Raw genomic sequence first — 72,089 nt, 5'->3', positions numbered from 1 at the left:
ATCGGCTGTACCGTGCAGAAAATATATAGGTGAATCATTAGTAAAAAAATTAATAAATTAAAAATATAGATTCTAGGGAAAATAATTGATTTTAAAAATCGTCGCATAATAATAAATCACGATACATACTAACAATAGTTTTTTTTCCCAGACTCTGATATGGTATCAGCCTATGAGTAGATGAACAGATGTTTTTTTAGTGACTGTGTATGTTTGTTTGTGTGTTTCCTGTGCAGAGGTGTGAGAAGCTGACTCTGCTGTTGTACTATCACACGCTCAGCGCTCCGTTCCATGAACCTGTCAGCGTCCTGGTCAGTCCAACAGATTTACATTATAGAAATCGCATCAAATAATTCACCCTGACACCACTGAATAACACATATCAGTGTACAAATGTATGTCATACTACATGAATGCCCTCACTCAAGAAAGTTATAGTGAAAAATATATAAATTACTGCGCTCAACCTACACAGGATTAAATAAAACCATTGGTTAAATATCAAAAATACATTATAAAACACAGAAAGATGTTGTTCAGCATCACATCAACATTACATGTCTATATATAAAGTTTCAAATGCTATACAACAAATATTACAATATCTTTTTTTGAACAATCAATACATACATGTAAACCTTTCTGTTGCAAACCTCATTTTTATCCTGATAAATGGCTTTTCCCAAGTACTGTAAATCCAATTTCTTTTTTTATTTTATTTTATTTTACCTTTATTTAAACAGGAAAAGACTCATTGAGATTAAAAATCTCTTTTTCAAGAGTGTCCTGGCCAAGACAGGCAGCAGTACAACCACCCATACTGTACGTACAAACACAAAATACACAAAAACACACACAACTGAATCAGCAAATCCCTCAAAGTCAACCACAATCCTAAACACATCAGGCAAAACATAACAGAAGGAAAAGATCCTGGGGGAAAAAATGGAACAAATCAACCTATTAAATCATTTAGCAATAATAAAAAGAAGACATACGATGCTGGCCTCATCTAAAACTCTGAGGCACAACGGGATGGCAGTATGTAATGGTTAAAACAACCTAATTGGAGAAAACGCTGGCTTACTGTACTCTACATGTCCAACGTTCCACTTACCTTTCATAACAAACCTTGATGTTCAAATGAAAACAATCTCCCCCACAAAGCTCTAACCTCTGTGAATGTGCTCCAGGCCCGAAACTACTACCAGATCATCAAGAGGCCCATCGACCTGTCAATGATCCGCAGGAAACTGGACAAGAGCAACACTCTCCACTACTTCACTGCTGAGCAGTTTGTCGATGACGTCCTGCTGATGTTTAAAAACTGTGCTACGTTCAACTACGTGAGTGTATTTCCCGCTTTAATCTAATTTCTAGTGTAATTGATTTATTGCTGCACTGTAACCTGTGGGAATAAGTTCCACATGTAGCAGAAAACTGGGCCACTTTTCCACTTTGATTTCATTATAGCGACTGCCAATCAGGTTGTGTCCACCTGCCAGTTACAAGAGCCATGCTGGCAGTGGTACTGTACTTTGAGCTACATGCTAATGTCAGCATGCTCACAATAACATTGCTACATGCTGATGCTTAGCTATAAATGTTTAACATGTTCATCATCTTAGGCTACGTCCAAGTTTTGGTTTGAAACAAATATCTTTTGCTACGTTTACGCCTCACGTTCACACTACTCTGGCGTTTCCTAGCCCCTTAAAATGGAGACATTTGGAAACACTGCTGACCTCGTTATGATTTATTTATAGTCTGGACAGGCAGAAACAGAGACTTTTGGAAACAACGATGCGCCTCAGTCAGTCTTATCGGTTAGGATAGTCTTACGTTTCAGTCTTTGTCTGTCAAAGCAAATAAATCCCTGGTCTTACTTTTTCCCTATTGTTGTTCTTTCTCCAAAGTATTTTTCGTATTTTCAACTTATAGATCCATGATTTTCAACCGCAATGTTAGACAATCTGCTTCCTGTTTACACCTGCAAGTGTATGCGAATGGTCATGTGGTTGTCAGACGTGTTAATATGGACGAGATTGGTTCTGCTACAGAGCTAAAACGCTTGTGTGGACAGTGATACATTTTTTTTTACGCCGCCTAAAAATGAAAACATAGTAGTGTGGATGTAGTCTTAGTTTAGCACTTAACACAAAGTACCGACAGTTCATGTCATTAGTTTTGCAGATATTTGGTCATAAACCAAAGTATTTGGCAAATTCAAATTATAATGTGTTACTAGCATTAGATTAAAAGTCAGAGGATTACCAAAATCACAAGGAGTTATCACCTGCAGACCACAAATGTGTGTACCAAACTTCATGGCAATCTATCCAATAGTTGTTAAGATATTTCAGTCTATAACTCCATTACTGTCTCGCTCCTCGTTGGCCCAAGTGTGGAGGCCTGTGAAATAAATCAACTTAAGTAGGGCTAAGTAGCCTGTAAATAAACTTTCCCTGGATAAATAACGTTTTAAACTATAAAAATAGCCTCTAATATTTGAATTTTTTTTAACATTAATCTCTTTTTGCTGTGCAGCCAGACTCAGAGGTTGGCCAGGCTGGTCGAAGCCTGGAGGTGTTTTTCTTGAGCAAACTGAAGGAGATTTTTCCCGACCGGACGTTTCCATCGGCCAGCCAGGACCGGACGGACAGAGCTCGCCGCCGCTGGCTCTGCAGGAAGAGGAAGGAGAACTACAGGAAGAGAAGATATTTGTTCAGTGGGAAAAAATATTGCCTGTAACTAGTTTAAACAATACATGCAGAGTTGTATGTTGTTGCCTTTAAGCCTTTTTAATTGATGGAGAACATTTTGAGGTTGAATTTATTTATTGATTTTTTTTAAAGCGTGGCAATCATTTTGTACTTTTTTTTTTGGGGAACTAATCAAGTTGGGTCTTTTTCACATTGCAGGTATTTTAACAGAAGTTCAGGTAGAAACATTTCTTACAAAGGGATTGCTACTTTTTAGGGATTTAGAATGAAAAACGTCAAATGCAAATGAAACATTATTTTTGATAGATCTCACAAACATCTCATCGAATGTGAATTAAAGATTTTCCTAGTTATTTTTTACGCATGTTTGAAAACCATGAACTTTTAGAAAGGTCAATCAACTTCTTCAATGTAATGTTTCTTTTTATTTGTGTGATGTGACTTACATTGTACTTCAGTTAACTCTACTAAGGTAGGTGATACATAAGCATAAGCAATAAGTGATGTAGGTATAACATGTGGTATCTTGTAAACAAGGTTTATGGTCATTCACTTACTAAAGTTCTTTTTGTTTGTATTTGAATTACAATAATTATTTCCCAAAAGAAGAAATAAAACGTGTTTATCATGAATCCCTGCCTCTCTTAAAACAAAAATCATGTAACATTGTGCATATTATAAATAAATATGTCACTAAAAGAGAAACAAAACCAATGCATTAAGTAACTAAAGCTCTTTGTTACTTATAAGTTACTGGAGGTAAAAAGTCAGAAATCCACTGACCCTGAAATGACGATGAGACATCATCAGTGCTTGATAGTGAAAATAAGAAGGAGGATAACAACTTATTTTTCTTTTTTAAGTGTTTCTGGCAACATTTTCAATATGTTTTTCAAGGTTTTGAGGTAGGCTACATTGTTTTTGGTTGGTTCATCTCCAGGCTCTTGCTTGAAACCACCACTCCACCACCAGGGGGCGTGTTTGTATCTAAGACTTTATATTGGATCAACATACACTCAAAGGTTTGAAATTACAGTGACACTTTATTATTTTTTTAAAGATAATTTTTTTGGGGGCTTTTCCCTTTATTTGATAGTGACAGTGGTAAGACAGGAAAGGTGGGAGAGAGATGGGGGATGACACAGCAGGCCGGACTCAAACCCGGGCCGCTGCAAAGGACTCAGCCTACATGGAGCGCACGCTCTTACTGGGTGAGCTAGAGGTCACCCCGCAGTGACACTTTTTAAGTACTTTTTTCCCATTTAGATGATCCTTATCTAGGTTGCTAATTCCCTTTCCACTCTCCCGGCTGGTTTCTGCCGACAGGAGAAGCAGAGTTGGGGTTTCTGGCACAACAATACTCTGACACTTTTAATCAATCACCTTACAACAATGTCAACTAAATGCACATCATTTTCACAAAAAAAACCCCTCTCAAAAAGCCTTTTATCCTCACATTTCAATCGTCGTGTGGACAGCAGTACCACTAAGCTCTGGATTTGAAAAATGTATTGAAATCAGCAAATGTTAAAGTTTTAATAGACTGAATTGCAAAAATAGAAAAAAAAAACACTTTACAATAAGGTACACAAAAAAATTGAATTGAAAGGGTAACGAATGATTAGTTACTGTTTTTGAAAGAGTAACAAATTATTAGTTACTGTTTTTCAGAAGGGTAGTTACTGTTTTTTGAAAGGGTAATGAATGATTAGTTACTGTTTTTGAAAGAGTAAGATTAGTTACTGTTTTTCAGAAGGGTAGTTACTGTTACTTCTGAAAAACAGTAACTAATAATTCGTTGCCCTTTCAAAAACAGTAACTACCCTTCTGAAAAACAGTAACTAATCATTCGTTACTCTTTCAAAAACAGTAACTAATCATTAAGTACCTATTTTTTTTGTGTACCTTATTGTAAAGTGTTACCCAAAAATAATTAGGGGAAATGTAAATTACTCAGACAGCAAAAGAGCCATGACTCCATATATATTCTCCATCAAAATATAACCTCCTTAGTGGTGTCACCTCAGAGGCTGCTGATGATAAACTCCATCATCCTGTCAGGGCCGTAATGTCTCAGTGGTCTCAGTGACATCATGCAGAGCGATGTCGTAAAAATTTTAAATAAAAGGCTTCACCTCATTAACTAAATGTCTTGTTATAATTGGGATTAATTCGGAGGAGCTTCACAGGAAGACAGAAACATACCCACAGTTTGTTTGATCTGCTCCGCTGTTGTTATCAATCTGCTATAGTTTGTTTAACTTCAGTTGTTTTACCCTGAACTTAGTCTCCCATTGCCTAGTCTATATCCTTGACGTTCCGCTTACGGGATTGTTTTCCAATGCTGCAGGAAATTCCGCCAGATGCATGTATTTTCGCCGATTTACGTTTCTTTCTGCTTTCTTTTTTGTTGGAATTTTAAACTCTGGTGGATTTCTGAGGACTATGGTTGACTGCTCCTCAGGTCTCTGCAGGGTAAATCCAGACAGCTAGCTAGACTATCTGTCCAATCTGAGTTTTCTCTCGCACGACTATTTTATAGCGGCTCTGTGCGGAGTTTAGCGCTGCCCATGACGATTGTGATTGGTTTAAAGAAATGCCAATAAACCAGAGCACGTTTTTCTCCCATCCCAGAAAGCTGTGTGGACTAGCCAGACCCTCCTCCGCTCCGCAGCGTGCGGATGGTCTGGCAAAGCGAGACTACCCATTCTCGGACCTATCTCCACAGCTCTGTGGAGTAAGGTCTGGCTACACCACGGATATATTCTGGGATAGGAGACAAAAAAAACCCGCTCTGGGTTGTTTGCATTTCTTTAAACCAATCACAATTGTCTATGGCGGCGCTAAGCTCCGGACACAGCGACAGTGGCTCTGCAAAATAGTTTTTGAAAACGCTACCCTGGTTGACACCAGACCCTTCTCAGTTGTAACTGAGAGTGGGTCTGGGAAAAGTTCATTGACAGTTCATTTCCAAAGGGGCGTCACCAACGGATGGCGTTCAAATGCCTCTTGGCGCAATCGGATAGTCCTTCAACCAATCAGACCAACGATCCGGGTGACGCTGCGCTTCGGTAGCCGTCATGTTGAATGTAAACAAAAAGCTGCTCGCCGTCGCTGCGCTATCGTCTTTGTGTAAAGCCCGCCTCAGCGGTTGTGATTGGTGTAAAGCCCGCCTCAGCAGTTGTGATTGGTGCCTCGATTTTGGGGACATTGGAAATGGGTTTGAATGGGCTCTTGGCCAGACTGACTTGCAGAGCAAATCTCAAATTTGCCGGAAGTTTGTTAGGGTTTACCCAGGCTAAGAAAACGCCACATAAAATATAAAATTAAGTTAACTGTTCACACAATACCGTAAACTACGTGTGTTACGTGAGCTATTTAAATTAGCTGGATACATGGTGAAACATCATTTGCTCTTACCAGTGTATCACCATGTGTACTTGGTCAGCGACCCCTGCCAATCGGTCCCAAAACGTCCCAGTTGGAGAGGAAATGCCATCAACATATTCTTTGTAATTTTGTTTTACAATCATTCGTCGAAAGAACCAAGCAGGCCTGCCTTTTTGCACTATTAGAAACGGAATACTTTGGTATGTAGTTATAAAGACAAAATGTCACGAAAGATATCTTGTTATAATGTTAAGAGATTCTCTTTAAAACAAGAAACTTTTCACGATATTCCGAGAAACTGAGCAAATGTCAAATTTGCCGTGGTCGCATCTGTAGAAATCCACAGGATCCTGACATCGTATAACTCATTTAAAGGAGTACATGTTGCTTTTCTTTCACGTTTTCTTTGGAACTATACCTCTATATGCTAAATCTCCTCTCAAACATCTGCTGTCTGTATTAATCCTGATGTGCATGTGTCATCTACCGGCCTTTGTTTCTCCTGGACTCTGCTACACTCCTTGGTGGTCTGCTCACGGTGTTTTGTTGCTGTCAGTTTCTAAATGTGGTTTTCAATTTTCAGCTCTTAAACATGATGTTCTTTTTTCTTTTTCTTTTTTTTAAGTGTTTCAGGACATTTTGTTCTTCCAAGTTTCATCTTAGTGCAATTTGTCAAACAAGAAAGAACACGAAGAGACTGCTTTTGGCCATTTGAGCCAGAGAGCTCATACTTTCATACACTTTTGTCAAAATGCTCTTTTATGTACAGTAATGCAATCCAGCACCATGAGTGCTTTTACTCCCTAAACCCAATTAAAGACTTTCAAATGGACAAAAAACGTTTTAACACCTGATAAAACCGACTCTTTGCCGGCCTTAAACAGTTTGATCTGTGTGTACATCCACTGGGATCTTAAAATTGTCAGCCATTGAATAAAGACATATGGAGAAAAGTGAGAGGGAGCTTTGAGGCGGCCAGCAGCCCTGTGGCTAACATTAAGATAAAATAGGGGAAATTAACCGTGAGATGTTTTCAAAGGGAGGTTTATTCCTCTCTTGTGTCTTTTAAACCCACTTTATTCAGTCCTGTAAACCTTACTCACATGTCTGCGCTTTGTCTCTGTTTTTTCCCCTCTGAGTTGTAATGTGCAGATGTTTCATTTCCGAACATCAAAAGAACATCTCCTGCAGCTCCCCTCTCACTGTCTCAATCACTAACACACTCGCAAAAGAAGTATAAACCTGACGCATCTCCGGCTGCAGTGGTCCTCTTTGAGATTAGACCTACATCTAATGTTTAGATCCAACTTGAGAGCATGCATTAGCCACGATTACACACCTGATATTTTTCATTCAACACACGTTCATCACTTTGGAACGGGTGTTTAAGATGTGTACTTCCTCCAAAAGCTGCAAGATTTGTTGGTATACCACCAACACACTTTGTTATTTGGAGTCATTCAGACTCACTTCCTCACTTACAGTGTTGATAAGTTATTGCATTAACGCACTATTTTCTTGACTTCTCATGTCTTGGAGTGGGATAAGTGTATGATTTTTTCTTTGAACAGTGTTGAGAGCAGAGCTGATACTGAAACATAGCTATTTATTGAGAACATGGAATGAATGTGTATGTGCAAGATGAATGTGCGAGATGTGCTTGGGTGAGAATGTGCTGGTGTATTTGTATATACTGTATATATATATTATCTTTTTGTGTATATATATATATATATATATATTATTATTTTTTTTAAATCTTTTTACTCTATGCTGTTATTTAGAGAGGACAGCTCCAACAGAATTTCGTTGTATCGCATACAATGACAATAAAGATCTATCTATATATACCGCCTTTTAGTTTTCTGACCAAAGTTGATCTTAGTATAGGGGTAAGAAAGTTGGCTCAGCAAAGACATATTTTTACCTTATTTTATATCTTAGTGTGAAAGCTCTGGGATAACACACATAAAGAAAATAATGTTGCACATCATTTTTCACATGTAACTTGAGAATGTTCATGACAGAGATTTGGATGCGTCAAAAGCCAGAAACCTCAAAATGGATTAAGCTCAAAGACCACCGACACACGATCAGTCACCAGTCATTTCACTTCTTAATTCCTCAGCTGTCCAAACACGTTAAAAACATCTCCTCTGATGCCCAAATTTGGGAAGCAAACTTGAGGGAAGACGAGAAGAAGAAGTAGAAGAAGAAGGGCAATAAGGAATATTTTTAAACCCTTGTTTTTTGCCTTTAGATCCTTTATATTTCCTGTACATATGGCAAAATTCCAACAAGTCCTCCAAACCATATGACGGTATAGGTTGTTTATTCCTACCCTCTGATATGAGCTACAGGACCGTTTTCCATTCTCATATCTAAACCACAGAACGTTGTGAAACGGTTACAGTTTTGTTAGGTTTATGTACAAAAACTACTTGAATATGTGAAGGCACCAAAACCTGTGTTTGTTTGACCCATCCCTCTTTACGCGGAAATTGGCGCTCATTGCTTAATCAAAACGACCTATGGTAGCGTTTTTTGGGGGAGAACAGTCTCCAAAATTGACAATGAAGTTGACTTTGACTTTGAAGGGGATCATACAATGTCTCCTTAATCCAGCCTGTCACACTGACGATGTTGGTTAAGTACAGTTACATGTTCAAGATGTTTAGTGACTTTGTGAAGGGAACGAATGACAGCATGACCCATCAGGCCTGGGACAATAAAGGACGATCATGAGCTTGGGATTTAAAGGGGCAATTTTAAACATGAAAGTCACAAAAACTCAGATTTCTTGGAACAATTACCAAGTGAGACTGCTGTCGAAATGATCGATAGCTGCCATCTCGAGTCAGTGGTGTTGTTTCTGTGAAAGTGGCTGAAGATTAAGACCACGTTTTCCATAAATCCTGTCATTTCCTGTAACAAAATCAAAGGTCTGGCTGTCTTGCAAAAGACAAATATGCCTAATTGTGATTTAGTTTCCATGTATTCACTCCTTCCATCCTCTGCAACTGCTGGAAACCCTGACAGCTTTTACACATTTTGCACAAGAACAGCACTCTCTGCTGACAATTGACAATCCTATCTGTAATCATCCATCTCAAAATAAAGGTGATAATTGTGAGTTGATTATTTGTAGCTATTGCTTCTTTATAATTATATGGTTGAGTTAGATTGTGTGTATCTTGTCCTATCAATTTCTACCATGTTTCGCCTACATGTTTGCTGAAATGGCGTCTCCTGTTCGGCTCACAGCCATGAGTAAATCTCCAGTTCGACATAACTTTTTACATGTCATACATATCTAATCTTGTTTTCACAGAATAAACAGAAACCTTCCAGACAGATTCCTGGTGCACAGATGTGATGTAATGATGTTGTACTGTGGTACCCTTTGATGTTGATTTGTTGAGGTTTTGTGTGTATGTGTGTGTGTGTGTGTGTGTGTGTATGCAGCTGCAGAGAATACGTTTCTTGGTATGTGTGTGTGTGTGTGTGTAGCTTTGTGGGCACATGACGTCGTCCCATGTGAAAGCCTCTCTACAGCCACGTGTTGATCAGCTCACGAGAAATGGCCTTTCCCTCTCTGCCTGATTAAAAGCTGCCATGGATGGCTGGGTCTTCCACTCCACTGTCGGAAAGTTGAACACAGGAACTTTGTTCTTCCTGATTACAACAGGAATGCCCATTGAGAAGTTTGACCATGAGAAGCATGAGAGGAAAAGCGGTTTAATTGAAATTGTTCTATTGTTGGAGCATACCAATTTTGTTCTGCAGCTGATTGAGGTAATGAAGCTCAAAGGTTTCAGCGTTCAAGACTGATTAAAATTCTTACTTTACTGGTTTGGCATTAGGCATGATTGAGGCAAACATATGTTTCTCCAATATGCAGTATTAATCTCTCTGTTTGTAAATATTCCTCTTCCTTCTGATGAGCAAGTCAAATAATTGAAGTGACGTGTGGTCCGTGTACAGTGATTTCAGTCTTCATTTGAACCCCCCAAACGTTATTTTGTCTCATGCAAGCTGATTTGGTGAGTATATGAAATCTAAACATTGCCTAATGGAAAGAGCATTATTTGGTAAACAACAAAAGCCCAACAACTCTGCGTGCTGTGTGTTATGAATGGCTTTGGACGCGCATCATAATGTGGTCAAGCTGTTTTCATTTCATTATTACACCTTTTGTTTTACAGTATTTTAAGATCCAGCATGCTCCTGAAGTCAACACAAAGAGCCCTTTAAACTCCAAAAAAGGAGCCTTTGAAACATTTCTTCCCCCTTACATTGACTGACAGCTTTCTTGATGCAAACACTAACAAATGGAATAATGCACTGTATTTTTAAAGCCTTGTTTACTTTTGTAATGTTTGAATGGAAACCCTGCATTTCGGGTTTTTTCTCTCCAACCATTAAAATCATAAAGAAACTATGTAAACAGACTACAACAACCCGAAATGAAGGCTTAAAACAGTGTTGTAATTGTTTTTGTGAAATGCTGATAATACCAACACCAAGTGCAGCCAACTCATGACAGCCCTCTCTAAAGGCGAGGGTAAAACTTTTTTTCTTTTGGAAGAGGGTCACGGACTTTGCATGTAAACAGATACAAGATCAAATGAAGGAAAATGTTTGGAAATGGCCCAAGATGGCCAGTATGCAAGAGGGCCTTGGGGGACAAAAATATGGTTTTAGTCTAAAGAATATAATTTTCTTTGGCTGACGTTAGCGCCTGTGAAATCAAAGCTACTGGAGGATGATTTATTGGCTGCATGTGCCACATATTGTGTGGCGGCTAAAGCTGAGGGAAATGGATTGCTCATCTGAATCGATTTAGTTTGTTGTCAGGACTATGAATGATGCCCTAATCAGTGTTTTTATTGCTGGCCTTCTCAACTTTTACTATATTGCTTCAGTCTGGTGAGCTGCAACTGTACAGTTGATGAAGTACATAACCCCCCGCCCCCCATCATATCACTACCTTTCCCTTCACTGAAATAAATTGATTCAATTTCAATAAAATGGCTTTCCTTAAAGCCAGAACATTATCAACGCTGGACTTAGTGGGAAGTTTCTAGATCTTATCACAGCAACGTCAACAATAACTCCACCACTTAAAGAACTAAATATGTGGGTTTCTTGCTTTTAACTGAATATGAAGCCACATATATGGAAGCCCAATTCTACCATAAAAGAACACACGGAAAGTTGCTAATGATAAAAATAAAAATACTCATGTTAAGCCGTAATTATGGGAAATATAATTATAATTTTGACTTACTAAGTAAGTGCAAAGTGCTGGACTTGGAGGACTTGTGTGGTTACGTTTATAGGGAACAGGTTTTGGTTTAATGTTAGACTAAACTCAACTAGTCTTGTGCTTCAACTCACTCTTTACTTCAATATTAATCCAAGACAGAAGGCACAGGAAACGGTTCATGTTCCATAACATTACAGTATGAAGAATAACACAAATGTCCATAGATGGCAGCTCAACTACAGTTGATTGGTTGGAGCAGCACAATAGGGGTTTAGTCAGCCATGACCTTTGAGGAACAGGACAGTGAAGAGGCAGAGAGTAGAGATATGGGCACAAGAGGGGAAAGAAAGAAGAAAAACAGATAGACTGAGAGTGGAAAAGGAGGGGAGAGAGCTTTCTTGGACATAGGAGAGAGAGAGAGAGAGAAAACAGAAAAGAGAGGTGTGAGAGAGTAAAACAGCACTTGGCACACACACAGACGCAGAGAGAAGAGGGTGGGTGCTTGTTTTCCCTCCTCTCCTCTCCCTCCGGCTTTAAAAAAGTGAAGCAGCCCATTGAAGAGGAAAAGAGGGACAGTCCTGTACTTCCATTCAGCCTGGATTGTAAGGAGCATTTAGTGCGCCGACACTAACCCAGATACCAGACACAACACACAGAGCCAGCTGAGGACCTGACAGAGCACAGGCATGAACAACATCAAGCTGGCCCTGCTGGGAAGCCAGGGGGCTGGGAAATCAGGTGAGTGACTAGAGGGGATTTTTATTCAAAGCCTACCTGTTTTATTATCTCTGTACTGTGAATGAGGAATTCAAAAGTTATATTTGTTGCTTTCTTTTTGTCAAATTGTAATGTAATGTAATTTTTAGGTGCACATTGTTCTTTACTTGAGAATTTCCATTTCATGCAACTTTCTACTCTTCTTTATTTTGGAAGCCAATATTGTACTTTATACTGATATTATTATTATTATTATTATTATTATTATTATTATTATATATTACTTTGCAGAGTCAGAATATTTATACAAACTATAAATCAACTAATAAATGATGATGTATATGATATATAGGTTAAGCTACCCGGCAATATGTTTAGCCCTGGCTACAACATTAGTGCAGTATTAGCTGCAGTATTAGTATTAATTATAATCCAGCGATATCATAGATGTTATTCTGACTCAAAGTAGAGTGCTGTAAGAAGTACTCAGATCTTTCTACCAAACGGTAGAAATACGTAGAAATGTTACAAGAAGTCCTACATTCAAGATAAATAAATTCAAAATAAATTTAAAGTATGAACTCATTATGCAGAATGACCCATCTCAAAATAATGTAGCCTAGGCCTATATGGATTATTATGGACTGGATTATATTTAGTGGTGCATTAATATCACTTTAATTTTACAGCTGGTAAAAGTGGATATATATATATATATATATATATATATATATATATATATATATATATATATATATATATTTCACCAAGGGATCAATACATTTCATATTTATCCATTGATAATAATGTATTTGTTGATTATATTTTGTATTATTTATTTAAATCTGCGATGTACTTAAATTATGAAATAAATTCAGCGGAGTCAAAAGTACAATATGTACCTCAATATTGTAGGCTACTTGACTTAGTGCGTTTTCTACTACATGGTAACAGCTTGACTCTCCTCGACTATACTCGCCTTTTTTAGTTACATCCCACCACTGAAGTAGTGATTTGTGGATTGATGTTTGGACTTAAAATGAGGTAGTGGTGTTTGGAGCTAACGCTAACTAGCTATGTGTTAATGTCTGGTAGCTAACTGCCAACTGTATTCATTCTTACATTTGAAAACAATAGTTTGACAAAAATGCGAAAAAAAGTCCAGTTACTATTTGTTTTTACACAGCGTTCAACCACATCTTTGTCGTTTCTCTAAAATAAAGAATTCTATTTTAACTAGACTTTTCTGTGACCTAATTTAGCTAGGCTAGTTGGCTGTTGAGCTAGGCTAACTAACTTTTTTCTACTGGGTTTTGGTTTCATGTTACATACTTAAAAAAAACCAAGCCAAACCAAAACCTCCATTCATTGAGATTTAACTGAAATAATGAGGTTATGTATGCCTTCAGAGAATCCCTGCCTTTTGAAAGACCTCTGGTAGATTTAAAACGCATCTGTCGCAGAGCTAATTTCAAGACTGGAAAAGGAAAAAAATGTTAAAAAAAGTAAGAAAAAGTACATCTTGTTTTATCAATCAGAGTAAGTACGCTCTACCTTTAGGGGGGCTAAAGTTCTCCGCTACTGGTTTTGTTTATGTTTCAATTAACTAGATCAAGCCTTTTACGCTGACTTTGCTGTACTGCTTTGCTGTACTTTTGTTTACGAAAGTAATATGTGAAAAAGATCTGCCTCCATCTGCTTATTTTCCAAGACTTTCAACAGTTATGTGACCATACCTGAAATCTGCAAAGTTAAACACATTCCAGATTTTATTTTTTTAAACTACAAGTTATATGACCCTTGTTGCTGCTTGGGGTCTAGTTGCATATATCAGTAGACTGAGTGGCTCTGCGCTGTGTTCAAGCTTCATAAAACAATGGGACGTCTCCATTCTCGCTGCCAGGCAGTAAAGCAGAGCTGTTACTGTGGAGATGCTACAGCTCTGGAGGCTGTATGTGCATGTGTGTCCATTAAATATGTTTGTTTTTCTGCTTTTTGCTGCTTTCAATGCACGTTTCTCATTGTCTTGTTGTTTTTCTCTCTGAATATATCAGTGTTAATGTAAAAAAATGCCCCAAATGAATTGCTATTGTGCCTCAAAGTCCTATGAGTTTAATTTTATTTATTTATTTTCAAGAATAACCCCTTGAGATGCACCATCTCATTTTTGAGGGGGTCCTTTAAGATACAAAAGAAAACATCAAGATGGAGAATCACCATTAAAGTAAATACAACACTAGACAATAACAAACATTTAAATACAACAACATTCACATTCATATACACGCACTCACTAACAATGCTCCCACAAACCTAATCCCTTCCTTTAGCCCTTACCAAAATGCTATTGTGCCTCAAAGTCCTATGAGTTTAATTTGCTTTGCATTTTCCAGAATGCATGCATGAGTAAATTTTTAGGGTCATATCCATATTTGTGTGTCCCCGTAGCCTTAGCATGACCCCTGTATAACCCCTTCAGAAGCCCATACAAACAGCACTTGAAACTTCAGCCCTTAATTGAAACTGATTGTCTGTGGGACCATAACTAGTCAGTTTCATGTAGAGCTCTCACTCTGTAGGCGAAACAGAGGGGGAAATATGACCATTCAGCTTGCCAAATATGCACACAGGCTTTCCAGCAAAGCCATACAGCCTCTTTCATGTGAGGCTTCAGTTTCACAGCTCCAATCCCGGAGAATGTTGGCACTGTGTTGCGCCTGCGGGAGCGAATGAGGGTCATTTAACCCTCACTGCTGCCACCTGTGAGGGTTGAGAGTGTAATGATGCCATGATTCATTTGGTTGTTTTCATTTGGTCTGTTTCCTCCAGCTGTCCTTGTGCGGTTCCTGACCAGGCGCTTCATCGGTGAATATGCCTCTAACGCCAGTAAGTGTTTTCATATTTGAAGAGATTGAGGTTTGATGTGAGTTTTGGTCCTAGAGAACAGAGTTTATCTCCAGACATCATTGGTGTTGCTATTTAGTCCCTTAGTGGTGCATAGATTTCACCTGAACATTCATGAGATTATCAATCCAGGATCACTTCTGTATGCAGCATAATTCAAATATGATTACAGCTGTAAAATTATTAAAATAGTAAATGCCATACTCATACACACTACATTAGCTGCTTCTCATGTCGCTTAAATTGCCTCCTCGAGTCCTCCACTTGCCTCCCTTCCTCACGTCTTAGTCCCTCCTAAAGAGGAGGCACGGGAGAGACGCGAGGAAATCACGGGAGGAGAGAGGAAACGAGGAAATGTGTTTTAGAGGGATGAGATGTCCTTTGCTCTGAAGCATCACATGAATACGTCAGCTGTTAATGCGGAGTTAGCAACTCCTTCAGCTGCACGGCTTCTGGGAAGGCTGGTTTCGTGTATCCTCGCCTATACTCATTCATCGGGGCAGAAATAAGAGCTTTGAGACGGCCTTCACCGAGGAGCGACAGAACAACTTTCGGTTCAACCGAGGACCGAGGAGTCGAGGAGCTATCAAATAAGCGACATGAGAAGCCCCTATTGTATCCAATTAAAGCCATATGTATCTTTTCTGCCACTTGTGGACAGTGGAAGAGGCTGTAAATACAACATTGACATTGTATCACCTATAAAACATTGTGGCGAACGTTTTAGCGAACAAGCAACATTGGCAACATTTATTTATTTATTTATTTTAAATCCAATATTTAATCTCCTTCTGATTTGCTCTCCAACAACTCCGGAGGGAAATATCTGTCTCTTTAGCTGATAAATGCTATGCTAAGCTATGCTAAATGTTAAATAATGGTGATGTAAACCAATAAAAAACACTCTGTTGAGTTGAAGTTAAACTGCAGAGTTAGGTATTGGCTTGTCACTTTAAGTGACACCTATACACATTACACATAGTCGTTTAATACATTGTTCATATAATAATATGTATTAGTGGTAAAAAATAAACCAAGCCAAACTCAAGATAAGATAGAACAAACAAACAAACAAACAAACAGAAAGACAGACGGACACAACATGATGGGTAGAGAAAAGCAATTGGTATGCATATCCACATAAAACACGCAAAGAGATTTTGTACCATCAGTGAATATTCTAATCAATTGACATTACTGTTATATAACTCTTTCTAATCCTTGTTACAGATTCCCTATACCATAAAAGGCTGTCAATCGATGGCAGGCAGCTAAATCTGGAGGTTTTTGACCCCTGCTCTCAGGTACAACACATCACAAACACACCTAATATCGTTGGTACTTGAACTCATCTAAACATACTTAACTATTGGTGTATTCTTTTATTAGGAAAGCAGAGGTGCAGTAGGACTTCAAACTTTCCTGTTTTGAGTTATATAGCTTCCTTCTGCTTTTCAGCCATCTATTTGAAAGTTACATTTTATATTGATATGATAAGCATCACTCACAGGTATGGCAATACAACTGTTGATAAAAATGTCAACAAAGCGTTAGTGCTGGGAGAAAACCTGCTATCTCCAAAATGTCATGGGCCAAGAGAAGCTCTCCTATTTTAAGCATTATTTTTTAAATGTATCCTTTGGGTTTGAAAGAGTTTTTAAAGCGCAATAATGGTAAAAATGTTTGTGAAAACTTCAGCTGAGGTGAAAACATAATCACTTGTTGTTTTGGAGCCACAAGTGTTTCACATTAAAACAGTAAAAACCGTCCGGTTTGGAAGCTACACTACATGCCCAGGACCTTGAATGAATCATAGTCATGACAGTTATCTTTGGGCGGGCACGTGCGTGATCTGCACAACACTTAAAGTGAAATCCTAAAGATTTATGAGAGTATCCTGAGGCAATGTGTGCCAGTGTCTGTTTCTTTGAAGAAAAGAGGCCTATAACCTGCTTACTTCTCTTCCAGCAAGACCGAAGAAACTTCAGACAGTATTTTATTGGAATACCCCTTGGCTCAGCAGAACAAGAGCCGGTCATTGTCTTTGTCAGTTAAACTCACTGTAAGGGCGCCCTTTCATAAGAAACATCGAGTGGATGTCCTGCCCTTCTGACCTGGACTGCATAAAGAAACTATGAAGTCAATAAAGAGAAAAGGATGAGTGAGTTTGGACAGTGCATAGACATGTCGGCAGACCTGTCCTTCCTACACTGTTTGTTTTTCCTCAAGGTCACTAAAACTTGTACTGATTCCTCCTCTCAGGGCGACAAGAACAGCAGTAAAATAGCTCTAGAAGAAGTGTGACAACAGTCATGTATACTGTATACGTACCGTGTATATAGAAAAAAAAAGAAAAAGAAGAAGCACTATTGCTATGGTTTTCGGCAGTTTAAAGTCACAGTGACATACAAGCTAGAATGTCTTTAGCTTTTGTAATGTGACGTATTTCTGAACAAAACTTAAACCGAATATGGGGCAGTACCGAGGGGGATTTAAATCAAATCTTTTAGATTATATCGGCTTAAAAGTTAGAAAACAGATCTCTACAAAGTGATCTTAATTAACTACACATATGCAATCCTATAAAGGATCTTTTTCTGTTGATCATTAAAACAAAAACCACAATCAATCCCATTTAATTTAATGTTGTAAAGCGATAAAATATGAAAACTTTCAAGGGTTGTGAATACTTTTTATAGGCACTGTATAATACAAAAAGTTGTTTATCATATTCCATATTTTTGTGTTAATATATTACATACCTTTGTTGTGGTGAGTTGAATCATATTATTCAGTGTCCAGAGCTGACTGTGGCCAAAACTACCAAACTACCAATGAGCCAATGCTGTCTATCTAAAGCTCAGCTTTATGAGTTGATAAAAAGGCACAGTGCACTTCAACTATTTCTCTCTGTTTGAATCTGTCCCAGTACAAACAAGCCATACAGACAGATAATGCATACTACCTGAATTTGTCAGTGTGATACCAAAATAAAAGCGTGTGTTGTCCTTGGCAGAGCTCAGAGGCCAGGTGTATACTGGAGGAGCCGGTGGACTGGGCAGATGGCTTTGTGGTGGTATACAACATCAGCGACTGCACTTCCTTCATTAACGCCAAGAACATCCTGCGGCAGATTCGGGAGGCGCGCTTGAAAAACTGCAAAGGGTCAGAGGCACAATGAGGTTTTTTCATTATGTAGTGGACAGAGAGGCTGATGGGGAGCCTCCGCTGGGTTTCAGAAAGTTGAGACTTGGTGGATCCGAGCAGCTGTTAAGTCAAAGTAAGAAAGTTTGAGGTGATCCGACACTGCAAGGTTACATGAACTGTAGTCTATATCCTTGACGTTCCACATCGGGGATTGCACCTGTGCTGCAGGAAATCCTGCCGGATGCATGTATCTTCCATTTCCTTCCGCTTTCTTTGTGTTGGAATTTTAAATTTGGTGGATTTCTGAGGACTATGGTTGACTGCTCCTCAGATCTCTGTAGGGTAAATCCAGACAGCTAGCTAGACTATCTGTCCAATCTGACTATTTTGCAGCTGCTCTGGTTGGTTTAAAGAAATGCCATTAAACAAGAGTATGTTTTCCTCCCATCCCCTAATGCTATGTGGAGAAGCCAGACCCTCCTTCAGCGCGCTTTGGAGGAGGGGCTGGCAAAGCGCAACTACATGAACTGTGTCCTTTACTGAGGCTAAATATTTTTTTCAAATGTTTTCTCAAATTTGCTTTTGACTTAGGGGGGTCTTAGTTTCAAATTCAACTGAGAAAATGGACTCAAAGCTATCTGACATTATCAGTTAAAATCAACAAGTCCTCCAAACTAAAAAAAATTATTTCTGTGAATTTGAGCAATGCTTCTCCAGACAAAACGTTGCAATAAGGGGTTAAATAGATTTAAAATAACAACGCATTCTAATGAACGGGTTCGTACGATATCGTATGAAAATGTATGCACACGAATTTGTATGATATCTTATGAAATTAGGAGACATCCGGCTGTGGCTGTTGAATTTAGTCACCAAAAAGTGAGCATCATGACAGTGAAGTTTAGGTACCAAAATGACTAGTTAAGTTTAGGAAAAAGATTGTGGTTTGGATTAACCCTCTGAGGACAAAAGATGCACAGGCGAGTCCAAGCGATGTTTGACAACACTCCTACTCAAAAAGCGATATTACAAAATTTCATTTTAGACATTTATCTACTATTTTATTCATATATTTGACGCTACTTTTGTGAGCCCAAGACTTTTGTAAACTCATTTCAAGCACCAAAACTATTGAGTGTAGTGTATGTTTTCACAAGAGATTTGAGAAATATATCCGCTTTAGGGCCAAATTATCTCTTTATACATTGCTCTGGAACAATTCACTATACAGAAAGCTGAGTTTGTTCTGAACATTTTGATATGAAACACATGGGGATCAGGTTATATGCAAAACCCCTTAAAAGGAGAATTCAAGAAGATATCTAAAAATGCCCTTAGACCTCAGAGAGCCAACTCCGCTCCCCAACTTGAAAGTGCTGTGTTTTATACAGCAGCAGTCAATGTGGTGTATACAGTAATAAATACGTTGAAATCAACAAATTATTTTACCTTTCATAGCTACAGTGCTAAGCATAAGTGAATACCTCCATGCTAAAGTTGACTAAAAAGAGGAATAAAAAATCATCTTTTGGAAATTGATCTTAATGCCTTAATTAAAAAAATGAGGAATAATCCAACCTTTGAGGACACCAATTTTCTTTGTGAATGAATAATGTATCGTAAATAAATAAATGTTCTTCCTTAAAATACAGGGGGCATAAGTATACACCCCTATGTTAAATTCCCATAAAGGAAGGCATATTGTTATTTTTAAAGGCCAGTTATTTCATGGATCCAGGATATTATGCATCCTGATAAAGTTCCCATGGCCTTTGGAATTAAAATAGCCATCACATCATCACATACCCTTCACCATACCTCGAGATTGGCATGGGGTACTTTCCATAAGATCATCTCTCAATGCAAATCAACAGCTTTTAGGCTAACTGAAATAAAACCATGCCAATCTCTAAAAAGATTTAATTAAAGGAGAACTCTGGCCAATTTTAACGTTAATCTTGATCGCTATAGATATGTGTGTACTGTTGATTGCAAAAAAAAAAAAAGAACAGAATCGGTCTTTGCAAACTGGAGTTGCTGCAGCTAATGCCCATAGCTCCCAGTTAGCTAAAACGGTAGTTTTGGTGGCATGACATAAAGGAACTGCTGCGTGTGGATTATCACAGAAGCCGGATGTCAGCTACCAGCTAGCACGGCAAGCTAGCAACCGGCAGGAGGTATGAGTTGAAAACGCATCTTGTTGTAATGTAAGAGCCCTGTTCATGTTGCACAAACATTTTAATTGCATTTTGTGTCTGTTAAGAGGCACAAAGGCACTCTTTCTGTTGTGCCCCCAAAACTACCATTTTAGCTAACTGGGAGCTATGGGCATTAGCTGCAGCAACTCCACTTTGCTAAGACCGATTCTGTTCGTTTTGTTTGCTATCGACAGTACTCACATATTTATAGCGATCAAGATTAACGTAAAAATTGCCCGAAGTTCTCCTTTAAGGCATTAAGATCAAATACCAAAAGATGATTTTTTAATTCCTCTTTTTAGTCAACCTTAGCATGGGTGTATTCACTTATGCTTAGCACTGTATATATGTACGAACGGTTCATGAGAACAGCAATAAAAGTAATTCTTCAGGAAACTGAAGCTTTTTCGGCCCCACATCTGTCCACACTGACTTGTCTCTGTTCCAGGGAGGTGGAGGTTCCTGTGTGTCTTGTGGGTAACAAGCAGGACCTGTGTCACGCCCGGCAGGTGCGTGAGGACGAGGGCCGCTGCCTGGCTCAGGAGAACCGCTGTCACTTCCAGGAGGTCTCAGCCGCCGAGAGCTACCAGGACATCGCCAACCTCTTCACCCAACTCATCCGGCAGGTGATGGAGCACCTCAAGTACAGAGCCGACCGACGACGCTACAGCGGCTCCAAGTCGATGGCCAAGCTCATCAACAATGTGTTTGGCAAGAGGAGGAAGTCAGTGTGATGGTCCCAGGGAAGTCAGCTGGGGGGACTGAAGGACCCCTGTTAAAGGGAACATGCTGGGTCTGAAAACTGTCACTACATCGGTCCAAACAGTAACCTCATGTTCGGTGGGAAAGCTTGGATGGTGTCAACATTTACAGACAAATATGAGTCTGTCCCACATCTTTGTCAATTTTCCCCCCTTAGTTTTCCTACAATGTGTTTCCCTGCTTTGAGCAAAGATTTCCAAAGGACTAATTATGTTGTGATTGTTGACGAGGGCAGTGGTTCCCAACCCGGGGGTTGGGGCTCTAATAAGGGGTCGCAAGATGATTAACAGGACAGGTAAGCATAAAAGAAAACACATTTGTGCTAAACAAAAGGTTTTATTAAAACTTTTCTCTTAAATTTCGAATGTAAATCCACACACACACACACACACACACACACACACACACACAAACATGTACACAACTTGTACACTTAAACATGAAAATGAGTTTCAAGTTGAGTTTTAAGGGACCAAGTTGAAAAGGTTGGGAACCTGGGCTAGGTTATTGTTCAAATTATTTCAATATCAGACAATGCCAGTACTGAGTTTCAGTATCAATACAACATATCTTTTTTGATATCTTACTTTTCTGAGTATTACTGTAACGTTAATAATTATTCTATACAATACCTTTTTTTTTTTTTTTTTTTTTTTCATTTAAAGGCCTTGCAAACCCAGAAACCCAGACACAATTTTTCACTCATTCTGGCTAATACTGGCTCGCTCTCCTCAGGTTGAAGTTGGTTGGAGTGACACTGGTAGTTATGTGAGGTTATTGAACGCCATAAGAGAATGAAAAACTAAATTGTCCCAGGTGCAACAAAGCTGTGAGGGAAATGTCAATCAAGCACAGTCTGTACTTGCACAGGTCTTTCATAAAACAAAATTTATAAAAGTAATTGTGCACACATTCCACCTTCTGGAAGAGGCAGGAAAAATGAAAGTACTATAAAGGAAAAATATGTAATGTCCGCAACACTGCTTTAAACTCCCATATATCAATGCAACGTTTTGACCCTTTTTCTTTCATAAAACAAGCCAGATTATTCATTACAGTACAAGTGATACTTTGCATAAATATGGCCTAAAACCATCAAATCTTAAATCTGTAAATATCCTTATTAATAAGAATGGAACTAACCACGCAGTGCCAACGTTCACTACTTAGCATGTTTGATGCAGACACACAGTTTGTTCCAAAAATGAACAAACCTTATGTTGACATCAACAGCTGCTATTCAAGCATCCTCATTGGCTGGTTTACCGCTCTCTAGTTTTTCACATGAAATCTCAGACTCGTATCGGACCGGGAGCTTTGATTGGCTGTAATCAGCTTCTCCTCCGTCTTTCACTCATCAGATATAACTGTTCATCAGTAAACCGAATCACTACACGGAGGAATGAAAGTCTGATGGGCTGCTGATTTGCTAGTGAGTGACGGTGGAATGTTTTCTCCACCACGGTTTCCTCTGAAACTCCTTCATCAACGTGCTCACATTGTGAACTCACCGGTTACTTTGAGCATCTCACTCATTGATTTAAACAGATGTACCATTGCTGTTAAACTGCCATGCTGCATTGTAATGTGGGGAAAATTTCTCTTAGGCTCAGTGTTGTTGCTCGGCGGTTTTATATTGTTTTAGGAGGGAAAGAGCACGTTTAGATGCATTCTTCTGATGCTTATTACATTTAGTTTTTTTCATAATACTCTTTGGAAGCCATAGTGTTTGTTTATAGTTGACTATTATTACTTGTATATCATTTGTAACCATTCATTAATATCATTTATTGTGTCAATACATATATTAATAATATATACGGTAATTGTTGTATTTATTTGGTCTTTTCACAGAATCACAACTGAAAACATCTTGAATTTGAACTCATGACTATTAAAGTTTATAAAAAAAAACACTACCATACCAATTAAGGGCATGAACTCATTCAACGATGTGCTGCTGTTCTTCTTAAATTCAGTTATGTCACCACGATGCTGTAAAGAAAGAATGTACCACCCTTCTGGGAAAATAATTTCACATATGCAGTTTTGTTTTTGTAGGTGAATGTTACTTTTGTAAATACTGTGAAAACATCAGCTGTTCCAGAGGAAATTAAAGTTAAACATTGCTTAATAAGACGCCCATTTCAGTTATTTTGAGGGGCCGCTGTTTCACTTTGAGCTAAAATTTAATTAAATGACTATGAGAGGAGGCATTTCTCTAAAGCCTTCAGGAAAGAGGAATTTCCTGTCTCTAGCTGCTAAAAATAGCTAGTTCGGGAGGCAGGAGAAGTGAGAAATGCAACATTATTACACTGAATTCTGCCCTCCAAAATGAGGAAATGTTCCTGAAGTACCCACTAGATGGCAGCACAAAACATCATAATAATATGCTTTCCCATGGCAACAGACCTACTACACACTGAATCAATTTAGATTATAGAGAGAAATGACAGCAAGCAATAATATGGAAAAAAGTGAACACATCATTTATCAAATCATCAAATTCATCAAATTGTTAGGCATTGGCATCCAATGTTTCTCCAGTCTAGTATACAGGTTGGTCTTTTAATCAGGGACCAACTGTAAGAACTGCATGTGGGGGAAAAAGGTATTTATCTTTATTTATTTCCCATAATTCAACCAGATAAGTCCCACTGAGGTTTGAAACCTTTTGCAAATGGAGACCATGGTCGAAACAGTATACGGCATAACAAGTCACAGACAAAACAATGCAGCAATTATAGAACAGGTAAAACAATGCCGAAAACTGATAACACTAAAATGAGGCTAAATGTCTGTAATCTAAATCTGTATCCGTATCTCTTTATTTATAAATGCAACTTAAAAAAAACAGCAACTTCTGATCCTCTTTCATATTTCTGTTAAAAAGAAATCAGAAAGAGGTTTTTGGGGTTTAGTATTCTCTTGTATATTTGTGATACTAGATGTTTGTTTCTTTATGTCTTATGTAAATCATTGAATGTAAATGACTACGTTTGAGGTCTAAAATGAACCTCTAAGCTTTTGACATATTTCAAACAGACTGCATGCAGGGCAGACAAAACACAGTAAAGGGCAGATTTTCACACGCACGATAGCAGATAGATGGCAACATGATATCTGGTCTACAAGTTAAATAAGTTTGTGTTTTTGATGAAGCTGTCTCTTCTGATTGCTCAGTGCTCCGAGTGGGATATTTGGTGAAGAGCAGACAGGAAGCACTGCAGCCTCCTTGTGTTCATCATCATCATCCTCATCATCATCATCGTTATCATCATTATCCTCCTCATCATCATCGTCATCATCATCATCATCATCGTTATCGTCATCATCGCAGCACAGGGGGCAAATGAAAGCTGAATCTCTGCAGGAGTCTCTTTGGCAGCTGTTTGGAATCAGTAAATGAAGCAAACACTTTTCTCAGTCACAGTTTACACATCTGAACATCCTTATGTGCTGCAGAGAATATCTTGAATGCATTTTAGTTGTAAAGCTTTTTATATTTTTAGCTTTTAAACAAATTATGCCTGAAATTTTCAGAGAGATGAATTTCTCCTCTCCATAAAGTTCATGAAAGACTTTACATTTCCTCTTAAAAAATTTGGGGGGATTTTGAACGTCAAACACCTAATTTCCATGCTGGTGATTTTTTTCTGCAACAATTTGTGCCAATTCTGCATCAAGTTATGGTGCAAATGTCTTAATTTATGTAAAGGAAATTATAATTGGGTTATTGGGGTGGGCAGCACAGACCGGTTTTGATTATCCCCCCTGCAAATTATGCCTATGCCTACAGAGACTGAACAGAACGTCTGAGGAAAAAAGACATCACAGTGCCACCTGCTGAGTTTGACTGACGGGTAATTTCTGGCGAGACATTTCTGGCATTAACACTTAATAACAAAGATGTCAAGAAAACACACATTATAAAACAAGGAAAGTTTAAATATTTGGTGGTGCAAAACTGCTTTTCATATAATTGATTCAATCTCTTCGTCTTCCTCCTCTCCTCCTCTTCTCAGTCTCTGTCTCATTTTTGTCAGCGAGAGGAGGAGTGCAGCCAGACGGATGGAGACAGAACCTCCGAGCGTGGCCTTGTAGCTTCAGGTCAGTGATCTTATTTGGCCCCTGCGTGGAGGAAGAATTGGTTTTGGCTGGGCCGAGGAAAACCATCTGAACCAAGGGGATTGGATGCTGCTGAGACACCGTGAGAGCCAATCAGAAAGGCCATCGATCAGTTCCCCTTAATCTCACAGCTGGTGAGCACATCCCCACTCCAATCTAAAACTCGGCAGCTTAGTCAGACTGACAGGGGATTGGATGGCTTCCAAAGACCTGAACCTCCAACTGTAATGGATCCACGTTAGAAGCAGGAACAGTTTGTCTTCAACGTCAGATTCAACATCCCTTTCTGTGGCTGCATTCCTGACTGCAAAAAGAAATAGTAGTTCAAGTTGTTTAGTCTAGTGCTGCCTGAAAAACTAATTTTCCTTCAAATATGTGGAAACAATATGTCAGTGTGGTAGAAAAATGGTTTGTTTCTAAATCAAATCAACTAAACAAATATGATACAGGTGAAATGATCCTAACTGTAACGTATGTTTTCTCCAATAATCTCAAAGAAAACATAATTTAAACACTAATATGATTTGCTCGAGGGGACTTTTTGCCATGTACTGTGTGCTGCATGAGTGAACACAGTGATTGCTTGCTGGATATGCTGCATCTGAAGGGTTTCTTTCTCAAATGAGACATCCACTCCCTGAAAAATGTGATGCATCCTGTGTTAAAAGAAGCATAGATGCGAAATGGTTTGGTGAGCACACATTTGTGTTGAGTTGCATCTGGATCGTCTGGTTTTATTAAACATTGATTGGATGTAAAGGAGCTTTTTCTTGTTGAATGAATCAAATCTAATCCTTTTCATATGTTATATGAATTGCTCGTGGTCTACCCAGCAGTCTCCTGTTACACTAAATGTGATGTCCTGCTGTCTGTGCACTGAATACTGCTTTGTAAGACGTCGGTCGGTATCTTCTTGCAGTGACGCTGCCAAAACTCTGCAAATGAAGTGAATCTGATAAAGAGCTCGATATCACAGAGATGCCCTCTAACGCTCTTGTAGTCAGTTGCTGAATCAGAGCATCCTTTGATGTCGCAGCAGGAAAAGCACAGGTGTAAATAATAAAATGAATGATGGCTGAAATACATCTAGCTGCGCCTGCTTTAGGGTCCTGATATTGTGCATGCTGGCTCTCTGTCACACTGTCATGGATTACTGGGACTCGAATAAAACAGAGCCATTGTTAATGTTATTAGTTACACCTGAATCAGAAACTCTTTTATCGTCAAGTAGGTTTGCAAACAAGGAATTTGTCTTGCCGTCTTGGTGCATTACGATAGAAACAGTTTAAAGGTCAAGAGACATAATGTAAAGTAGAACGATTTACAATATGAAAAGTATAACAAATACGTAAGAACATTTTGGTTATTTTTAAAGTGCAAGAGTTGTAAAGTTTGTACAGGAATGTGGAAAATATTATATAGGGGATATGCAAAAGCTCAATGTATGAAGTTTAAAGTAGAAAGAAAATGTGCCTGCTGTGAAACAGGCCTACAGCGAGACAAAGTGAAACCCTAAGCTCCACGTTCTGTTCCAGGAGTAAGAAAACCTCGTTCCAGCCTTGGAACATAACGTGACTCAGCAGTATGCCATGTTGCTTGTTACATATGTCAGGATAAGGATGGAAGTTTTATTTATTTTTTTAATCAGTCAAATATTGCCATTTATTCTATATTTGTTTTTTAGAGGCCTTTAGCGAACACCATTTCCCATAAGCCATAAACCATTGCAAGCTAAATGTCACAATTTGACAAAAAAGAAGAAGTCCGTTCATGAGTCAAGGGGTGAACACCGTAAAAATGTTTTAGACAACAGAGGTCACAAATGAAAAAATTTGGGAAATTAGTTTAGAAGACAGATTCAATGAATTTTATGATTATGAACGAAGCTAAGTTACGTTACAATACCCATGCTTATTTACGGGAGCTGTAGTTTTTTTCTGTGCTGACAAAATAACTGTTAAACTTTGTTAAAATCACACAAATGTTTCCATTTCTAATAAAAAAAAAAAACTGCTGTAGTGGAGGTTGATTTTGTCTCAGAATATGTAAAGTCAACTCCAGGAACATGCTTGATTTTTTCAGAAAGACAGATTAAAAAAATGCTGAATGAGCGATTACATTGATGGAACAGGAAGTGACATCATTTAGCATCAAACTAATGCTAAAAACCAGTGTTGCAGGTTTAAGACTGTATTTACTTCAATGTACCAATTATCAACTTTGTACAATATACCAAAAATACAGTTAACAACAGTTTTAGTTTCTGATTCAGAATAAGCATACATTTAGCGCCTCATGGAGAAGCCCTGGAGGCTCATTTAGATACAGAAGGTGTGAAGAGCCAGATACATTACACTGTGTTCCAGTCCTTTAAAAGTTTCTGCTTGCACAACTGTATTTGAGGATTTCTTGCCAAGTTTGAGGCTGACAGATCAAATACATCCCCTTCAAGGGCAGCAGCCTGCATCTGCAGCGGAGGAACATTGCCCAAAAATGTCAAAGTTCCAAAGATGCTTTCCAAGATGTGATCTATGACAAAGACACCATACAGTGCTACATATACCGTCACATATATATATATATATATATATATATATATATATATATATATATATATATATATGTGACCCAATTAACTTAAAATAGACATATGAGTGTCTTTGAAACATAGTGCTAACATGGTGCTTATTTTTAGTAATCATACCTAATGTAGATGCTCCTTCTCAGTAATTATCTACTTCTCTTTTTCAACCTTGTAGTTTATGATGTAAAGAAATAGACTGCGATTACTTTCTGGTACAAACTTGAACAAAACACAAAATGGACTACTAACTTTTAAAATCAAGGATCAGAAAACTGCATGGCCTTCGTGATTGGACTAGTGACCTCCTCCTCCAATCATGTCAACCCACATTATACAGTTGTCTTGTCAAACAGCCACACAGCTCAAGTTTATACATGTTTCTTTCACTTTGGTAAACTTCACATTTGCACGCGTTTGCTCATGTTGTTGAGCTGCCTGAGAGTGAGGTTATCTGCAATGGCACAATGCCAGGTGTTAATGAGGTCGATAATGATCACAGGCAATCTGCAGTAAAACAGACAAGCAATGATGTGTTTACAATAGATGTCCTGCTCTGTTGTCTTGTAATGCCACCATTGTTCGGACAAGCCCTTCAAGGCATGTTTTTAATACTGAAGTACATTAAAACTTGACTACCCTAAATTGAAAGCCATATCCCAGCTGGTTGCACACATACAGTACAACACATGCCCTTAAGCATAAAAATAACAACAGTAGGAGTAGTGTAAGCCAGTACCCAGTAGCATCCTTCTCTGTGTGAAGTGGGCGTGAATGTCAGATTGTTGGAAAGTTACAGAAAGTTATATTAATTCTCTGACGAAGGCCCCAAATGCTGACGTTGAAAGGTGTGTGTGTGTGTGTGTGTGTGTGTGTGTAGGGGTTTAAGTTGCTGTTCAACCATCTGACCTATAGTTGAAGCATACTGACACCTTATGGTGCCTTGCTCAAGGACACCTCAGTGGTGGTAGTGATCTATGGCATGTTCATGCGATATATGAAACTCACCAAGAAGCAATTTATGGCACAACCTTTGGCATTGTATATATTTTGGATTTTGGATATCTGTTCATTGATATTTTTATACTTGGGTTTATTTATTGATACTTTTGTGCATTAACGCACATCCTGGACTATACTGTATACCTGTCCATTGCACATATTATATTAGCCTATATACCCTGAACTTTTGCACATTCCCTCAACAACATTTTTGCACATCCTGCACAAAACCGTGCAGCCTTCTTTTTTTAATTTATATTCTATAACAGTTTTGTTGTACATTTTTTATAGTTGTTTTTGCATTTTTATTGTAATATTTTTATTCTATATTAATGTTCTTGCCTGCCACAGTGTTTCCTTTTAATATGATAATGTATGCACCAAACACTAAGTAAGTGAAAACGTCCTTGGCAATAAATCCTATTTTGAGTCTGATTCTCATTCTGCACTCTTTTCTTCTTTGCACTGCAACTTCAGCTCAACGATTTCCCTAAAAAAAAGTGTTATATTCAGTATATATCTATTTTTTTGTTGCAAAAAATGACATCTTTTATATCAGTGCTTTATTATGTGACCCTTGCTTCCTGTCAGTTAACTGGCAGAATTTGAGTTTTACACTTCATCACTGATACTTGGAAACGGCAGTTGACAAAACAATCTCGACTCAGCGTCCACTTGAGCTTTTGACTATTTCACACAGTGTTTATCAGCAGATTGAGTTGGCTCAGTTGTCATGAAACAAAACTCCTATAGCAGGTAAAATGCTTACCAAGTTCATTTTAAAGTGTTGTAACATTTGCAAATTGGCATTGAACACAAAGTACAGCTGAGGCTGATGGGAATGTCATTAGTTTTGAAGGTATTTGGTCATAAATTACAGTATCTGACAAGCTAAAGTCTTATGATAGTTCTAGAGGAAAAGTTAAGGAATCACCAAAGTAAGTTCTATTTATATATATTTTGTTCTAGACCGACAGATGATAGACTGTCTGTCGAGCCGTGCCGCAAGTTGCCAGCGTTTCTAAAAAATGAGAAAAATCTGAAGAAAATCCAGAAAATAATCACTAGAAAGTTTTTACAAACTTTAGTCTCACATCCTTGTCTTTATTTACATCCCTTTAGCCAGGAATAAGACATGTCTGACTGCCTAAACATTGCATTTGGTAAAGATAAATCTAATTAAGGTATGTGTTGGAAAATGATGGAACTGTAAAGTGAATATAAATAGTAGAAAGGGGCCTCTGTCTAAATAACACTGGTTTTCTTCTTCCAGTCTGACAAGAAGCAGGAGCGCTGTGGTTTCATATGCTAAACCATAAGGCCCTGCTGCCCTAAATTGCAGCAGTTTTCTTGTATTCCCTTCTCTAAATTCAGCTGTTACTGTATGAAATGTGCTGTGGCCTCTCATGGCATTATATCTGACAAACAGCCCTTCCATACAAAACACCACCTAAATTTGTCTCTGCCCTTTTCACACAGAGGACATGACGGGGAGGCAAGCCGCAGCAGATGGCCAAAAAAAGGCTTCCTATTTTTGCAGACTGCTAATTAGAGCCTAAACCACAGCTCACCTTTAATGTCGACCACAGACTGCTTTTAGTGCAATTAGCTTAATGGGGTTCGGGCCTGTGAATAGCCTGTAATGTTAAGTCTGGGCCTGGCATTGCATTGTAGTTTAAGCATGTCAAAATAAAGGACAAGAGGGGTCTAATGCAGCGCGGATCCATTTATCACCGCAGCCGACTGAGGATGAGACTTCAACCATGATTACCCAGAGAAACTATTTAATTAGATGCATTAATAATTGAACTAATTAGCTCCCATGTGTCTCGCAAATGAAGAGGGAACCTGGAGCTTCACTTGCACCTCATCCACTGATTAATTAGTCGGTTGATCGTTAGCTGTCTTGACGGCCTATATGCGATCAGATGAGAGGGAGGATAATGAGGGAATTTTCGGTCGATGGTGCTGGTTAATTAGTGTGACCTGATCCAGGGGCCATGTTAGAACAGTTGTTTATGCCACAGCTTCTAATGAGGAGGATTTAGGGCTGGATGATTTATTTTGTAAGCAGGCTGCAGTGCTGTTTATGGACTGGCCTTGAAAATCACTATAATGTTCCAATAATCTATCCACAGGGACTAAAGGTTTGTTTGTGGTGCTCAAGATTAACTTTAAATAATGACCTTACCATACTTTGTGGTATTTTGATTACTCAATTCTCAATATAGTGACTTACTCCACAGCAGGTCTGGGACTTAACAGTGAGTTCCAGGCTACTTAGATTTCATGCTATTCCTAAAATATTCTAATAATACTACAAGGACCTGGTCTATGGTAGGTCTATTTTTGAGTATATAACGTTATAGCTGGTTTCATCTGCAGTATTCATTTAATATTAAGGACTTGTACAGTAGTATCATAGTTCTACGGGCTGCTGACAGTTGTGAAAGAAGTATTCAGATCTAACAATTAAGTAGCAACAGTGAAGAAATATTCTGTTACAAGTAAAAGTCATGCATTCAAAATCTTGATTAGCATCAAAATATACTTAAAGTACCAAAAGTATAATGCAGAATGGCCCATAATGATTTATATTTTGTATTAACTCATATTTAATCAGAAATAACTTGTAACTAAAGTTATCAAATATGTAGTGGAGTAAAAAAGTACAACTTGCCTCCCAAATGTAGTGGAGTAGCCTATGAAGTAGCATAAAATGGAAATACTCAAGTAATGTACAAGTACCTCAAAATTGTTTTTAAGTACAGTACTTGAGTAAATGTACTTACATTCCACCGCTGTTGCTAGATGTACTATCAGAGCCATGCCAGTGTTGTTTATGGTTGAAGGGCGCTGCTCTAAGCTAAATGCTAAAGAGGGAAAGATGGCGATTTTCAACCCTTTTGAAGCGAGTCATCCAGTAGAGATTTACCGACGGGTAAACACCGACCTCCGGGTACTGGTGCCGTTCGTCTGCATGTACGGCAGTGCACAGAAAATCAGCAAACTTTCCCTTAAGTTACCAGCTAGCGCCAGCAGTAGCTTCTGTAACTAGCCACGCCCTAAAACATGCCCTGTTTTATCGTCATCTCATCAAATAAAAGGGACCATAATTTACTAAATGAATATCATGCTGCATTAAAGAAGACTTGAAACTAGCGATTGAGGCCATACACCCATTATGAAAATGTTTACTGATGTAATAAATCAAGGCAGAAGTAGGGTCATTTTCTGATAGACTTCTATAGAAACTGGCTTATTTTTGCAACCAGTGGAGTCGCCACCTGCTGGAAATGAGATAGAATGCAGATTTAAGACCCTTCCGCATTGGCTTCATTTTTCAGACCGGGTGTCAATGGGGGTGTCAAGGGTAATGCTATGTTCCATTTACTTCGGAAGTCGGGAAACTGGAGCTGGGAATGACGTCACACTCGAGCTGATCGCGTTCCAGTCAAGGGGGTAAGCTTCGCTTCAGAACTCGAACCTCCGCTGGCGCCATTTTGTTGCTACAAAGGTATCACCTCTTGTTAGCATTCCACTGACCACCTTTTTTGTTTTTACGTCACTTGACTGCGAATAACTTTACATCTGAAGCGTTTAAAGACTCTATTTGTCCATTGTTTATTTCTAAAGAAACACAACAAAAATAGGCTAACGATTGTGTCATAACCAAGTGACTTACTGTCGCACAGTAGAGGAATTACCGTATATAGTACAGGAGAAGCTCGCAGGCAGTTTCGAAATACATTAGCTGTTTAGGTTTAATTACGAATGTTAACTAGCATGTTAGTTAGCAATAATTAGCCTGTGCTTATGTTATCTCCTTACATATACCTACACTCTCCGTCTCTGTAAGATTGGAAATTATTGAGATTTCTCTTGGCACAGCTACCAGGAGATTTTCAACTTTCAGACACGTTGCTCACGTCACATTTACGTTGTCTCTGTCAGTTGGAGGCTGCGCAGTAAAGGAAGAGATCACCGGAAAAGTGCTTCTAATATCCTTCACTGGTCTCCGTCCAGAGCAATGGGGTCTATTGGTCCATTATATATATGTCAATGGTTCCAGTACAACAGGTCGGAATGTTTGCGCTAGCCAGGTTAGCCGTTGTTACAACACACTATGCTGTATGTTGTGCTTAAAAACACCGTAGCAACATGTCGACAGATAGAAATTGGACAGTACTGCGTGTGCGACTGGTTTAATGAGACACAAATAAGACAGAAGTGCTATTTAACTGTAGGCCTATATTAGGCTAGGCTACTACAGCTTTCACTACTGTTGATGCACGGAGCAGCCATGTTGGATTTTGAGGTCATATCAGCTTTCCGAGTCGGAAATCAGACTTCGTGGGGCGTTCCATTTAAAATTTCCGAATTGGAACTAGGAAATTCCGACTTCAAAGTACAAATGGAACGCACCAAAAAAAGAAGAAGAGACAATTAGTGATGAGGAAAGGAAGTGAGGTGAGGAAAGGAAAAGAAGTTGAAAAATGAAGGAAATAGGGATCTTTATTACAGTAGGTAAGAAACCCATAATTGCTTTTTGGTGTATATTCCAATAATATTCCTATAGCCTACTTGTTCTAAAATATTCCTTTAATGACCTGTGATAGAGTTTCGTGACCTTTATGGCTTTTTGTAATACTGTAATACTTTGTATTGTTTTTACTTTTGTCACAAAGAAAAAAAGACATAAGTGCACAAATAAGGGACGAACACACTGAATATAGGCTATATGTCACACACACACACACACACACACACACACACACACACACACACACACACACACACACACACACACACACACACGCACACAGAAGCAGACGTCCACGCGCATGTAAACGTGCGCGGTAAAAGGCGCTGCATCTGCCGTGCTGAAAAGCCGGTGCTTTGACTACAGGGCGCCCTGGAGATAATTGGTGTCCTTGGAGTTGAATAAGCTCATTCTAAAACACCTCAGGCCCGGGCTGTCCTGGTGGGTGACTGTCTATTGAATAATTGATTCAGAGAGGGAGGGGGCGGTTACTATCAGATCTGAGCATAATGACTTTATATAATTAGCACGCAGCGTTGAAAAAAAAAACCATTTGACTGTGGGAGTTTGTTTGCAGAGAGAGAGAGAGAGAGAGAGAGAACGAGAAAGGAAGAGAGAGAGAGAGAGAGAGAGAGAGAGAGAGAGAGAGAGAGAGAGAGAGCTCAGTGCAGAGAAGCTCGTCTTTGGGCAACAGCCGCAGCCTGCAGATACAGGAATGCTTTTGCACTGACATCAGCTAAGATAAGGCACACAGCCACTCTTAATTTGAGGACATCTTTCCTGCCGGCAAGGTGATACCCGGGGACGCTGTTTTCATCCATCCGCGGGGCTACTTTTCTTTTTCTTTTTACGAGAAAGCGACTGTTTCTCATGGCTTTCTTCTGGGTAATGAGGAGCGGAGCTGAAGTTTGAGCGAGTGTCAAAGCCCTCTGTGTCTATTATCGCTCTTCGGGCTGTTATCTTGAGGGTGGCATTTCTACTGTTGTTGGATTGTTGTTTTCCAGAAAGGATGGTGCTGGAGAAGGAGGAGAGTAAGTAGCCTAGCCTATTTATGCTCGCCGTTCATTTCCATAATGTTAACTATGACATTATGGAAACAGAAAAAAAGGTTTTGGAGACTGGGAAAGGACTGTGTGTATCTGCAACAAGACATACATTTAAATTAAAGATTGCAGAAAGCAGATGTTCCCCAATTTTCATATCAAACTGCAAAACACTTTTATTAAGATTAATGATGAGTTTGACTCCTCCCTAACAGAAAACAACTGTTGTATCATGTTGGTTGTTGTTGTGTGTTGTAGTTTAGACATGTCCCTAAAACTGACTTTAGCCATTTTGTCTCCATTATTATATTCCCATAGGGGATTACATTTTGCATATAAGGAGACCTATTTTTTTAATTTATATTTTATTTATATCACTATAATTTACTGACATGTATAGTGTCTGTGATATCAACAGTGAATGTATAATGATCAAATGTATTCATAGCATTATAACTCCTGTGATATATCTATCAACCTTATTGGAATATCTCTGAATTATTGATACTATTCTCATGAATTCAGTTCAACCTCATCTGGCTATGTCTTTGTCACTCTCTTGTTTCCTGCCAGGTGTGTCTCTCGTGTCCCTCCAGTCCAGAGAGAAGCCCAGGGGCTGTGCCGGCTGCAACGGGAAGATCCGGGACCGCTTCATGCTGCAGGCTTTGGACAGGTACTGGCACGAGGATTGTCTGAAGTGTGCCTGCTGTGACTGCCGCCTGGGCCGGGTGGGCTCCACCCTCTACACCCGGGCCAACCTCATCCTCTGCCGCAGGGACTACCTGAGGTACATACAGGTGCATCTGGACTGGCTGCATTCTGCAGCTTCAAAACAAATCATCCCAGTAATTATTGCTGTTGCCATCATAGAAGTCAAGTGTAGAGTTTGCAGTTTATTAACAGAATTGAAGTACTGTAAACGATTTAAGAAGCAGATTGTTGTGACTGTAGTAAAAGGGAACAGTCTGATAACGTAGGTTAACAGAGATATTAACTTGAATCTGAGAGCCTCCCGTTGAAAATCCAGCAGAAACTGAATAAGGAAAGTGTGCAGAAATGTAACTTACATGAGGACAGAGGCACAAGTGAGCAGCTCTCAGTTAGCTTTCCAAATGCAGATAACGGTGACTGTGTAAACTCAGATTAAAATACTGCTGAACCTTCAGGCTGGTTCAGTAAAACTTTCAGTGAAACCCTCACAGAAGGTGTGTCATGTTTCTCAAAGATACTAAACAAGTCCAAGCGTGTTTTTAATGAGCTACTTGAGTTTGTTTGGAGTCATCTGCAGGATCTGTGTATTAAAAAGCAAAAATATTACATTCTTCTGTTCTGCTTTGCTCTGGCCAATTTTACTTATTTTTCAATAAACATAGAAAGAAATGAGACAATACAGTAGAGGGTGAAGATGGCACAGAGTATCTAAAGAAACAGAAGATTTCATAATGCAACAATAGGCAAAAATGCCATCCTCTTGAGGATGTTAAGAAATAGTTCAATGCTTTGGGAAATATTTGCCTTCTTGTCAGTTGGATGAGAACATTGATAGCACTTTTATGTCTGTAGCCGGAGCAAGCAGCTGGTTAGCTTAGCTTAGCATAAAGACCGAAAACAGAGGGAAACAGCTAGCCTGGCTCCGTCTCTCTCCATTTTAAGTGGGGTTATGTGTCGGACTGTCTTGGCCGGACTAGTAACTTCCCATAGTGTCTAATCTGAATTGTCATTTTTACACTTTACATTTTCAAACAAACAAGATACATAATGATTAGAAGGTATATACTGTGGTTTCCTTTTATGCTAAACTAAGCTTACTGTCTCCTGGCTCTATAGCTACATATTTAGTTGTATCAGTTTCTTAACATTTGTTAAGAAACAAAAGTAAGTAGGCAACATTACTCCAAGTCATTGAAACACCACACTGAAGTGTATGCTGATACCCGCTATCTGCCATGTAATGGAGGCAGGAGGTTTATAACACTAAACACACTTCAAACCCTCCTTATAAACTCTTCAGATAGAGATAAATGTTTTTAGATCGTCTGAACAGCTCTGTCTGAACCCGACCGCTAGTGTCTGGGAATCACTACACAATGACTTTATGAATTAAGTAGCCTATGTTTTAAATACTCATTTTGGATTTAAACAGCCTTTTGACCATGAATCTTGATGACACCAAACCCCGGCTCAAATGGCTCTTCTCAGAGTTATATAGCCTTCACTTTCTTGCCTGAAATAAGGACGTCTGGTGTCAGGTCAGCAGGAGAACTCCTGATATCTCAGCCACATTGCTGAACTCATGTGTTAGTCTCATGTACAATCCAGCTGGATTTGGTTGGAGCTAAGTCTCTCATTAGCTGCGCTGCACTTAAGAGACTAAAACCCCTTTTGACAGTTAAATTGGCTAGATTGCCTCCTGTTTTCCTCATCATTGCGAGGGTGCAGACCAAAAGCCTTTGAAGAGCAGGATTAAAACCATGTGATTTCTTTTAATTGGACCATTAGTAGAGAATTAGCATTGAGCTCCATAGCCTCGTTAAGGAGGAGGGAAAAAAAAAAACCACCAGGTGCCTGCTCAGGACTCAGGCTCGTTAGATCAGAACATTCGGTTAATTAGGACTCGCTTTTGTTCCCCGTGTTGGTCACTCGTTTGACGACGTTTTTTTCATTTGTCATCCGAAGCTCATGGAGACACATGCTCGCTTCTTTCCTCCCTCCTTTTATTTTTGTTGCGGTTTTCGTTTTCCATAGCAGTTGCTCCCTCCCAAACCTCCTCTTCTATCTGGCCTCTAATGGAATATGGAAATCAGCCGCTTGGGCAACTTATCTTTATGTGTGTCAGGCTCTTAGGGAGCCGTTTGTTCATTCTTTTAGAGGTGAATGAGAGGTGAAGCAATCTGCAGCTGGTCAGCACTGAGTCACTCAGTGTTGAAAAAACAACCCTGGGTTTGTTCTCAGGTAGTTTGAGGACATAGTTCAAATGGTGTCAGATAAATTGTTTCAGAAGATTGACTCTCAAGTTCTTTTGTGTAATGTCCTATGAGGCAAAAAACAGCCATCTGGGACTTAAAATAAGTGACATTTTCATATAAATGTTGACTTTTTCACTTCAGTGAATCCCCCTTTTCCTGCTCTTTATCAGCAGCTGATGTAATGAAACAGTGATCCAAGTTATACCCAGTTTACAGTATGAAAGTTTTTACATTTGATACTCTGTGAAATATCTCACGGTTCACAGCAAGCAAAGCATTTGAACCAGATATACAGAATTGTTAACACTACAAGATGGTACACACAATTTTGCGTAGTTACAAAGGAATGAATAAGAAACACATTGCTAACGTGTAATTAAGGAATCACTAATGATAAGTAGATAGTGAGTTAAGTAATCTAGGACTAAATAGTACGAGAATAATACTCAACTGGTGGCGCACACAAATAGTAAATATATAACCAATAATCAATGAGTAGTTAGTTTGTTTTGCATTGCTCAGTTGCTGATTCATATTCAGAATAGAAAGACACAAACTTGTTAACATTGTTCCTCAAAGTTTGCTCTTGAGTAACGTATCATATTTGATGTATATTGCTACTGTATTCAGTCCATTCCCCTATACCAAAATGATAATGGGTGTTTCAAGACCGTTTTTTTGGGGGGCCTAGTGCTGTGGAGATAGGTCTGGCTATGCAAGACTACTTGTTCTTTGACTCAAAATGTTGTGTTCTGTATTGTAATGTTTTACCAATAAACTTTTGGCTATATATAGTATATATATATATATATATATATATATATATATATATATATATATATATATATATATATATATATATATATATATATATACTGTATATTTATAGCTCCTTGTGCCCAACGGCCCATCACTTTGGTCCAGGCTGAAATATCAACAACTACTGGATGGATTGGCATTACATTTTGTACAGACATTCATGTTCCCCAGATGATGGATCCTTCTGACTTTGGTGAACTTTGGTGACTTTTCCTCTAACGTCACCAAGAGGTTGACATTTCTGGTTTTGAGTGAAATGTCTCCACAACTACTGGATGGATTGCCATGAAATTTGGTCCAAAATGTTATGTTCTCCAAAGCATGAATCCCTAAACTTTTCCTGTGGCGCTCATCTCTCAGGTCAAAAAATTCAACACATTGGTTTATGTTCAAATACCTGCAAACTGGTAAAACTAACATTCCCATCAGCCTCAGATGTACTTTGTCTTTTAGTGCTGATTAGCAAATGTTAGCATGCTAACACGTTGAACTGAGATGGTAAACATTTACATCAGCATGTTAGTAATGCTGTTGTGAGCATGTTAGCATGGCTGTAGACACAAGGCCTTGTTAATTAACTAACATTAGCTTAACTGTATCAGTTAATATTGGATTTCATTTACATTTAACTGACAACAGCGGTTGCTCTGCAGTTTTATTTTGGCTCTAGATTGATGCAGTTATCTCCTGCCATGTGGGAGATATCGTGTTAGAAATGTCTCTTCCTCCTACTCAGAATTATAAGAGGCTGATGGGAATGTTTCCTCCTGCTTGGCTGCTCTTAATTACAATCCATACAATATGATGCAAGTGCGACATTAGTAGCAGCAGCAGCAATAAGCCAGCAATAATCTGTAGGAAATGCAGTGCAGTTGAACACTTTAAAACAATTTATATTTGCAAAAAGTGTGCAACATCTGTGACTCAGACATAGGGTCCTGTTGAACTACTTTTCAGGCTTGTCTTCCCTTTATTTCAGTGTTTTTTTCCCTCTTCAGCTCTTGGCTGACATGTATCTTAAGTGCGTCCAGACTACAGGTCTGCTTGTCGCCCTCTTTCCCTCTGCAGGCTCTTTGGGGTGACGGGGAACTGTGCAGCCTGCAGTAACTTGATCCCTGCCTTTGAGATGGTGATGAGAGCCAGAGACAATGTCTACCATTTAGACTGCTTCGCCTGTCAGCTCTGCCGCCAGAGGTAAGATTAGGGGAGCAATTAGCCAGGGAGATCAAATTCAGTTGACTTATCTGGGCGGTGCACCAGTGAGCTCACCGTTCATTATGAGCATATCACCAATATGCATTGTAATCAGAATGTGATAAAGTTTACTGCACAGTTTAAAACCTCGAAGGGTTAAAACATTTGTATATCACTTGGATAGTTAATCAAGCCAGCAATCATGCAAGATTAATTTTGTGATTATCATAGCAGGGCTGAAAATATGCCTGAAATGCTCCTCTGGGACCTCATGATTCATTTCAGCTCAAGCAAAGAACCAAGACCCAGTTCCATATTTTTATTTCTCTCTGCAGATTTTGCGTGGGAGACAAGTTTTTCCTCAAGAACAACATGATCCTGTGCCAGCTGGACTACGAAGGAGGCCATCTTAATGGCAGCACAGAGAGGCAGCCTCAATAAGAGGTAATATTCTGATGAGGATGAATTACAGTCGCAGGCAGCTGCTCTGACAGTTTGAACTAAAACATGCGCTGCTGAGATATCTGGAAGATATACAAGTGAGCTCACAGAGCTCATCCCAAATGTGACCATATGTAGACATGAGACTTCAAACCAGAGGCTGCTGACATTATCATGCCAAGATATGCTGTGGCATATTATCTTTGAAAAAGTCTGCATCATGTGACATTTAGTATTGACGCATATGTTCCGTTTGGAGGGAAGTTTACAAAAATCTATTGATGACTGATCATTTTAACCACGTTTTTCCGCACAAAATATGCGGGGCTTGCATGATTTCATAATCCCCGCATTTCCATACAAAAAAGTCACATGTATCTTAGCAGAAAGTTGAAAAATGTTGCGTTTACTTCACACAAGAGCAGCCATTTTTCCCTGTTGCCATGGGAACGTTATGAAGTGACATAATTACGCGACGTGAACATCATCGAAAAGCAGGGTGTTGGAGGAATCACTTTTTTTCTCTTTTACATCAAACCACAGTTTTTGCAAGTTCCCGCAATTTCATTGCAAAAATTGCATAAATATCCCGCATATTGCATCGCATTTTTTAAGAAAACGTGCCCCATAATCAAGGATTTTTGCCCGCAACAATCACAAAAAAAAAAATTCTGGAAGGACTGCATAATGAGATTCAGCTTTTAAATCAGCAAGAAATCTTTCTTGTCTACGGTTTAAACTAATCAATGAGCTGTACTCAAAAAATGATTTAAAGCTAAACTAGATGCTAATATAACTTATTTTTTTGGAGATTACTATCGCCGCTCACACCAACTCCATTTCCAGGTGCAGCAGACAGCTGTTATTATTGTTATTATCTTTTTATAAACAAGCTCTGATAAACTGTTGTAAGCAACCAGCTCTGCACCAAACAGTAGACAGACGAAGTTAGCGACTAGCTGGTGAACATAGTGGGGCATTCAAGACTTGGTGGAGATACACAGATGCGGAACACCCAGAAACGCTGACCAATCAGAGCAGACTGGACTTTTCAGGAGGGGGGCTTTAAGAGACAGGGGCTAATACAAAGCGTTTCAGCCATGGGTGAATACAGGTATTCTGACAGGCGGTATGAGAAAAATAACATGTTTTTTGAACATTAGAGCATGTAAACATGTTCTAGTACAAACCCAAACTACAAGTATAATTCTGAAAATGAGCATATTCCCCCTTTTAAGTTTAAGTTTCAAATCAAAATAAATATTAAAAATCATCATAGAGCTTTAAACACACCATCATCCTAAATCATAAAGTTTTTTTCCCACTGAACATGTGTTCATCTGTTGGCTCTGATTGTAGAATAACAGGGAGGACCAAATAAAAATGAGAAGCATAATGTTTTTAATGAATATATTATTATTAATGGGGCAGTTTGGTGAAACACTAACTGGTTGTTTAGATGTTATTTTCACTGAATTCCAACAACAATGAGCTAACACAACTTCAGAAAGGTGACACTGGATGCTCCATCATTGCTGCTGTATTTGGAACATTATTAAAAGTTGTGGATTTCAGCTTGAAAAGCAAAATCCAAATCGTCTTATAAACAGAGAAAACAGGACTTATGCATTTTAGATATTTGGTTGTGCTCTCTCATCCCTTTGATGTCCTTCGAAGCATCATTGGCTGATGTCTGCTTTGGTAAATAAGAGCGTGAAGTATGCAGTTTCTTCTATGGACATTTTTCAAACAGTTGCTTGGTCGGCTTCAATGGCCGATGGGAGAAGTTTGATAGCAAATGCAGCAGACGCCACAAAATCCACAATTATTCAGGTTTTAGGGTTGGCCTTGGTTCAAAAACATGCCATCATTTTGCTTTTTTCGACAGAAATCATTTGAGGACTTGACCAACTCTGTAAAGGATTTATTCAATTTTATTGTTAACTGAGGTGAGAAATGGAGGCATGTTTAAATGTAATTCTCTGTATATTTTGTTTGGAGTGCGTTAAAAATGAAAGTCTACTTTATAGATGTGGCTACAGTGAAGGTTTTCTGGATTCCAGATGCTGTAACTTTTTTTAACTGTTCTCTCAAGACCCAAATAACTTTGTTGATGTTGGATTTTTTATAGATTTATTTAAACTTCTGTCAAAGACTTATAAATGTGACAACTGGACCAATGCTTTTTATATGTGTATTTGCCTTGGTTCCCACCCTTCTAGAATTATATAGTAACTTGTCTGACATGACCTAAGTTAAATGTAGATAAAAAGCTACATAAAATATTAATAAACTCTGATTCTGCATTTATTGATGTATAACTGTATCATTATACTAAATTATATTCTAGTTATTAAAGCTTATTCATTTCAAAAAAAAAAAACTGAAGTAAAAACAGGAAAATGTACTTAAAGGCTCCTTTCATGGAATTTGTTGACTATGAGAAAAATGTATAACCTCGCCTGTGTCATCCTTTAAAAGTTTAAAAACTTGTCAAAAACAGCTTTGATAATTATCCATTAATTTTATTTTCCACTGTCATTAAGTGAAGTCTTTTAACCAACTTCAGTCATGATCGTAATTAATTTCAGAAATTGAATTACTTCTTATATACTAAATGCTAGGGGCAAACATGAAACATGACTTAATCTGGTGTAAAATAGTAAAAACTACAAATTTGAAGCTAGATTGAAAGCCTAAAATAAAATGCAGGATTTTATGCTGGTAAGGTTGTAAGATCAAAAAAAGAATTAATGGGTTTCAATACAGGGACATATTTGTCCCATACTGTGTCTGTATTTTGGCTACACAGTTTATTATAGACTTATTATAGGAGCCGAGGTTGAACTTACAAAATTTGAAGAAAAATAAATCATACCCTTGCCAAACTGTATACCATACCCAAAATGATCGAAAAATGTAAAATAAAAAAGCCAAACATGTCCCTAGTGATGCACAAGTTAATTTCTTGCTTATTTGTAGAAGAGTAGCAGGATTCAGCATGAGTTCTATCGTGGTGCTGACTACGGGTCTCCAGAGAGGACATTTCTGTTGTTTGTAGCAGTTGTGAAGATTAATCTTTTTAATTAATATTTTGCTCTGACTTCCTTGGTCACACTTTTCATTTCTTGTTAACATGGCATTAGAAATAACACAGGCATATTTATACTTCCTAAATAATGCACACAATGTTTGCATTGTAGCACATCATTTAAGGTTTCTCGGGGCCAGTCGAGACTTTCATTCTACTGTGTCGACTTTCATTCAAAATACTAACTTGATTCAATCAGGTAGTCTCATTGAAATCAATAAAATATTTATTTATTTCAGGTTTATTTAACAGGGACAATGCACACTAATAATACATATAGAAAATGTACAGTGTGCCAGAATTAGCCAAAAGGATATTTTACATCTGCTGTCCCTGATAAACTATGTTTTATTATGATAAAAATATGATAAAATAAACATTCATAGTCACCAGCACACAACAACAGGTCTAAAGCCAGACATCCAGCGCTGAAGCAACACAGTTTAATTATTAAAAAACTATCATCAAGAGTCTTAAACAAACTATTTTAAAATCTCCAAGGGGAATGAAAAGTACTGCCTGTAGTTCTGCCAAGATGAATGAGTGAATGAATGGACGAATGAATGATCTTTATTGTCATTGTACTCAGGTCCAATGACATCTCGCAAGGCTTCTCGGTGTAGTTAAAATAAAACAAATAAATAAAAGCAGTAATAAAAGCAGTAATAGCAGCTGTTACGAGAGGAAAGCACCACTTTAAAGTAAATATATAATGATGATCAAAATAAATAAAAGGCACTGGTTAAATTAAATTGACACATTTACAGATTTAAGATTAGTATATATGAGATATGGGGCTACACAGATTTTCCAAATGTTGTAAAATGCAGTTTGCGTTCACATACGGACAGCCAATCTTGGGTTACCATTAAAGTAGTCTGTATCAACGACGTTTCATTTCCGGGATTGTTCAGCCATAAATTCTGTCGAATGGCCTTCTTTTTGGCTAGATGTCCCTCACCTTCTGCGTTCTTTGTGTTGGCATTTTAAACTCCGGTGGATTTCTGAGGACTATGGTTAACTGCTCCTCAGATCTCTGCAGGGTAAATCCAGACAGCTAGCTAGACTATCTGTCCAATCTGAGTTTACTGTTGCACAACTAAAACAACTTTTGAACGTACACCAAAACAAGTTCCTTCCCGATTTTGCAGAGACACCGGTGCTGCGTTCGGCCCTTAGCGCCGCCCGAGACGATTGTGATTGGTTTAAAGAAATGCCAATAAACCAGAGCACGTTTTTCTCCCATCCCGGAATGCTATGTGGACTAACCAGACAATCCTCCGCAGCGCTGTGGAGGAAGCTCTGGCAATGCGAGACTACCATTAAAGTTGCAACTTTCACAACAAGACACTTGGATTTAAAACTCATATTTTGAACATTATTTTGCCTTTGTCTTTGAAATATAATATAAAAGTGTATTCAGTTTGTTTTTCTATTGAAAGCGCCCTTGTAGCAAATCACACAACCATTTCTTCTTAATGCATTCCACAATTTTATTATAAGATAAATAACATTTCTGTTATTTTACCGCAATTAGTAGACACATGAAGCTGATCATATGTTTTTTTGAACCTCTAAAACCACACAGTGACCAGGAGCTGTTTTACATTTTCTTCTTCTTCATTTCTCTTTCTGCAGATCAGAGCATGATGACTGGGAGCCAGTTGGACTATGAAACTCACACCAGCAGAGTCCTTATCGGCTTCCTGTTTCAGACTGAAGCATGTGTGGAAACAACACTGATTTCCATGATTGAACTCTTTATTATAGAGCTGCGTGGGAACTATCCTAAAAACTAACATTTCTGATCAGATGGACCAGAGATGAACCAGGAAGTGATCATGGAAACTACCAGGAGGATGTTTAATGTGGACTGTGATGGCTCTTCATACATTCAACCAATAATTTGAGTCTGTTCACCAAACTTGAAATACTAGATGGATGGAGGGAAGCCAATCAGACCACACATAGCATCAACCAAGTCATCCATCACAGGGAAAAATACTAAGTTGTCTTTTTAAACTTCTCTATGATTGGCAAATTGTTCTGGCAGCCACTGAACTGTCCTTTGTGGTGAACCCCACCCATCTGGCATGTAGGACGCCGCAAAACAAACTGAAACATATTCGCAAATACTGTTTGAATACAGTTCAACATCTGATGAGAATCAACTGCTTCTCCTTCATCCCACCGAAGACCCGGCTGAACTGAGCGATGCTTCAAACCCACAACAGTTTTGTTTTCACTCTGATCTCAAGCTGTTGTTTTTTTTCTCGACTAATTAAACTGAATTTTAATTTCAGTTTGTGTGCTCATTATTTATGTACTGCGATGACTCATAATCAATGTGAGTACGCATCAGACACCAGTGAGAGGATGTTAAAGAGACATTTCATGAGATATAAAAAAAAAAAAAAAAAAAAAAAGACTCTGCTTGCAATAATAATGTGTCTTGTTTTCCATCATCAACAACAACAAAAGTTCAATAAACTGCTTAGAATTCAGTAGTGGACTGTATCATTAACATTTACTCAAGTACTGTAGTTTAGTACACATTTAAATGTTACGTCTGTATTTTTTTTTTACTTTCTACTTCTACTCCATGACATCTCAAAGGGAAACATTGGATATTTTCTTCCACTACATTTATCTGACAACTTTACAGATTCATATTTTTGCACACAAAACATGAAGAGCTCATAAGATGATATGATGTTTTGTTATATATTGCCAAACAGTATAGTCCATAATCCATAATGAAAATAATTATAAGTTGCAGTCCTTTTGAAAATAGTTTTTAATTAATTCCACCTAAACCAGCTACAACAGTAAAATCCTGCTTTTACATTAATTCATGTGTAATAATAATCTAATGATTTAATATATAATAGTTTAAAGCGCCCATATTATGCTCATTTTCAGGTTCATAACTGTATTTTAAGGTTGTACCAGAATAGGTTTACATGGTTTAATTTTCAAAAAACACCATATTTTTGTTGTACTGCACAGCTCTCTCTCACTGCTGCAGATCCTCTTTTCACCTGGTTTCTGTTTTAGCTACAGAGTGAGACCTCTTTTCATCTTCTTCTTCTGTACTATCTTTGATTGCACTCGCACATGCGCAGTAGCTCAGATGTAGATCATGTCAGCTAGCTTACTTTAGAGACAGTAAAAGAAAGCCTGTTTCTCCAACTGTGGGAATAACAATTACCCGTAATATTTTCAAGTATTGATGCCTCATGCACATTTATTCACTCCATATCATCCACATTATCATGAAGATTAAATCCAGCAGTTTTATTTAAATGTCCCATGGCATGAAAATTTCACTTTATGAGGGTTTTTTTTAAACATTAATATGCTTTCCCCCAGACTGCCTATGGTCCCCCAGTGGTTAATGCCGATAGGTGTAAACCGAGCCCTGGGTATCCTGCTCTGCCTTTGAGAAAATGAAAGCTCAGATGGGCCGATCTGGAATCTTCTCCTTATGAGGTCATAAGGAGCAAGGTTACCTCCCCTTTCTCTGCTTTGCTGCCCGGAGAATTTGGCCCACCCATGAGAGAGAGAGAGACATCATGGCTTTCAAACGAGCAAAGTGGCAGTTGGTCAAGGCCACACCTCCACTCTCCACCTTGCCCCCTCTCTTCTCCTCAATAGCATTTTACAGCTACAGACACAGAAATGGCACATCCTAAGGAAAGCTCATTGTGGGACTGGCTCTAATGGCTGTAATTCTGCACCAAGGCTGAATTTCGGGAAAGAGACTTCAGATACAGTATTAGGAGACCACTAAGGTCTATATAAAAGAGACTTCAGATACAGTATTAGGGGACCACTGAGGTCTATATAAAAGCATCCAAAGAGCACCATGTCATTGGATCTTTAATAATAATAACAATAATAATAATAATAATAATAATAATCATAATCCAAAGCAAAATTCCTCGTGTCCTCATACCTGGGAAATAAAGCTGATTCTGATTCTGATAATAATAATAATAATAATAATAATAATAATAATAATAATACATTGAATTTGTATAGCGCTTTTCAAGGACTCAAAGTCACTTTTCGGGGCTTGTACTGAGCGATAATTGTTCCATAAACACCTTGTAAAATCCAACTCCAATCTTAAATAAAATCGTTGTCTTCATATTTCGGCGCTCTCTCACCGTCACATTACGGAGCACTGGAGGAGGAGATGGCCCGACTGCATGGAATACATAGGATAGCATCAAATACACTAGCATTAGATAACTGTAGAACACAGTGCAAATAACTAAATATCTGTCTTTAGAACTGTGCATATATCATCAAATGTCAAAAATCTGGAAATAGAGCCGTTAAGCTCTCGCGCAATCGTTACACTGAGGCCTCATTATCGGCCCGAACTTTAATACTGTTCGTGACAAAACCTGCATGAAGAAAAGTGTGTTTGCCTATTAGACTTCCGTCTTCAAATTGTATCTCGGAGTGGGGGATTCCACTAGTTGATTCTGTGATTTTGGCAAGGTGTCTACGATCACAAATGGTTGTAAACGGGGTGACCCCCGTGCGTAATGCTGCATGATGGCACTGCTGGCACTGCAGGTGTACTACGCCAATGGAAGAATCAGGAGAGAGAGAGGCTTCAGGGACCACGACATGACTGGTTAATATGCCGATTTAAATTCCCTAAAGCTGTGCTCTTGGATCTATGTACTGAATTGGATCCAGTAGAGAGGGCAACAGTGCCATCATGCAGCATTACGCACGCGGGTCACCGCAGTATTTAATTGCCAAAATCACAGCTACCCTGTATTTAATGGAGTCGGGCCATCTCCTCCTCCTGCGCTCCGTAGCTGACAATGTGACGGTGAGACAGCGCCGATTAAATATTAAGAACGAATTTTGATTTAAAATTTGATTGATTGATTGAAGTGTTTGTGGAACAATTATCACTCAAAAGCGCAAATAACACTGCTGGATTTAATCTTCATGACAACGTGGATGATATGGAGTGAAGAAATGTGCGTGAGGCATCAATACTTGATTATATTAAGAGTAATCGTTATTCCCACATTTACTTTCTGCAGTCTGACATCAGTTCACCGCCTCAGCACGGCTCTGGTAAAGGCTAGCCCTTTATATAAAGGGCGCCAGTAAAGGCTAAAGGGTACTAATAAAGGCGGTCTTTTGGCGCCACCCAGTGGTGAAACACAGTCGTTACAGCCGCAGTGCACTTCCGGTCCTCAAGGCAACAAGGAAGTGTAACCAATAAATGAGAAACGACATCTTCTCCGTTTCCTCACCGCAAACCCGTTAGATAATATCACTTTTCTCCACAGGAAGGTGGCCGTTCACCTGTCGGTATGGCGATGTCCACGTTTCAGAAGGTGACCCTCGCGACGTGTCTCGTGCTGTGCGTCGCTCTGCTGCTGCCCAAAATGCTGTTATCCCGCGGGAAGAAGGATGCTGCTGAGCGGCCGGAGGGTGCGTCACCTTTTCACGGTTTCTCTCCATCGTTAGCTCGGTCAATTGGTGGTGGCTTTTCACATGGAGGATTTAATCTTAGAATGTATTCGATTTTAAGGATGGGATATAAAGTGTATTTTATTTATTATTCACCGGTGTATCATCGTCCTTCCAGTTACATTTTCCTCCCTGAAGAGGGCGCCACATACCCCTGTTTTAATATTCATGTTAATAAAAATGCAAGATAAATAAAATACACTCAGTTGCCAGTTTATTAGGTACACCCAGCTAAAAGGAATGCAGTGAGTCATGCAATAAATCCGACCTTCATGGAGGATATGGTGTTTAGTTTTTGTTGAAATTGTTTTAGAAAGGTGTTGATTCACGGTCATTTTGGCTGCAGTTTGTGGTGCTGCTTAACCGTATTTCATTATATTATTGTATGACTCCCTATTTACAACATTATAACCTCCATGAAGGTACGGTATATTGGACAACTGCATTAGTTTACCTGGGTGTAGGCCTACCTAATAAACTGGCAATTGATGTAAATAAATATCTAAACTAACACACTCTACCTTTATTGCTAAAAATGAGGCAGAAAAAATGTAACCTTCACATAAAGCAGAAAGTAAGATTTATTGCAGGACTGTTGTATTAGACAGCATTATACAGAGACTTGAAATAAAAGACATGTTGATATATCAATATGCAGTTTTTAGTTTTCTATTGAAAGCAGAAATAAATCAGTCCACTTAGACTCTGTTTTAAGGCATGGGGCCTTTGAACAACTCTGCACACCCAAAACAATCATTTGTCTATATAATAATTCATATACACAGTTATTGTTCCTGTAGTGTAGATTCAGTTGACTTCAGATTGTGCTGTACTCTATTTATTTATGTTGTGAATCAGTCATGTTTTCCCCAACAGACTTCCAGGTGAATCTCCTCTTCCTGACCTGTCTTCCTCCTCTTGCATGCTCAGGTCGCTTCCCTCCATTGATGCGCAGCCAGGCGGCCCCGGAGGGTCGAGGCCAGAAGGCCGCAGGCTCCGGCTTCTCCAGAGCCCACAACTCCGAGGCCATAGCCAGGGCCAAGGGAGCAGGAACGGGGGCAGGAACCGGGGGGAAATCCAACCTGGCAGGACAGATCATCCCCGTGTACGGTTTCGGGATCTTACTCTACATCCTCTACATACTGTTTAAGGTGAAACACTGGAGACGTAACACAACTTCTGAATGATGAACTGTATAGAGATAGTAGAAAAACTCTAAAAGAAAAAAAAAAAGTTTTATTCCACAGTGCATAAATATTCCTGGAGATGTAGAAGAAATAGTTTGACATTTTGGTAAATGTCTGTCACACTTAGTTTTTTGTATGGATTAAACAAATGAGATATACCGCATTTCTTAGTGATCTTTGCTATTAGACAGATTTTTTTAACTAGTGGTAGAATTAATTTACAGTTTCAGAGTGGTATCGATCTCTCCGCAGGAAAGTGACTTTGTGTAGTGTATTTCCCCAAATGACTTTTTCTTAGTAATAAAACAAAAAAATAACAACTACAGTTTGGGTGTCAGTATTGACGCTAGTATAGACACATTTTAAAAGATATCTAGCCCCGACTACCAGTAAAAGTTTTAGTATGAAAGTATTTTTAATTGCAGCAAAATGAAACCATAAAGAAAAAAACCCATTTTACTTAAAGTGCTCATATTATGCTTTTTGGATTTTTCCCTTTCCTTTATTGTGTTATATATCTTTTTTTGTGCATGTAATAGGTTTACAAAGTGAAAAAGCCCAAAGTCCACCCCAAAGGGACTTACCATCTCCAACAGAAAACACTGTTCACAAACTGCTCCAAACAGCTGTATTTCAGTCCAGCCTTTACTTCAGAGACAAACGTGGGTCACTTTGTAACACACGTTATAATGCTCGCCTGGGTGCTAGCGTAGCACGCCCTCATACCCTGCAACTGACTAGCTAGTAGTCCTTACCTAGCTACTGCGCATGTGCGACTTAGCCTCGTGAGACTGTCCTGATTTCGTGAGCTCCAGTTTTCCACTTGCAGATCAGTCTGGCATCTTGAGATAGAGAAAATTTGGAGCCATTCGCCAAACGACCGACCAATCAGCGTTGGTTTTAAGGCGGGTTTAGGTGTGATGCAACGAGAAGCGACTGTTAGTCTAAACAACATGGCAGCTTCCACGGATGAGATGAGCGCAGCTATCGCGCAAGTTTTATCCAAATTAGAAAGTATTCCTTCATTGAAAGAAGAGCAAAAAAACGGCACTGAAGGCTTTTCTCTCCCGACTGGTTTCGGCAAGAGTTTGATCTGATTGGTTGATTTGGCCCGTCTATCGCCAACATAGGTGGTGATAGACAGATGGTTTATCCAATCAGCTAACCAGTATTTTCGCCCCTTCCCAAAAGTTCTCCAACGGAAAGTTCCCAGATGGATATGCTGAGCAAATGCTAAGCGATCTATCTGGTGAAGTCAGGTTATGTGCGACTCCCAACAAAGATGGTACAGAAGTGAGATGTCTCACTCTGTAGCTAAAACAGAGAGCTCAACACACAGGGTGAAAAGAGGAGCTGCAGCAGTGTGCAGTACGACAAAAAGGTGTTTTTTGAACATTAAACCATGTAAACCTATTCTGGTACAACCTCTAAATACAATTATGAACCTGAAAATGAGCATCATATGAGCACTTTAACAAAGGAATAATACTGTTTGGCAGAAAGAAAAACAACAGTCTGTGTGCAAGTGGTTTAAATACAAACCGACTGTGGGATTTACTGTGGTAACTGTGTTAGAGTGTGTTCACCTTGTTACTCTGTCTATTGTCTCCCCGTTAGATCACATCTAAGGGCAACAACAAGCCAGCCGAGAGCAGGTTTCCTTCGGTTCGGTCAGAGAACAAGAAGAGAAAGATCAGTGAGTACCATTATTCAACGTTGATCATACTCATTCTTTTAGCTTTTAGCTTACTTCCAAGTCATTTCTTTAAAAAAAAAAAACAGCATTGCACTTTCAGTTTTTGAGGACACTAAGCTTGTTTCTCCAGTGTTTGAATGCACTTCTTGTCCTTGATTCTTCCTTAAAGCATCTTTCCTTTCATTTCTCTTGTCCCTGTGTCGCCCTCCAGCTGACTTTGAGTTGGCTCAGCTGCAGGACAAACTGAGGGAAACTGAGTTGGTGATGGAGAATATTGTTTCCAACGCCCACCACAGTCCTGGCAGGTGGGTGTGTGCCTTTACTGAGGAATCCTTTTTTCCCCTCCGCCTCCTTCTTATCTTCCTCCTGACAGGAATTACTTGTTTGATTGAGCACATTTGTTTTATTTGTTAATTTAATTGCATGTGTGCAATAATCTCTCCCACAGCAAAGAACGTGACCCTCCCATAAAGTATGAACGCAGAGATCATTTCCTTTCTGCAATGTGTTCTCTCCTTTGTATATGATTATTACTTATTACTGGGTGTGGTTTCGTATTACACACTTTCATGTGTTATTCTCAATTACTGGGAAAAATCTTATTAGTTAAAAGTTTGAAAAGTTTATTACTTGGTATTAAATTATATAATTAAAAAGTATATAAAAGTATTATAGTTACTCCGGTAGGATGTGATAAGGACGTGTGAGAGTATTAATTCCATTGAAATCATCTTTGAAATCTGTTCTATTTTAACATTACCCTCACAAAAATTGAGTTGTTGTGTGAAAATAGCATTCTTTAAAACATGTAAGAGAAAATTCCAACTGATCATTGCCCAAACCTCCAAAAATGTCCAAAATATTACATTCAAAAAATGAAGCACAGTGGCCGGTTAGCTCAGTTGGTAGAGTGGGCGCACATATGTAGAGGAGGTCTTCCCCCCTCTCTCTCCCCTTTCATATCTCAGCTTTCCTATCCAATAAAGGCAGAAATGCCCCAAAATAATGTTAAAAATTAAAAGAAATTAAAAAAAAAAGTTCTGGCAGAAATTTTCAAATTAGGCACACCATCAACTGATCAGTATATTAGTATAGTAAAAAGTTGTACGGTTAATTCATTTCATTCATTTTTCATTTATTTTTTTATTTAAAAAAATTATATATATATATATATGATGTGTGTGTGTGTGTAAAGTTGTTCCGTCTGATACCGTAACTACTGAGGTGGTTTTAACCCGGAGTGACCTGGCTGACGCGCTGATGTTAACATGCTGTGTAGCGTTCAAGAATCGTCTGACGATGTTGCATTGCAGAATAACTGTATGTTTATTTGGTTAACCGGGCAGCATGAAATGTCCATTATTTCATGTTTTCAGCGATAAATCCATAAACAATTACACAACTTCAGAACAAAGGCTATCGCGCCAATGCACTCCAGCTTCACAGCATTCGGTGTCACAGCGTTAGCGGTCAAAAAAATGATTCAAGTTTAGGAGTGGAAGATAGTTACGGTCTGTTTGGTTTTCGCTCTGTGTTGCAGGGTGAAGGGGGTGACGGCGGATCAGGAGGAGAGTCTCCTGCAGCAGCTGACTGAGATCACCCGGGTGATGCAGGAGGGCCAGCTGATGGACAGCATGGCACCAGAGAAGAAGACCCAGGAGGACTGGGAAGGTACATGAACACTGCATGCTCACAGTGGCCATTTTATACATGTAATGAAGCAGGAACAAAAACAAAGAATTTGTACAATTTGTTTTAAAATATTTTTATATCACCCCCTCAGAGGATCATGCGAGACATTTAGTTTGAGCCCATTAACATAAAACTCGTGTAAGTTCTTAAAATAATGTACCACCTGCTAACCAAGGGACTAGTAATGGTTTGTTTGGGGACAGTTGTTTGGTGAAGTTGTGAGCAGGAACAGGTTTGTTTTTTTTTAGCACTTAAACACATCAAAAATGAATGGTACATTCAAGTGCTGTCCTATAATAGTAATGACCAAATTCAGATTGTCGTTTTCACATATTTGTGAAATTGATTTGTTAATGCAGCAAACACTCAAATAGTTATTTCCAACGTTCCCTAAACATTTCAACAGGGAAGACATCTCAAGCTCGATGGTGTTTTAAGCCCCCAACGTCTCCTTTCAGGTAGCGCTACGAACGTTGACTTCAAGGCACCTAACCCTAACCATAACCATTGCCTAATCCTAGTGCCTTCCAGGCAGCGCTGCCTAGAAGGAGACGTTGGGGGCTTAAAACACCGAAAAAACACATAACTTACTTTTGCTTTTTTCTTTACATTTTTACATTCATACAAGATAGACAAACAGAAAAGGAAGCCAACAAACAAGCAAAAACAGCTTGCTACTCTTTGTAATGATTTACCTTTCTTAACCTTCTTTCAAAGTCTCTTTGCAAATATACTCTGTTTCTGTATTTGTATGAAATGAAACCAGTGGCTTCCTGGATGACAGGAAATCAGTCTAAAATCATAAAGTGCACATGATTTGTTAGAGGGCCAAGAACAAATGTTCTGAGGTGTACCCAAAACCAGAGACTTTTGGTATTACAAGTTCTAGTCACATAGTGCGTAGTTTCTGTCGCCCCCATGAGGAATTCTAAGTAATGACAACAAAAGTGTTGGCGCGTCCACATGATGCAAGCCTGTAGCGGAGTAGAAGTAGAACGTGGAAGGAAAAAAAAAAGAAGACACAAGTAAAGTACAAGTACCTCAAATTTGTATTTAAGGACAGTACTTGAGTAATTGTTCTTAGTTACATTCCACCACTGCAAATTACGACTTATTAAATGTGTCTAAAGTTGCTGCAGATGATCCTGAGGAGCCTCAGCAGCAGCAGTGGGAACATTCCCGCTGCTGCTGTCAGCACAGTCAGCAAGACCCCAGTCCCCAGACGAAGACAGAGACGGAGACGGAGGCTGAGAGGACACACGCCGAGGGAGCCCACCCGGAGAACCTTTCTGAGGACGTGACAGGTGGAGGAGAGGCCGCGCAGGGAGTAGAGGGTCTGAACAAAGAGAGAGGATCTGATTTGACAGCAGCAAGTGAAGAGGATGCGGGGCCAGAGAGCGTAAACGAGAGGGCGGACCAACACAAGGAGGGAGGGTTTCAAATGGATCTGGGCGTCCCGGAGGACGACCTGGCTGGAGTCCTGAAGGAGCTGCAGCTCACACTGGAGATGACGTCCATGATGGAGCAGGAGAAGGTGGAGGACCTGACCAGGACGACGGAGACTTCCTGCAGCGTCGTCAGACGCAGGAACAAGAGGAGGAGAGCCAAGAAAGCCTCACACTAACTCCCGACGCGACGCCACGTGAACTTAAGCCTGGGCTCTGTGTTTTTTTTTTTTTTTTTTTGAGGACAGCTTCTTCTTTTAAATCGGTTCTCAGCAGGCGGGTTGTTTTCGCCTGCCTCGTTTACTTGAATAATAATAATAAGCGAGAAAATGTGTGTACTGGGCAGTTTTATATCAGCTTCATCCACTGGCTAGAAAAGGAACCAGTATAGTTTATAGTCTTATCCTTTGTGTTGTCTTCCCGTCAAACTTGAAAAAAAAACACTTTTTTCCCCGTTTTTGACGCCTTTTTTCCACCATTTGTTTTTGCTTTTTCCAACATTTTAAATTGTTAAATTTTTCTTCTACACATTTTCAGCGCTTATTTCTACGTCCCATGTTTTCTGATATAAAACAAAAATTGAAAACAGGTCAATGTGACCTGAAGTCAACACAAGGGTTAAAACAGTATTGACACTTAAATATTTCTAAAGAAAAAACAGGGGCCTCATTTATAAAACGCTCAATATCTAATACAATAACACCAGTATTACCATTCTTGTTATACATTCATGAAGTGTTTGTTTAACATTAAGATGTTTCCAGGTCAAGATCTGATGTCAAACGGATGGACACCCTGGTAAACACAGTATTTCATTCTGTTACGGGAGTGTTATTTATCATATTTCATCTATCCTTGTATCCAGCCTCTTTTCCCGTGACGTTATTTACAAGTACTTGAATTAGAGGTGGTTTTTCAAAATGTATTACCAGCACACACACAACAGAATCAAGCCCCTTCAAAACACACTTGTTCTGTGAATGAATACATTTCAAAAACATCAGAAAGAAGTAATTTTCAAACAAAGGAAAACACTAATGACATTACTTGCATCAATTTAATATACTGGGGCGATTGTGCCTTTTCTCACCTGTCACAATAAGTCCAAGATGCACATTTTTAAACCCTGAATTCCATTCATCACCCTAAGTGTGAGAAGCAACAATTCATGCACTGTACTAACTTAAAGCAAAGGGGACATACATAGTTCCCGCTTTGTCTTCCTATCAGCGTTTGGGGAGAAATCTTGTCTTCTGTACCGATAAGATTTTAACAAACCTGTTGTCTTAGGTTTTAAATTATTTAAAGATTTTTACTTTTATACAACCCCAAATCAGAAAAAGTTGGGACAGTATGGAAAACACATAAAAAAAGAAAGTAGTGATTTCTAAAAACGTACTTTGACTTGTATTTCATTGCAGACAATACAACCGCACATCATTTAATGTGTTCCTCATGATTTGTATTGTTTTATTTTTCAAAAGCAAAATTTCTATTTTGGTTCTTGCAACACATTTCAAAAAAAGTTGGAACAGTAAAGAATTTACCACTTTGTAACGTTGCCATTCCTTTTCACAACACTTAAAAAGATGTTTAGGGACTGAAGACACCAAGTGATGAAGTGTTTCAGGTGTAATTTTGTCCCATTCTTGCTGCAAACAAGTCTTAAGGTGGGCAACAGTACGGGGTCTTCGTTATCGCATTTTGCGCTTCAAAATGCGCCACACATTCTCTATTGGAGACAGGTCGGGACTGCAGGCAGGCCAGTCAAGTACCCGTATCCTCTTCCTCCGCAGCCAGGACTTTGTAATGTGTGCAGAATGTGGTTTTTGCATTATCTTGTTGAAATATGCATGGACGTCCCTGGAAAAGATGTCTTCTTGAAGGCAGCATATTGTGCTCCAAAATCTCCATGTACTTTTCAGCATTAATGGTGCCATCACAGAAGTGCAAGTTACCTTTGCCAAGGGCACTGACACAACCCCATACCATGACAGACCCCGGCTTTTGGACTTGTTGCTGGTAATAGTCTGGATGATCCTTTCCTTCTTTGGTCCGGAGCACACGGCCTCCATTTCTCCCAAAAAATACCTGAAATACTAATTCATCTGACCACAGTACACGTTTCCACTGTGTGATGGTCCATCCCAGATGCCTCCGAGCCCAGAGAAGTCGACGGCGCTTCTGGACACTGTTAACGTAGGGCTTCCTTTTGGCACAGTACAGTTTTAACTGGCATTTGTGGATGTAACTACGTATTGTGGTACTTGACAAAGGTTTGCCAAAGTGGTCCTGAGCCCATGTGGTGATATCGCTGATAGATGAATGACGATTCCTGATGCAGTGCCGCCTGAGGGATCGGAGATCACGGTTGTTCAGCTTAGGCTTGCACCCTTGTCCTTTACGCACTGAAATTCCTCCACATTCCTTGAATCTTTTAATTATATTATGCACTGTTGAAGGTGAAATAAGCAAATGTCTTCCTATCTTTCTTTGAGAACATTGTTTTTAAACATTTCAATAATTTTCTCACGTATTTGTTGGCAAACTGGCGATCCTCGGCCCATCTATGCTCCTAAAGGACTAGACCTTACTTGGATGCTGCTTTTGTACCAAATCATAATTACAATCACCTGTTGACATCACCTGTTTCAGATCACATCATTATTTAACCAATTTACCTGATTACTAGCCCTAAATTGCTCCTGTCCCAACCTTTTTTGGAATGTGTTGCAAGTCTGAATGACAGGAAAGGATGTATATTTACAAATGAAATTAAGTTGACCAGACAAAATATGAAATATTTGGTGTTCACATTGTCTGCAATGAAATACAAGTCAAAGTACATTTAGAAATCACTACTTTCTTTTTTTATTTGTGTTTTCCATACTGTCCCAACTTTTTCTGATTTGGAGTTGTAAAATGAATTTATTCACTGTTTAGAATGGCACATAATAGTGATAGGATAACTTCAATAAAATGTTCTATGTTACTCCTCAAGGCTTTGTTTTATTTTTACTCTACATTGTAACGAGATCAATACTGTAAAAACGCTGTGGCTCAGACTCTTGAAACTCTCACTGTTTGTTGCCTGCAATGTTGCTCATCTAGATATAAAAAAAGTGTGTGTGTAATAAGTAGGCAACTAATGTAATAAAGAGCTGCAGCACAATTCAAAAAAAGAGTTTATTACTTTTATAATGGTACACTTTACTCATACAAAAGCAACATCAAATTGGTTGATGTTAGCAGAATATTTTGCATTGACAGTTTAGAGAGCACATCATAACTACAACTTCTCCTCTCTAAGATTTACTGTGGCGAGTTGCAGTTAGCCTGGTGTCCGGTTGGTCTGGGTTGGTACCCGCCCCCTCGGATAACAGGAAGTAAACCGACAGGGCCGCCTCAGTGCTCCATTGGCTCAGCAGCTACCTCTCCCGCAGCGGCGGGCTCATCTGCAGGCTGGGCAACCTGACGCACAAACAAGTGTGGTTTAGCACACAAACATCAGGGTCTGCCTAACACTGAAAACAATATTTAATGTAAAGGATCAAAAGACAGAAAATATGATGTGTTAAATAGATGCATCTCTAAATGTCACTTTCATTCCCTTAAGCTAAATTTAAATCTCACTTTTTCACACAAAAACATTTGCCTTGACCCCAAGTGTGAATATATTTTAACAGTATGCCGCCGGTTAATTATCAAAAAGGGACGACTAAAGAGCTGGAATTACATCTTACTAGGTGTCGATTGTCTAATGTGGCCCAAATGCAACATAACCAACCGTGTTTAGAAAATGCAAATACAACTAAAATATAACATTTGTTCCTTAAATTAAACCAAACATGAGTTTGAACTGGACTTGATAAATCCTTGCCCCCTTTACAGTACCTTTCTCTGTGGCCTCTCCTCCAGTCCCTCCAGGAACGGGGCAACGTCATCATCGTCATAAATGACAAACTCCATGTCCTTCCCCACAATGCCAATGGAAACATTCTGAAAGAATGAGAAATATACCTAAGAAATGGCCTGTATACTAGACCACAACATCCTCAATGCCAAATTGGGTTGTTGAATCTGAAGTTACTGAATCCTGTCATAATATTTACAATCCAATTAGCTTTGGATTCATATTTATCCTACAAGCCTAGTTCAATGCTCTGGCATTTGGTACACATCTTTGTTTTGGTGGACAGACACAAAGGGTTTTTCACAGGCAGGACAAGTGCATGTCTCATTTAGGACACAGATGAAGACAGAGATGATTGATTTCTTGTGTGCTGGGATTTGAAACAGAGTGATCAGTGTTGGCGTACCTTGGTAGTGAGGTCCTGCTCGGCGGGGAGGGTTTCTCTGAGAGCACGGAGGCCATGCTGGACCAGATCGTTCAGGTTACCTAAAAACAAAACACCGTTTGAATTCAAGTATTTCCTCTTGTCACTCAGCAAGTGGAAGCCAAAGTTTGGCACTGTGACTATCCAGGTTTGAATAATGAAGTTGCTAAATGTGAAAAAAACAGATGAGTCAACATTTAAAGACTTTCAAAACACGAGGAATCCATGAAAAGCTGACCAAAAATATGAGGGAACAAGGCTAGTGAAATAAATGTTCTCTTACAGTCGGAGAACTTTTCCATGAATCTCTCCAGGTAGGTGCGTGCAGACTGAGAGCGCGCGCCGATGGACATGGCTTTGCAGTCAAAGTAGTTGGCTGACGGGCAGGTCTGGAAGATGTGAGGTCCCATGTCCTGGAAGACGCAACAAGAGCCATGGTTACATTTTAAGTTATAACATTTGTACAACCTTTATTCTTTCATAGGGGAAAAATAAAAAATAAATAATAAATAAGTAGTAGATAGATATTTGAGTAAGCAAACTTACATCATAGCCAGCAATGAGGAGTCCAACACCATAGGGCCTCCTTCCATACCTCTGTGTTGGGATTTGGGTTTCTAAAGGTTCAGTTAAGGATCACTGTTGCCATTCACAATTATTTACTTCACAGGGTATTCACACAAGGGAAACTGGCCAACAGAACCACTGAGATTGCGATATATAAAAAAATTTAATAAAAAACACATTTTTACAGTAGTGAGGATACTGCTGCCAATAAGAGAGACAAGACGTGACGCGGGGAGGGGTCTGTCGAAGACAAATCTTGAGTCCAAGCACTCCTGACGCATGAAGTTACTGTGGAAGAGAGGGCGTTAGTATCATTTCGATTAATGAGATTTTGTTGATTCACAGGTTCACTGAAAAGCTCTATTCAAACCATAAAAAAGGCAGCTGTGACGTACCAAAGCAGTCTGGCATCAGCAGTCAGTCCAGCAATGGAGATGCCGATGTGGTTGTCGACATGGAGGATCTTCTTCTGGTGGGCAGCTAGTTCAGACTGGGCTCTCTACAGAGACACGAAAAACAAGACAAACAATCACGCACAACCTGATACTTGTCCTTTGGCTTTTTATTAATAATCTGCTACATGCTTTGTTGTGTCTTTATGTGTTATAATACATTAAATGTTCCATTAAAATGGCAGATATCATAAATGTCTTCCATGGTTTGCTGTGTTTCCAAATAAATAAGGGCAACACTTGACATAGGAATGAATATTTGCTCGAAATGTTATTAAATGTAATAACGGAAAGACATTTAGTGTAATCTACAAAGTTTTGGCAAGCCGAAATTGTGACAGAAAAGACATTGAATGACTGTACCTTTAAAGCAACCAGGACTGCGTGAGTTTTGGATTTGAGTCCTACAGTTGCAGAGCCTTGCTTCACTGCCTCCATTGCATACTCGATCTGATGAATACGGCCCTGGACCAACATGAAGAGGAATCATTTTATTTACATATTGTGCTTTGGCAACGTCAGTGATACATAAGACATTTACTTTCTTTGAGAAGTCAGAGGTTAAAGCAAACAGCGACTTACCTGTGGGCTCCATACTGTCACGTCGTTGTCGTACTGATTGCGGAACTAAAGATAAAAAACAAGCCATCATTTGAAAGTGACACTTTAAAACGATCATATAATACACACAAGAGTGGAGCTTACATAGTTGCCTTGCATTATCCGCGGTTTTTCCTCAGTTACAGACTATTTCTCACGGAGTCCAAGTTAACGACTACACAATGCTACGTGTCTGTCTACAGCCTGGACTATTCTAGACTCAGGCTTTAAGTTACAAACATGACTGAATAATTGATAAGTCCAGCTTTGTGTGCAGCCATTTAACAAATAGAACCATGCAACCGAATACGATCATAACCAGTTTTGTTAACAGAGCTGGGTAACCTTAACGTCACCACTTTAACTTAGTCCTGCAGAGAGCTGGCTCACATTAGCTGGATAAAATGCCGAAAGTACGAACGTTTGTTAAATTACTACGGTGACCAGTGACTACGGGTTAGGCTATATGTGGTGACTTCGCAAAATACGTTATTAGTTTGAAGCCAAAGGCCGGTGAGCTGAGGGAAAACGAAAGTAAAAGGCATGATACTTCATTTTGATGCTAACTCAGCCTCTACTGGCTAACGTCTGCTAGCTTCGTTGCGTTAGCATGCTAGCCATCTAAACAGCACATCTGCAACGCAAGTACGTTATCAGGGCGCTGAATGTATTGATCGGGTTATGTATAGACATTGTTTAATGTGATGTGATACGAGAAATATTAGTCGTGAACAGTTTCTTTGGACACACGTCACTTAGCCGGCATCAATGCAGCTAACATTAGCAGTTAGTGTTTTGCTTACTCACAGTGCAGTCAAAAGTTAGCTAGCTAGCTAACGTTAGCTTGGTGTGCGTAAATTAACCCCTTTTCTAGGTTTCTTAGTAAATTACATAAACAAGTTGTGTGATTTATTTACAGTTTATACATTATATGTAATGTTAAATTGATGAACGTGTTTCAAATAGCATTCATATTTACCATCTCTGCTTTTAGAAGTGTCTCCTCCGCCTGTGCTATGATCCGAATTTGATTTATTTCCCTGGACGTCGCGTCAGGAAAAACAGCAGAGCCCCGATTTCAAATCAGTGATCGATTGAGTAAAGTTGTGGCTGTCAGTGACAGTGGCCTATGGTTGTGACTGGCTGCAAACCAAAAATACAGCTATCACGATATTTTATTATTTCATCCTATAAATAAAAAATAATAATCAAAACGATTAAATCTATCAATAAAGAAGACAAAAAACGCAATTAAGCATTTATACAACACAATTAGTCTAACAGTTAGGCCATTTTATTTTTATTTTTATTTAAATACGATCACCATGCATACACAACAATTATTTTACATTTTATACGGTATGCAATTATTTAGTTATTTAATAATAAATAAAGATAGGATTTTGCAGTCAATGGTTTTATCATTTGTATAAAACTGACGACAAAATGGAAAAAGGTTTATTATTTTTTAGCAGTACAAGTGCTCTATGTACATAATTGGGGGAACAGAAGCGAACATGTAGTAGTGTTTTCAATATGAGTGTTTTTCTTCCCGAATCTGTTCATTCTTACTTCTTTTTTTCTTTTCTGCACTGACCGCGAGGCGCAGTGTTTGTGCATGAACACTAGGCGGCAGCAGTAAATTAGAAGAAGACACTGGGTGCATCATTTGGTGTTGGACATTGACAAGGAACACACGTTTCTGTTGCAGAAACTCATAAAGAGTTCCAGAAGAAAAATGAACAAGTTGTCCCATAGACAACAGCGGTGGCTGTTTTATGCTTGTTTGTAGACGTGCTTCCATGTTTGCCAATGTCTTATGGAGAAGTCAGCTAGTCAGTAAGATAATGAAAATCTAGACTTCACTGTTTCCTTTTCTATACTAATGTAGGCTAATGGCAGATTTACACTGAACGGATGAAGGTCAATACTCACTAACTGAGTTTTATTTAAGTTCAGTTGAAATTTAAAGTTCATGTTGTAATTTCAACTTGAAACAGGCTATTTTTTTCTTGGTCATTACTCATTCTAGATAACTTTAATGCACCAGTTGGAGGTTACCTCACTGGTGCACAAATTAAAGTATGGAGCAATAAGTTGTAAGTTGTGTACAACTTTATTGTGTCATTCCATTTAAAATTTGTGTAGATCGTTTATACCCTCTTTTTTTATGAAAATATAAACTAAATAATTCAATAGTTGAATATATAGATGATGATGAATAAACAACACAAGCAATAATGTAGTTAAGATAACATTTGTTGTTTTTGTCAAAAGCAGTTGTAAAACAAATGCACGTCTGCTTCTTTAAAGGTAAATGCCACCCATTTTAATAATTCACTTATGTTATTTCTGTGCCACGGAGCACTTCACTCAATACTTCTCATCCACTGAACTTTTCTAAAAGCTAGGTACTGGAGAAGTAACACATGACCTTTAAACTGGAGTGCAAGATCTGGCTCTCTTCCACAGACAGCGAACAGGACTGTGTTGAGGTCTTGAACCAAAATGAAAGCTTAAAAAACGGTTTACATACATTGAGCTGTGCTAGAATATTGATTTCACTTTGGTTTGATACGTCACAGTTTGACAAAGTCATCAGCTTTTTTATTAGGAGTTTTTGTTGTTGATTTCTGTCACCAAGTTCAGAAAAACTGAACTGTTTGGCCCACTGAAATGAAATGTTAATTCTTAAAATGACAGCATTCCTCTTTTTAGCCTTTTCAGGTATGAAACAGTTCAGATGCATCTTCTTTCTACTGGCTTCACCTACAAAACTTAACCTATAAATTTGTACAATGCCTTAAAAGTCGTCTTCTTATGTTTCTTCATGTTTTTTTAATGACACATTTCAACCAGCATTTGTTGCAGTCTTTTAACAAAGTGTTTTGTAAATGTCCCTAAAATGACTTAAAAAACATAGAATAATAGCTGTATCTTTTTCAATAACAGCAAGAGTCATATTATCACTTTAAAAATGAAAAAGATAACTTTTAATGATAAGATAACTAATAAATACCTTACTGGAATATTGTAGTGATAACATGTAATGAAGCTACCATATTGGACACCTATTGAGTACCACAGAGACATTAAAAGTCAGGAAATGCTTGATATAAATGAGACTTTAAGTGATTGGAATTCAGTGTTTGTATTGGACTTTGTGTTAGTGTATGCTGATACATTTTCAGAATCTACTGATAAACATAGACTGTCAAATAATAATTACTCCACACGCACTGTTTCTTCTTTTACTTAAAGGAGCAGTGTGTAGGATTTTGTAACATCTAGCGATGGCGTTGCAGATCAACTGTATAATCCTCCGCTCACACGTCCCTTTGTTTAGTAGAAGCTACGGTGGCCTTCAGGTAACAAAAACGTGAAAGGCCCTCTCTACAGCCGGTGTTTGGTTTGTTCAGTCTGGGCTAAAGAGTCTAATGTTGCCCAAGAAATGAAAACCAGCAGCTGATTGGACGAACGCGTCACATGGGTTTGTTTTCTCCGGAAATTCAAAGCCAGACTGTCATGGCGGCCGTTCAGAATACGATCTCATATTGTACTAAAATAGTTCACTGAAACGTGTTTCTGAGAACATTTTAAGCGAGAAATAGGCCGTGCAGTTGCTGAATCTGTCTTCATTTCAGCTCAACAAAGGTCAGTTTAAAAGATTTTCGTCAGATTTTGAGAGACTGAAGTCACCTCATCCCGCTCCCCATTTCCGGGTGAGTCCCGACGGCCCTGCCGCCGACCAAACATGTCAGGTCGGCCAAAATGAACGCCGACAGCCCCCCAGACGGACGACGGCACGGGACACACCGAACAGATTTGAGTCACTGACCTCGCCAGACTGTCCCACGGCCGATTATCGGCCTGGTGTGTCAGCGCCCTTAGTTTCACACAAATAAAAACATAATTGTAAATATTGTATTCCATTTCCGCCAATAGATCCCTCTAAATCCTACACACTGGTCCTTTAAGTAAAGGATATGAATGCCTTTTTTCACCACTGTTGAGTCCTAATTGTGAAGTTCATGAGTTGTTACAGTTAATAAGAGAATAGTAAAAAAAAAGTCCTATAAGGTTCCATGTTGTCGGATATTATACGATTATGGAACAACTCTACAGGTGGAAAGATGCTCACAGCTGAGTTTACCATGCAGTGAACCGTGGCCCCAGAGTTTATCTAACTCATGAATGCATGCTCCTTACACATGAATGCATATGCTGTACATTCTCTGGGGTCAACATGCTATCCTGGTTTTCAAATTGGAGTATAGACATATGTTTTAATTTCTCAAGGGATTCAGTCAATTTCTGCAGTCAGAGAAGTGCCCACCTACAGCCTCAGCCTCATCTCTATGTCTGGTTTAAAGCTTTTCCCCCTCTGTTAGTGATATCTGATGTACCCTTGATCCAGCAGGAGGAGGGGGGAGATGAATTAGTCGGGCTGTGCTGACGAGCTCTCCTCCTCTGCCAAGGCAGCGGCAGCACGGCGGCGGCCATTACATCAGCGCGCCAACCTCCTCCTTTGTGATTGAGATTGTAGGAGCTGTGCTGAGCTCAGCGTGTTTTTTTTCCTTCTTCCTGGGGGCCTCATTTAACTCTGCCAAACAGCCCCCCTGTTTAATTTTTCAAATGGAGAGCAGCCTGAGTCACTGTGTGATGGGTCCAAGCCACACTGTGGACCCTGCGCTCGCACGTGGTGGCGGGGGGAGGGAAGAGAGGGAGTAGAAGTAGAAGAGAGCATGAGGGCTCCTATTGCTCTACCCATTCATGGTTTTCAGTTTGTGTTAATCGCATGGGGAAAGAGTGAACTCCTGCTGTCACAACTTATCTCTAATTCTGATTGAATTCCTTTATGTTTCTTTAAATGCTATCGGTTTCAATATGTGGCATCAGGAGAGATTCTTTATTGTGGCTTGTACCTGAGCTAGCCTACAGGCTAACACTTTTTCATGAATGATGACAACACATCAGCAGTGCATATCTGCAGTCAATTTAGAATTTATTTTGCATCCTGAGTGACTAAATATCCAACAACTGTCATCCCCTTGTTGCTTAAAATCGGTCAGCATTGTGTTTTAGCCTGGAAAATGACCGGACTAATAGTCTGATAAGATGGCGGCTCTGCTAAAGTTGCATTAAGCTCGCAGCTCCTTTAACAAGGCGGGTCAGGGGTCACTAGCCGCACAGCAAAGCTGGGGAGGAAAGCCATCTCAGCCCCTCCCCTTCATAAGTTTTATGAATACTGCGTGTCGTCGTTGACGTTAAGGCCAGCGCATACGTGTGAGAGAAGAGGTGAGGTGGGAGTCTTGCAGAGATTCTGTTCGCTGCCGTCAGTTTCCTGGTGTTGACGAAAGTGCTTATGCAGCATTTCAGTGGCAAATGGCTGAAGAGGCTTTTTCTGGCACAAAAAAAATGCAGTACATTGTGGGGCACTTAATAATATCAGCAGGTAGAAAGATATAGCCTCTTTGCTCAGTCTTTGAGCCTAAGAATAGACAGCTAATAAGCATCACACACACACGCACGCACACACACACACACACACACACACACACACACACACACACACACACACACACACACACACACACACACACACACACACACACACACACACACACACACACACAGAGAGGCTTTTACCTAAAGTGCACACATACCTTATTCACTAAGACCAAGAAAGTGGATCACATCACTCCAGTTATGAAGTCTTTACGCTGGCTTCCTGTGCCTCAAAGAATTGATTTCAAAATACTTTTGCTGGTTTATAAATCACTAAACGGTTTAGGGCCAAAATACATTTCTGATCTGCTGCTGCTACACTATGACCCACCCAGACCTATCAGGTGGTCTGGGACAGGTCTGCTTGCTGTCCCCAGAGTCCGAACTAAACAGGGGGAAGCAGCGTTCAGTTTTTATGCTCCACCTAACTGGAACAAACTCCCAGAAAACTGCAGGTCTGCCACAACTCTGTTGTTTTAAATCAAGGCTGAATACCTTTCTTTTTGATGTTGCCTTTCTTTAAATAATTGTTCATTTCTTATACTGCAATGTCAATTTTATTCTTGTATTTTATGTTTTTAATTTTGTAATCGTTTTTAACTGTTCTTTAATGTTTTATGTAAAGCACTTTGAATTGCTGAAATGTCCTCTACAGATAAAGCTGCCTTGCCTTATACAGAAACTGGTTCACTTTAAACCACCTGATGCCAGCAAGCACTACTGTACATGCATACTGTTTTTTAGTGACTCAAATGTCATCTAACAGTAATCAGGTTGCTATGAAAAGTGATTGAGTAATACTTTTGACTGTAAGAGGGAAATGCCGTTCTGGAAGAAGCTGATTCCAGTCATTATATTAACAATGATTACAATTTTCCTAGCCATCATTTTCATTGTTTTAATGCCAGGAAATGCACCCACATCAATGCCGGAGTACCAGAATCCATCATTTTAATGTTCTTATTGCATCTGACCACAGCTCACTGAATAGAAGTTTTAAATTACGATTGCACTAGTGCTATAAAGGTTAAAGTTTAAAATTATAAAAAAAAAGATCTATAAAGCATAATGCAACAGAACGTGATCAGACTTTTCATCAGTAAATGCACTGGCAGGTGAAAGACTGAAACAGACACATATTCCCACACAAATACTGTGCATTATAGTTTTCGGTGCTGTGGTGAAACACAAGATCTCTTAAAGAGGACATCCGCATGCAACATTAAAACTGCAGGGAAACCCCTTTGCCACTATTGTATCTTTAAAACTGGGCTTTCTCTAGGTGCTGAGAGAATTTATCTCTTGAAGTGAAGGATAAATATCCTCCCGTTAGAGGCATTGGCTCACTTTCATCCAACTTTTCGTAATTTTTTTATATTCTACGTATTTCTATTTGCAGCTCAGACGATTACAGCTGTGCAGATCTAAGACTATATGGTAAACTATGTGTCCATGGCTATTTTTAGCCACACTAACGACATGGCTCTAGAGATGGTACGGTAATGTCCGTCATTTGTCCGTCAGTCCTTTCGGCCCAACACTTTTGTTCAGGTTGAAATATCTCGACAAATGCTGGATTGATTGCCAGGAAATTTCAGACATTTATCGTCAGAGGATATTAATGACTGATAATTCTTGACCACTATTTCAGCTTTTCCAAGGCAGTTTAGTAATCGTCTAAAACTATAGACCAATTTCTCATCACCCACAGCTGTATTTATGCCTATATTGGTCTGTTATATGGTGCCATTAGTATTCTAACATGCTGAACGTGATATGATAACGCAAGTATAAAAATACATAAGTGTATAGGGATAAGGTGTAAGTACAGGATAACAAGCTAACATGCTAAATGTCAGCGTCTTAACATCTAGTTGGTGTGAACTATTTGTTGTGTTATCATATTAAAATTCAGCTCAAACTACAGATAGGTACAGCGTATAGACTGTAAAGTTAAAACAAGTCTTGAAAGATTATTATTATTTTATTTAACATTTACTATTTTTTTAGCATTTAGCTCATATAACATTGTCAGACTCACAATGGACAGTTTAAAGCAGAAGCAGAGATATCGTCTTTTTTATTCCACACATTCTTCTTCCATGTGGAACTCAACAGGCAACAGTTTTGGGTGTGTTAGTTGTGCTAGTATGGCTAATGTAACTTAGAGACACTATAGCCTAAAGCAGAGAGATAAGGAGTAGCTACAGAGATCTGGTGAGCTCACTTCTTTCTAACTCACACACCCCCACATTATCTTTCTTTTTTAAACTTGTAGTCTTCAGCCCCAACCAATGCTGACTCAAGTGACATCCCCCCAATTTATCAGACTTCACGCAGCTCCCTCTGGAGCCGCAAAAGGCTACATACAACCTCTTAATAAATGTAGTACTCCCCAACACCTGTAAACAGACTTTGACGTGTAATCAATATAAAGATGAGCCTGACAGTTTGATCCTAAATGGTCACCATACAGAGAATAAAGTCGTTAAATAACATGGCCTTTCATCTGGTTCCACATTATTTTTGCATCACTTATGGAAATGATCTGCAATTGCAAAGTTGTCCCTAATTTTCATCCATCTAATACTTAAAAAGAGTTATTAGTAACTTAAGTAGTAAGTACATTTTTGGGGTTTCAACTCTTGATTTAATTGAGGCAAAATAACACACAACTTAGACTTAATCTGAGCTGTATACATGACAAAATAACATATATGTTCATTTAATTATAATATAACTAGACTGAGAATGTTTCTCTTCATCATTTTGGGCAGCAGGAAAATACAGTAAAGTAAAGAGGTTTGACTTTTGATGATAACACAGCCTCAACTAATTTGAAATCTAATGCACCAGAACCAGTTGTTCATTTGTCATCCCTTGTCAGTGTCAATGCAGAAACATCTGATGATGCCAAGCCTACAGAACGGAGACATCCAATCATTACTTTGGCTCTCCGGCAAACATTTAAGCATTAACTGCATTTGCTCATCTAGCACTGCAGTTTTGGAATAAAACTAATGTGAGTAGTCACTTTTGGAGATGAGAGCATGGTCTTCTGTCAGATAGCATTACACTGATCTGTTTAATATTATTATTGGATGGCAGCAAAAAAAAAAAAAATTGACACCACAATTCAGCTCAAACCTCATGATTGATTGGCATGGGCGTCAGAAGCAAAAAAAAAAAAAAAGTGGGGGGGTCCTCCCTTGCTGGTCAGTGAAGATTACCATACAGTAGCAGCTTGACTTCAATATAAACACATAGCACGGGTACAAGCTTCTCTCATTGAACATGATTCAAAGAGCTGTTGGCAATTTGCAATTTTAACACTTTCCTTGAAATTAAAGTAGCATCAATAACTTTAAATAGCAGCACAAATACATCAGAACATATGCTAACACTGAGATTAGGAAAACAATCTAAAATGTAGCCCAGCCAATGGATCACAGCTTTTTCAATAACCATGTAACACCAAGCATCCACTGTACTACAATGTACCTGTAAATTAATTATTTAAAAAAAAAAATAAAAAATAGTTTTTGGACACTGTTTTTTAACAGTTGAATCCAACTTCTTCATGTATATGAATAAAGCAACCTGTTACATTAATAATTCCATATATATATTTATTTATATATATATATATATATATATATATATATATATATATATATATATATATATATATATGTACGTAGTAGTCACATGTCTGTTTACTTTCGGCTTTGTTGTCCTGTTTTTGTTATGTCTGTTTCTGTGCCAGTACATTGAGAGTGACAAAAAACAAAGTCAGTCAAATTCCTTTGTATGCGCACTTACTTGGCCCATAAAGTCTTTAATATAGCCTAGATATTAGATTATTACATAATAATATTGCTTAAATAAACAATTTGGAGATTTAAGTGGACACAGATTTTCTTTTTCACATTTTAATATCTAAGTACATCTATGTATTTATTGTCTTAATAGTAAAAAAAAAACTAACAATTTGACATTTACACAAAAAATTAAGGTGAATTAATAGCAATATACAGAGACTTATACAAGATATGTACAAAATTGAAGAGATGCAGAATTGCTTGAGTAGAAACATAACATGCTGTCTAACAGACAACTTGGGACAGCCAGACAGCAAATAGGTTTAACTAATTTGCTAAATTGAAATATCCTCCGGCTTTAAAATTCATGTGATGTGACTATTCTGTGCTTGAATGTCAGATTTATATGAAAGCTTATAGTTTAGTATCACATGTGTGACTGATCTACATGATTACAGGCTGATATAAAAAGCCAATGGTTTATTTGGGAGAGCCATTGCTATGTGATCATGTCATCAGCTTTGATGGTGTGTTTTATCCTGATATTACCTAAGTATGTATTGTTGGTTACAGTGGAGCATGCATGACCGCAAATGAGGACAGGGAGATCTGCCAATCAATACTTACGAAGATGAAGAAGTCCAGCCCACAGAGGAAGTCTAGTTCATAGCAAAAGGTTAGCTCAATTTGATGTTTATGCTATTTGACTCTTCGGAAATCCAATGAAATAATAAAGTCTAGACATATTTGGATTTCTTGAGGGAATCCTTTCTCAGAGCATTAGTATTTAGTATAGAAATTTTTTTTTTCACCAAATGTATTTAACCAGACAAGCTTTCTTTCCCTTCAAGAAGCGATAAACATGTACAATTTATTGAAAAACCTTTTTGGCACCTAATGGGCCAGAGGCACTTTGGTGGCAACGTTTAGGTTTAGGTGGGCGTATGATCAAGTGTTGTTCTGGAGACACCTGGCTGCTCCAGCTAATCTATTCATTAAACCCTCTTAATGGCCTCTTGTGCTTCAGGATCCATCATGTCACAATAATGGCTTTTACGAGTGAAGGGCGCTTTTAACTGCATTTGACTGATTGGAAAAACTGTCCCAGTTCTTGTGGTGGAGAAAAGAAATGCAATGGCTGAACAGACCGTATTCAATTTCATTGCCATGCCGGCTGAACCATTAACTGGTATAGACTCAATTACGTCAACGTGGGCGACATTACAAGGGAAAGAAGAGGTTAATGGGTCAGGAAGTTGACAATTTGAATTTTCCTCTGAAAAGGAGAACAAGGTCTCCAAAGAATGATGAGTACTCTTTGGTGAGACACATGACAAACTTGTCCTAGGCAGCAGAACTTACGAGAACAGATAACAAAGAAAAAAGAAAGAGGCAATGAAAGAAGATGATGATGCCTCAGAAAAAAAAAAAAAAAAGATGGTGAAAGAAAGTGCACTCTGACAAAATTGATTATTTAAGCCTTTGCCGAGATTCACTGTCTAAAAAGACAGTATATTTAGCTTTGGGTAAAATTAAAAGAATTAATATTTTGCCTGTTAATGAAGATTTTCTGTCTTGGTTTCATTGTAAGGTGTGCATCCTTAAGCCATACTAAGAGCCAGAAATTTCCAACTCTCAGCTTTGCTGCAGAGGCAGAAATGATGGCAGATTCTTGGGTCTCGGCCAGGCTTTATAACCGCATAACGTTTAACTTTCTATAAATACCACGGGACACAGTCCAAGTTGATCAAGTGTGATTGAATCTGAAATGACTCCAAAGATGAGAGCCAAGTTTCCTTAAGATACTTCAGAGGAACTGCTTGCCCCTGCCCAGCTTTTTGACAGGGCACCAGCCTGAGTCACTCCACGGTTTCTCAAGGTAAATCAGAGTTATTCAAGCAAAAATAATGGTTGCAATACACAAAATCCCAAGCAGTATTGGTATCTTAAAAGGGCAGTTGAGCTATTTTTGTTGTGTTGAGTGTGATCTGGTTTGTGCACAAAGGGATTTCTGTCCTAAGATATTAGTTTACACGTTGTTTCCATCAAGGGTGTGATCATTGTGTTTTAATTTCAACTGGACACTACACTGGTCTCTGGGAGAGGGGATAGGTAGTTCAACCATTTTACCACTTACATCTTAGTAATTTGTGGAACAATGGGTCCTATAGATTTCAGAAAGAGGTAAGCAAAAGCAGCTTCTCATTTCTAGCCAACGAAATGACAACTATAGCATTAGCTGGTAAATGTAGCTAGGCAGCTGACGTAACCTTAGACTTAATTCAAATTGCCATGAACATTTTCTACCACTTGCTGATATTTAATGTACTATTAATAGATAAAATAATCATCAGA

General features: G+C 38.8%; 4 protein-coding genes across 4 annotated transcripts; 3 read left to right on the top strand and 1 right to left on the bottom strand.

Annotated features, from left to right (window-relative positions):
• Window positions 1-12,068: 12,068 nt before the first annotated feature.
• rerglb (RERG/RAS-like b) lies at window positions 12,069-21,082 on the top strand. Its single transcript, XM_028586513.1, has 5 exons — window positions 12,069-12,120; window positions 14,929-14,985; window positions 16,234-16,307; window positions 18,020-18,168; window positions 20,797-21,082. The coding sequence occupies exons 1-5, from the start codon at window positions 12,069-12,071 to the stop codon at window positions 21,080-21,082; spliced, it is 618 nt and encodes a 205-aa protein (XP_028442314.1).
• Window positions 21,083-34,026: 12,944 nt separating this feature from the next.
• LOC114560782 (rhombotin-1) lies at window positions 34,027-45,422 on the top strand. Its single transcript, XM_028586408.1, has 5 exons — window positions 34,027-34,395; window positions 34,981-35,194; window positions 39,261-39,386; window positions 39,722-39,830; window positions 44,557-45,422. The coding sequence occupies exons 1-4, from the start codon at window positions 34,374-34,376 to the stop codon at window positions 39,825-39,827; spliced, it is 468 nt and encodes a 155-aa protein (XP_028442209.1). The 5' UTR covers window positions 34,027-34,373; the 3' UTR covers window positions 39,828-39,830; window positions 44,557-45,422.
• Window positions 45,423-48,185: 2,763 nt separating this feature from the next.
• ric3b (RIC3 acetylcholine receptor chaperone b) lies at window positions 48,186-54,878 on the top strand. The gene is made up of 6 exons (XM_028585768.1): window positions 48,186-48,390; window positions 49,360-49,580; window positions 51,234-51,312; window positions 51,524-51,617; window positions 52,853-52,983; window positions 54,135-54,878. Exons 1-6 carry the CDS (start codon window positions 48,270-48,272, stop codon window positions 54,626-54,628), a joined length of 1,140 nt encoding a protein of 379 aa, XP_028441569.1. The 5' UTR covers window positions 48,186-48,269; the 3' UTR covers window positions 54,629-54,878.
• Window positions 54,879-57,617: 2,739 nt separating this feature from the next.
• Window positions 57,618-61,495, bottom strand: psma1 (proteasome 20S subunit alpha 1). The gene is made up of 10 exons (XM_028585769.1): window positions 61,385-61,495; window positions 60,388-60,432; window positions 60,169-60,270; window positions 59,749-59,852; window positions 59,553-59,641; window positions 59,333-59,403; window positions 59,070-59,199; window positions 58,769-58,848; window positions 58,344-58,448; window positions 57,618-57,920 (listed from the first exon to the last, which is right to left on the bottom strand). The coding sequence occupies exons 1-10, from the start codon at window positions 61,385-61,387 to the stop codon at window positions 57,855-57,857; spliced, it is 795 nt and encodes a 264-aa protein (XP_028441570.1). The 5' UTR covers window positions 61,388-61,495; the 3' UTR covers window positions 57,618-57,854.
• Between the last annotated feature and the right edge of the window lie 10,594 nt (window positions 61,496-72,089).

The sequence above is a fragment of the Perca flavescens genome, chromosome 8, assembly GCF_004354835.1.
Source record: "Perca flavescens isolate YP-PL-M2 chromosome 8, PFLA_1.0, whole genome shotgun sequence".
Classification (NCBI taxonomy): Eukaryota; Metazoa; Chordata; class Actinopteri; order Perciformes; family Percidae; genus Perca; species Perca flavescens.
This window is presented reverse-complemented; position numbering and strand designations above follow the sequence as displayed.

Coding starts and splice junctions, on each gene's coding strand:
- psma1 (XM_028585769.1), bottom strand. Junction 60,271..60,387: donor TGACAGTATGGAGCCCACAG/GTAAGTCGCTGT, acceptor ATGTTGGTCCAG/GGCCGTATTCATCAGATCGA. Junction 59,404..59,552: donor TGTCTCTCTTATTGGCAGCA/GTATCCTCACTA, acceptor CTGAACCTTTAG/AAACCCAAATCCCAACACAG.
- ric3b (XM_028585768.1), top strand. CDS start 48,270: ATGGCGATGTCCACGTTTCAGAAGGTGACCCTCGCGACGTGTCTCGTG. Junction 48,391..49,359: donor TGCTGCTGAGCGGCCGGAGG/GTGCGTCACCTT, acceptor TTGCATGCTCAG/GTCGCTTCCCTCCATTGATG. Junction 49,581..51,233: donor TCCTCTACATACTGTTTAAG/GTGAAACACTGG, acceptor TCTCCCCGTTAG/ATCACATCTAAGGGCAACAA.
- rerglb (XM_028586513.1), top strand. CDS start 12,069: ATGAACAACATCAAGCTGGCCCTGCTGGGAAGCCAGGGGGCTGGGAAA. Junction 16,308..18,019: donor TTTTTGACCCCTGCTCTCAG/GTACAACACATC, acceptor TGTCCTTGGCAG/AGCTCAGAGGCCAGGTGTAT. Junction 18,169..20,796: donor CGCTTGAAAAACTGCAAAGG/GTCAGAGGCACA, acceptor TCTCTGTTCCAG/GGAGGTGGAGGTTCCTGTGT.
- LOC114560782 (XM_028586408.1), top strand. CDS start 34,374: ATGGTGCTGGAGAAGGAGGAGA. Junction 34,396..34,980: donor GGTGCTGGAGAAGGAGGAGA/GTAAGTAGCCTA, acceptor GTTTCCTGCCAG/GTGTGTCTCTCGTGTCCCTC. Junction 35,195..39,260: donor TGCCGCAGGGACTACCTGAG/GTACATACAGGT, acceptor TTCCCTCTGCAG/GCTCTTTGGGGTGACGGGGA.